Consider the following 72,089-nt stretch of genomic DNA (forward strand, 5'->3'; position numbering starts at 1 on the left):
GCCAGGCGAGGAGACCTTCTTTCTTTCGGCCTTTGGACCTAGAGGGCTTGGCCTTCAAACGCCCCTTAAAACGGTTAAAAACGAGAGGGATTTGTGTGGCTTTAACCGTCACCCACGACGGAGCCACGATGGGGTCGGTGGTGGCGCATCTGTCCGGATTTGGGGGAAACCAGAGAGAGAGAGAAACCTCATTCTCACTGTTTTTCTTTGAAATACCGAAGGAAATTATTTTTTATTTTTTCTTGTATTTATTTGCGCTATAATACGACGTCGTTTTGGCCTTAGCATCAGTGGCCAAAAACGGCGCCGTTTTGATATTTGAACCCGCGACCCGACCCAGTAACGCCAATGATCCGCGTGTTTTCGTTTAAGGGTCTATTTGCGCAATTAGTCCCTTTGACTTCGTGGCGCTTTCATGGAAGTTTTTCGCATATTTTCAATTTGGCCACAAAATTTTATTTTTGGTTCATTTTAGTCCCCATCGAAGCGCAGCGTTTTGGGGCTTTGGGGTATTTACCATTTTGGTCCCCCCTCTTTCAGCGCGCGACACAATTTAGTCCTTTTTGTTTTTTTATTTTGATTTCACCCTGTATCTTTGCTTTTACTTCAATTTAGTCCTTTTTTTTAAACACTTTTATTATACTTCATTAATTTAATGTATTATCATCTATCATTATTATTTTTATTATTTTTATTATTATTATCTTTACTATTATTAGTATTAATATTATTGTTGTTACTTTTATATCTCTATTCATATTTACTTATGTATTTTTAAAATATACATATGTCTTATTATTATCATATAAGTGCTTGTATATATACATATACATATTTTACATATAATTTATTTAATATATATACGTATATTTATATTTTTATATATATCTATATACAAATACATATTTTTATTTTATAAGTATATATATATATATATATATTTATATGTATGTATTTATATATTTTGTATAACTTAATTTGCATAGACATACATACATATTTTCAATATATTTTAAACATATATATAAATTAACGTATCTATTTGTATACATATGTATATTTTCTTTTTAAAACTTTAATATGTACATACATGTATATATATCTAGATATATTTTATAACTTATTTATACATTTGTATGTGTTTATACATAATTTTATTTTTCTTATAAATTTTAATTAACATACATGTCTATATTTCATTTTCATAAAATATATATATACCTACATATATATATATATACTTTATATATTGGATGATGGTTATATACATTTACATATATGTGCACATATATTTATGTATTTTTGTGAATAATAGCTTTAAATAAGTGTACATGCATGTGTTTTTCATACTTTTATCATTTTATATATATACGTGTTTATATATCTTGATAATCATATGATTTTTGTTGATTTTGTTCATTTATTTATTTACATGGTTATTATTGTTTATTTTCTTACTTTAGTTTCTTATCGTTTGCTATTTTGCTCATGTGTTTTTATTTTGTTTATTGTTTATTTGATTCATTTTATTTACATTGCATCATTATTATTATTTTACAACTACTTTTACTTGGATTTATCAAAAACGGAAAATTTCAAAATAAAAGTAACACTCGGTATTTGAGATCCTCAAAAGAATCGAGCCCTAAAGTATTGGGTTTCGATTTTCTTCGTTGAATCTAAATAATCGAGGTTATTTTTTTTATAAAAGACATAAATAAAAAAAACGCATTCAATACATCGTGTCCTAATGCATTGGACATGATACGTTGATTTTTCGAGACGAGAAATTTTCAAAAATAAACGCAATATTCATTGTTTAGCGTTTGAAGAAATTGTACCCTAACGTATTGGGTTGCAATTTTTCTCATATGACTTAAACAATCGAACACCCTTTTAAACTTTATGATGCGAGTTTTAGACTAGCTCATTACTGCAGAGATAAAATATTGTGCCCTAACGCATTGGGTGTGACATTTTCTCTTTTTGAAATGAAAAAGTCTTAACGAATAGCTCGATTTTTATAAGTTTCATTTCAAAATAAGGATCGTATTTTAAAATTATTCAAGGTTTTCAATTCTCGACACAAGACATTAACTAATCAACTAGGTACCAATTTTGGGCGTATTGAGGGTGCTAATCCTTCCTCGTACGTAACTGACTCCCGAACCCGTTTTCTGAATTTCGTGGACCAAAATCATTGTTTTAATAAAATCAAACCGTTTATTAAAAACAACCACTTTTCGAGGTGATCCAATCACACCTCATAAAAAAGGATTGGTGGCGACTCCTGTTTTTTTCATTTTCGTTATCAAAACTCAAGTCGACCCGTTTTTTACCAAAAAATGGTGTCAACAACCAAAAAATTCTGGTAAAGCTGATGTTGTAGAAGACTACAACGATAGTGAACTTCTAGTCGTTTCTGTCAATAATTCTAAAGTGAGCAAGGAGTAGATCCTTGATTCGGGTTGTACCTTCCACATGAGTCCCAATTGGGATTGATTTACAACTTATGAAACAGTGTCTGAAGGTGTTGTTTTGATGAGAAATAATACTTCATGTAGAATTGCAAGTGTTGGAATAATTAAAGTTAAGATGGTTGATGGAGTTGTCAGAACACTTACCGACGTACGACATGTTTCAGAATTGAAAAGAAATTTAATTTTATTGAGTACTCTTGATTCAAAAGGGTACAAACACACAACTAAAAGTGGGGTTCACCAGAGGAATCCATAACACGAAGGGAACGTTGGAGTATATTCATTCTGATTTGTGGGGGCCATCCAGAGCGCCTTCGAGAGGTAAAGCTAATTATATGCTAACTTTTATTGATGGTTTTTCAAGAAAATTTTTGGCGTTCTTCCTAAAGTAGAAAAACGATATGTTTTCTGTATTTAAGTCTTAGAAAACTATGATTGAAAAACAGACGGGAAAACAAATAAAATATCTTCGTACAGACAATGGCTTAGAGTTCTGTTCTGATGAGTTTAATAAACTGTACAAGTCAAAAGGGATCGTGAGACACTTGGCAGTTCGTCATACTCCACAGCAAAACGGTGTTGCAGAACGAATGAACAGAACGATCATAGAGAAGGTTCGATGTATGTTGTCAAATGCCAACTTACCAAAATCATTTCGGGCCTAAATAGCCTCTACTACATGTTTTTTGATCAATCGATCTCCATCCGTTGTCATTGAGAAAAAGACTCCACAAGAGGTATGGTCTGGTAATCCTACTGACTATTCTGATTTAAGGATCTCTGGGTGTCATGCGTATGCTCATGTTGATAATGGAAAATTGGAACCGAAATTCATTAAATGAGTTTTTCTTGGTTATAAAGCTTGTGTAAAAGGGTATAAGTTATGGTGTCCTGAAAATAGAAAAGTTGTGATTAGCAGAAATGTAATTTTTTTATGAAACTGCTATGCTACCTAACTTATCTCTTAAAGACTCTTCCAATAAAGAAAATCAAAAACAGGTGGAGCATTAGATTAACTAGAATCTACAACAGTGTCAACTCCTGAAGCCAATACAAAAATTCAAAATAGAGTTGTTTCTTCACCACAATACTCTATCGCCAAAAATAGAAGTGGAAGAGAAATTAAACATCCAAAGAAGTATGCCGAGGCTGATCTAGTTGCTTATGCTTTAAATGTGGCTGAAGATATAGATGCAAACGAAGAGTCATCTAATTATTCTAATGCGGTTATCTGTGAAGACTCAGAAAAGTGGATGTTTGCTATGCAATAGGAGATGGGATCACTCCACAAAAACAAAACATGGGATCTTATGAAACTTTCTAAAGGTAAAAAGGTTGTTCGTTGTAAATGGGTTTTTAAAAAGAAAGAAGGGACTCTAGGAGTTGAAGAACCCAGATATAAAGCAAGGCCTGTTGTAAATGGTTACAGTCAAATTCTAGGAGTAGACTTCATAGATGTGTTCTCCCCAGTTGTGAAGCATTGTTCGATTCGAGCTTTACTTGGTATTGTGGCCATGCATGATTTGGAGCTTGAGCAGTTAGATGTAAAAACTATATTTTTGCATGGAGAACTTGAGGAGGATATTTACATGCAACAACCAGAGGGTTTTACAGTCTTAGAAAAAGAGGACTATGTTTTCTTGCTGAAAAGGTCCCTTTACGGTTTGAAACAGTCACCAAGATAGTGGTACAAGAGGTTTGATTCCTTTATGACTTCTCATTATTTCAAAAGAAGTAGCTTTGACAGTTGTGTTTACTTTAAGAAAAATAGTGTTGGTTGTTTTGTGTATCTACTCCTTTATGTTGATGACATGTTGATAGCAGCGAAAGATAAATGAGAGATAAGAAAGGTCAAAGCCCAACTAAGTGAAGAATTTGAGAAGAAAGATTTGGGACCAGCAAAGAAGATACTTGGTGTGGAGATTCTCAGAGATAGAAAAGTAAGTAAATTGTACCTAAGTTAGAAGGGGTACATTGAGAAAGTTCTTTGCATGTTTAATATGCAGAGTGCTAAGCCTGTTAATACTCCTTTAGCAGCCAATTTCAGACTTTCATCGGCTTTGTCTCGACAATCAGATGATAAGATTGAGTACATGTCACATGTTTTATACTCTAGTGCAGTGGGATCTCTTATGTATGTTATGGTTTGTTCACGTCGAGATTTATCATATACAGTCAGTGCAGTTAACAGATACATGGTGAATCCCAGAAAAGAAAATTGGAAAGCAGTTCAGTGGATTTTAAGATACTTACGAGGTACTACTGATGTTTGCTTACAGTTTGGAAGAACTAGAGATGGAGTTATTGGGTATGTTGATGCTGATTTTGTTAGAGACTTTGATAGAAGAAGATCTCTCACAGGTTATGTCTTTACAATTGGAGGTTGTGCAATCAGTTGGAAAGCCACTTTGCAAACTATAGTTGCTTTGTCTACCACTGAAGCTGAGTACATAGCGATTACCGAGGCTTGTAAAGAAGCCATTTCGTTGAAGAGACTCTTTAGTGAACTCAATGAAGACCTTCAAATCAGTACAGTATTTTGTAACAGTCAGACTGGCATCTTCCTTACAAAAGATCAAATGTTTCAGGAGAGAACAAAACACATTGATGTTTGGTATCATTTTGTTCGTGATATTATTGCTCGTGGTGATATTGTTGTGAGCAAAATTAGTACTCATGAAAATCCTGCAGATATGATGACTAAGTCACTTCCCATAACTAAGTTTGAGCATTGCTTAGACTTGATTGGTGTTCATTGTTAAAGTTAAACCCTTAAGGGGTTTTATGGAAGAGGTGGAGAACTTGTTCGTTAAGAGTTCGCGATGAAGAACTTGTTCATTGAGAATTCGTGTCAAGGTGGAGATTATTAGAATTAAGTGACAAGAATCCTTATTTAAATAAAATACATTGGTAAAATAAATTAAAATTAAAATTCATTTAGAACTACACTTCTTTTATTTTATTTTAGAATAAGATTTTTTAAATCTTATTAAGCTCCATATATTTGATATTGATTAGAATAAGGTGTTTCAATCTTACTACACTCCTATTAGAATATGATTTTACAAGCCTATAAATAGACAGTCTACTCCTCTTGTAACATTCGAATTCGACATAGTGAATTATCTCCTCCTTTGCCCGTAGTTTTTTCCCCGAAAGGGTTTTCACATAAAATCTGTGTTCTTTATTTTTCTCTCTCTTTTTCTTTCCGATAAATTTTCATTACCGACATTCTATTTTTTCAGTTCATTTTTTAATAAAGACTACAATAAAAATGTCTTTTTTTTTTTTAATTTAGGACAAAACTCATATCACATAATATTTGAGAGTAATATTTATCAAATCATAATCATTTAAGATGCAAAATCATAATCATTTAAGATGCTTATATCCTCAAAATATTAGGGGAGGAATGTGCTACTTCCTCAATAAGACATGAAATAAAGTGAAGCACGAGCGTAAATAGGTGTAAATCATTTGATTGCGTGGGAAATTTATTGTTTGAAAAAGTTGGACTTGACTCAATGAAAGTAACAAAAAGGAAAACCCCAGAAACGTCACACACCATCTATAATTATGTTTCATTAAAGTGGCAGAGCAAAAAAAAAAGGAATTGAGAAATTTTGTTTGTTGAAGTGGCCGACAAGCGACATGCAACCGGCGACGAAGTTCTGATGGAGATACACTGTATCTTCACCCTTCTTATTCTTCAAAATATCTTGGTTTAATGATAAGAACTTTGGGTGGGGTTGAGTTTTGAGTTTAACGATTATGATAAAGAATTTTCAATTAAAATCTTCTTTAAAAAAGTTTAACACGAACTGATAAAACATATTGATTATATGGCACAAACTGATAAAACAATTTGATTACACAATAATTCACACTACAATTAAGCCTTTATTGGAGATACACTATATCTTCACCCTCCTTCTTCACATCTTCCATTATTAATTTTAAATCTCAAAGTCAGCCCACTATATTTTAGTTTAGGGTAAACTATAAAAATAGTCAATTTTTTTTGTCTTAGGTTATATTTTAGTCACTTATGTTTGAAATGTTACGTTTTAGTCACTTACGTTTTCATTTTGTTACGACGTGATCACTCTACCGTTAAACTCCGCTACCTCCCTAACGGTAGTCCTACGTGGCAGTCCAAATGGATTTTAATTAAAAACCTATTTTCATCCCATGCAACTGAACATCCAAGTTGACATTTAAAACCCATTTGGGCTACCACGTAGGGATGTTGTTAGGGAGGTAACGGAGTTTAACAGTAGAATGACCACTTCGTAATAAAACGATAACATAAGTAACTAAAACGTAACATTTTAAACATAAATGACATATGTAACATGAGGAAAACAAAAATGACTATTTTTATAATTTATAATTAAAGCTAAGAAATTTGTGTGGTGTTGAGTTTTGAGTTAAACTCTTAATATCTTTCTTAATTATTTTAAAATTTATAAGTTGAAGTTATTGAATTAATTGTTTGTTTAAGTGTACTTAGAAAATAATTTATAATTAGAACAATAAACAATGATGTTTACATAATTTGGATTTAATTTTGTATTAAGAGCTGTTGCTCAACGGGAAATTTTATTATAATATTAAGATACAAGATAAAATTTAACTTCAATCGAAGTAAGTCGAAAAAAATTTTAGGAGACCAAAATTAAATTGTAACTTTTACGATAATAGAAATGTAGTTTCATCAATTTAATAACCTATATCTTTATAATTTTTAAAGAATTAAATTAAATTTTTATTATTTTAAAAAGACAAAAGTATAATTTTATACTTACTAATTTAAAATTTTTATTTTTTTCATTTTAGGAGAAACCGGAGACTTACCAGCTCCTAGCTACACCCCTAAACTCAGTCACAAATGTTGCATCTTCACTCTCATAGGGTTGTGATAAAGAATTTTTTCAGCAAAAATTTCTTCATGAAAGCTTAACACAAATTGATAAACAGTGATGAGACAGTCACAATAAAGAACTCTCCTCAATTAAAATTTTCTGAATAAAAGCGTGATAAATCAATTTGATTACACTATAACTAAACACCCTATATCAATTATTAGAAAATATTAAAGAAAAATTATAAGAATTACACATATCTCTCGCATGAAAATTTAATCATAATCTCATATATTAATTTTGTGACTATAAAAGTAAATATCTTCCTTGAATTATCACAAAGGCAGATACTGACGTGATTGATCAATTGATTCTTTAAATTTTGGAGGATAATCTTTGACGATCGTTATTTGTTAAAAAAAAAAAGTATCTTCCTTGAATTAGATGTACGAGTCTCTTAATTTACTGCCCAAAATTACCTCGAAAACTGTGGGCCAAAATATAATTATGTCTTACCAAAATTAATTGCACGAGGCTTCAATTTTATTTCAAAACTAGCTATAATGATGAGTTGCAACTCAATTTATGACTTGTTGCTCCAATAATGACCGTATATGTTTTCAACCGTATTCATCTAAAATGAGACATTAGAAGGGAATATAGCCAAAGAAATTAGAATATGCACAATCAATCCAATAAATTATTGATTGATATTGAAAAAATTAGGGTCTTTTATGATGTTAATTATTTTAAAATTTAGATAATTTAAAGTTTGAATATTTTTATGTTAATGTTCCCAGTTCCCACTAGATTATTTGAATTCAATTATTGGATACTAATAGATTATTTGTTACTAGAAGAAAGGGAAAGAAATTGTCATTTATTGTGGTTAATTGATGACACTATTTGACCATTAATTTATGATACTAACATATATAATTTTTTAAATAAAATAATTAAAATTACATTCGATCATTGAGTTTTTAAGTATTTAAGTTTAAATCTCATTATATGTACTTATTATGCGTGGATTTTCAGTCTCATCATATATGAATTTTATCGAATTTTTCCTATTTTATTCAAATTTTTACTATTCTACGTCTATTATACTTTATATTAATCGTACGTTGCAATTACTCTAATGGGCATTTATACTTTACTAAATCTTATCCACTCATACCAAAAGCTTTACTTAGTGTACCTAAACTAAAAATATTCTTTATTATTATATATTCTTGAGGCTGATGTTATGCAGATTCAATGTTCGCCATCATGTTAATCTGACTTTTCTTTATTTTTGAGCCAGATTCAATGTTTGTTGTGGAGGTAATCCTCCTGATAGTATGGTAGCATCTAAATGCAAATGTTGTGGTAGAGATCATAGGGTCGATCAAATCGTCTGTAGGTACATAAAATGCTTAAATAGATGAGATGGATACCTTCTTGATAGAAGTAAAAAGCATAATTAGAAAGGGATAGGGATGGTAATTCGAATTGTGAATTTGAATATTCGTAAATGTTCGATCTATTTTTTTTTATAAATTCAGATATTACAAATTTAAATTTTAAATTTATTATCTATTATAAATTCAAATGAATATAGATTGGACCCGAATCTATTATATCAATAAAGAGAAGCATCATTCTAAAAGTATAATTTTAATCACCAATAAAATGGTACCACGTCATTAAAGTTTAAAGATAACAAAATATTATTACACACTCATCTATATCTAATATCTTCTCCAACTTAATTTAATTTTAATTAAATTACTTAAAATAATTATTCTTTTTAAATTATAAACAAACATCTTTTTTTTCTTTTACAAATTTTAATCGTTTTTTCTATAAGTTAATATTTTTTATTTTTGTGCAACCAATTTTTAAAAAAATTAGTATTTTTTGTGCAATTTTTTCCATGTCATTGACACATAATTTTGGTAATTATTTTACTCTGAACCCCGAACCTTGAATCCCGAACCCCAAAGTTTAGGGTTTGGGTTCAGATTTTAAGGTCCAGAGTTCGAATTTGGGTTTTAGGTTCAAGATTCAAGGTTCAAGTTTAGAGTTCAAGTGTTTGGGGTTTAGGGTTTAAGATTTAAGGGTTTGGGGTTCGGAGTTCAAGGTTTAAGGGTACAAGATTACGGGTTACAAGTTTGGGGTTTAGGGTTCGAGATCAGGGTTCAAGGTGAAAAAATTACCAAAATTATGTATCAATGACATCGAAAAAAATGTTGAAATGTCATTAAATAATTGGAAAGGGATCATGAATAATGTGGTGGGAATGATCCATAAAATAATCTCTCTATAGATGAGTGTATAATAATAATTTCATATCTTTAAAATTTGAAGATGTGACAAAATTTTATTGATACCTAAAAATTTTAGTTTTAAAATCATCCTAATGTAAGTTATTCCCATTAATAACATTTAAGTTTATGACATGCATCTATTTATTTATTTAAAATTTTAAATATAAATCAAGGAACACATTTCATGGTCTAAACCATCTTGCATTGTTAATCAATTGAGCAGCAAGATCATCATAGTCAACAATAGATTGATCATCATCATCCTTTAATGTTGAATAAAGTCACTAATAGCTCCTGGATTGAATCTGAAATAGTGATCTCGCACGAGTGCTTGCATATAGTACTGTTAGCCAACAGGGTAGCAAGATCATCATAGTCAACAACGGAGTGATCATCCAACCCTTAATTATGAATCTGAAATGGTAACCTTGCACGAATGCCTGCATATAGTGTTGATGGCTTGAATATCTGATTGATTTGTATAAGTTGGCATAAAACTCCAAAACAAACTTCTTGACTAAAGTAGATGATTTGTTCCAAGAAAACATCGATCCCATTCTCATAAAATCCACTTTCTACGATGTTTCTCTTGGCACAAGTAGGATCGAAAATTTTCTTCTTTGGCTGAGCCTCTCTCACATCTTCTTACAAAACTTCAAGCACACCAGCTTCTTTCCTCCTATTATTCTTTTTCTTAGAGGATGATGACTCACTAACTTAATTTTTCATTTTAGGGGTCAGGATCCTTATCAATCCCCCACGTCGTCCCGTCTTGTGCAACTAGTTCCATCAAGGGCACATATTTTCCAAGATCATCTCCAACTCAAGCCGAGATAGGTCTTTTTTCTTTATTCCTACCTTCTTATTTTTAAGAACCTTAAGGCTGAATGGTAAAAATATTAAAATATTACGAATTATTGAAATTTATTTGATATATCTTTTATTTTTATTGCTATTTTAATAATTTTATATTTAAGTGTTTGTTAATAAAATAGTCACGAACTTTAAAAATAAATAGTAAAATAAACATAAAAAATTAAAAAAATATATACTTTTTATACCCAACTTTTCAACCTCATTCCAGTCTTAGATATACATGCATCATTGATGGAGGACGAAATATGGTAAGCGGGTTGTGGAGGACGACAAGGTACCAGACAAGAACACGTTGATTTGTCATCCATATCTGCAAACCACTTTTGTCCCATATCTCTGTCAAAACCCTCCCAATTTAAAACGTGCGAATAATTATTTAACAACTCGACTCCATATCTATCCTTCTAGATGAAGTAATTATTATTCAAGAAAATATAATTATATATAAATAAATAACAGTAACCAGTCGACAAAAAGTTATTTGAAGAATGGTCAACAAAGAATTATGTTTTATGTTTATATGAATATATTTGTATTTATTTTAATAATATTTTATTATAATAAACATCGATAATAGCAGTAGAACAATCGCAAAACAATAAAAAATGAAAACACTAGAAATCCTTTTGGAAAAAAATTTATAGATAGAAGAGGAGAAATTCACTAATATTAAAAAACGAATGATACAAGAGGAGTTTCGACTACATCTATTTAAGTGTTAAAAAACTTTATTTTAATCAAAGTAAAATAGAAGAAGAATAGTTCTATATAGATTCAACTCGGGCCTACGGCCTTTCGCCCCTACAAATCCCCTTATTTTGTTATTGCATTTGTTTTTTCAATAAGTTACGGGATTTAAGTCACACAATCTCTAACAATTTTAATTTTTTTTAATGTATTTAAAACGTATGAGATTTATACAATGAATATAATTATCGAACAACATGATGATTCCATTAGGATAATTTACTTAAGTTCAATAGAATATATAAGATGCTATTTGTCAAAGAAAAGTAGTGGCTCAAAAATAATATTAGAGGTCGAAGTATGTATAGAAATAAAATTAAAAAAAACATTATAAAATATTGATACAATATATTTATTTTAATTATAATTATAATTATTTTTTAAAAATATAAAAGTTTATATTAAATTAAGAATTTAAAAGATTGAAAATTGTTAAAGAAATTGGGTAAAAGTACCATGAAAATTATTGTATTAAAACTCAGATTGTATTTTAAGCTCTTTACTAAAAAAAGCGGACTAATTAGTTCTTGTACAATTGATTAAAGAGCAAACTGGTCTTTTCGTTAAAAATTTCATTCATTACTACTATTAAAATTGGCATGATTGATGAAATAATCAGATAGTTATCGTGTACAGTAATCATTTTAACAATAAAATGGTTAAATTTTTAACAAAAGGATCAATTTGTTCTTTGATCTAACATATAAAGACTAATTTATCTTTTCATAGATGAAGCAAAATGCAATCCGATTTATAATACAATAATTTTATAATACTTTACCGATAATTGATATATATGCTTAAAAATAAATTAAGAGCTTTTAGAAAAATTAAACAATATTTTTAGATTGATGGAGGAATGTCCATGAAACCACTTGGAAAGAATTCAGCTAATTACGTAAAAAGAATAGGAATTAATAATGTCATCATGAACAAAATTTTTAAAAAAATAATGCCATTAATTGCAATGGCCCCCCTGTTTGTGGTACGCATGTTCCACTGCAAATACTTTGCTTTCCACATTTCTAAACTTGTTCTTGTTTATTTTTGCTTACATATTACACATGTAATCTTAAAAGTGAGAACTTTTTTTTCCTTTTTAAAGAAGATTGTAATTTAAGAGTAAGAAATTGGGCTGCTTGAGTCATAACTTGATTGATATGGGTATTATTATCAACGTAAGAGGATGTGAGTTTGAGTGCGCTAAAGCGCATTATCCTCCTATTTATGGGTTGGGGCGAGCTATGAATGGTTCTAAATATTGTGTATTGAGTGATTAGGATATGATTAGGGAAGACATTGTATTATTAACCAAAAGTCTAACCATTAAAGTTTTAAGATTTTGAGCGTTAAGTCTCAACATGCGAAAATTATGAGTGTATGAATTAATTAATTAAAAGATTTAATTAATTTGAATTAAATTATTTAATTTTTATACTTACAATAAGTGGTGGAATGCAGTGGAGACCCTTAGAATGGTAAATTTTAATTTAGATCCTTTATAATTTATAAAATTTTAAATTAGTAATGGTAAAATTGTACTTTGGCCTCAAAAATGATAAAAAATGAAATTACATTTTACAATCATAAAAATATACAATTTTAATTATTGTAGTATGTTTTGTATGTATTTTAACTTAATTTTAAATTTAAAAAATCCTCTTGTTATCAATGCATTAGCCTTTTCGTGTCCCTAAAGGGGCATTGAGGTTTAAATACAACAATAATTAAAAATTATTAAATTATTTATGAAAATTATTTTAAAAATTATATAAAAACAAAGGAAACTTTGTTTGAAAGAAGAAATGTGAGCTTTTGAGGATTTATGAATTCATTTTTATTTTAAATTAATTTTATATATTTTACATAAAAATAAATTCTTATAACAAATTTATTATTTTAGCTAAAATAATTTTTGAATTATCTTATTAATATCTAATAAATTAATGACATCAATTTAATTATACATTTATAATATGATATAAAGAAATATAATATAGTATAGTATAACTGGAAATTAATTTTAAATTCAAATTAGTCTTGAATGTAAAATTTAGAAAATTGGGACTATAGGAGAGACCATATTAATAATGCACACAACGATAGACATCATCTCCCATCCATTTTCCTGTGATCAGCTATAAAGCATAAAAGAATTCTCGTGATTGGGCTCCTAGTTAAGGGTTGTTCACCATAAAATTTACTGGGATTAGAATCTTCGTAGCGCGTGTGTTTGTGATGTAGGTGTTATATTTGAAATTGAGTCTTTCTACTTTTAATTTAAGGAATTTAGTTTCTTTATTTTCTCAGATTTAAAATGTAAAACTAGTTTTTAACACCATTAAAAGTCTTCATTAAATTCAGGTTTTTTATTACATGATTATCAAGTGAGTTTTTTTTAATTTTAAAATATCACACCAATAAATTTAACAGAATTTTAACAATATTAACTATTGAACCTATACTTTAAATTTTGAAAAGCAAAGAATTAAGTTGTTGTAAATAAAAATAGAATAACTAAATTCAAACAAATTTTAATTATTAAAGAATGATTAATAGTATAAATTATGTGTTAATGTCCGGTATACATTTAAGTATAACATCAAGTAGAAACTAGTTTGCATTTTGGGGCCACGATTAGTGATATATTATAGATAAAAGAAAATTTATGGACCAATTATAAAGTATCACGTCTCAAGATAAAATTACCATGGGTGAAGTTGAAATTACCGTGGTAAAAATAATGACATTATATTTATGTCATCGCTAATTTTCTCTAATTAATTTAGTTTAATTTGATTAAGAGATAAATATTAAAATTTTATATTATCACTAATTAAAAATAAAATGTTGAAGTAATAGTATCAAATTATTATTTATCTTCCATTAATTAAATTAATAAGAGATAAATAATAAATAAAAGGGTTTAAATTCTTATAAAACAATCAAATGGAGCAGATAAATTCTACGATAACTCTTTTTTATTCAAGCAATTCTACAAATTCACAAGTTCAAGAAGCCTAGAAAATTTTTACAGATTTCTCTAAAGAAGCTCAACAACTTAAAGAAATTCTAAAGAATGCTCATCAGTTATGGAGAAAAGTTGTCTTCCGATCCAATTTAATCATGGAGAAGAAGCTAAAAGTCATTTTTGAATAAAGGAGTCACCTTTCGATCCATATCAGTTGAAGAAAAGAGATCCGAAGCCGTTTTAAGAGCAAGTTGTCACGACACTTGAAGCAATCCAAGTCAGATGACCCTTGGATCAAAGTTAAATCGGAAAGAAGAATCAATTGATATTTTTCTTTGTATTCAAGAAATTTTAAGAGATTGTAACTCTCTTTCAAGTTATCAATAAATTTGATGTCGAATTTCCAAGTCAATATTTTACTCGAAATTTGTGTGTACAAATTTCTGGCACACCTAGTAAGACAATCTTTGTCTTTTATCTTTTCTCTTGAAAGTCAAGATCCAAACCCGTTTTAAGAGCAAGTTGTCATGACACTTGAAGCAATCCAAGTCAGATGACCCTCGGATCAAAGTTAAATCGAAGAGAATAATCAATTGATATTTTTCTTTGTATTCAAGAAATTTTAAGAGATTGTAACTTTCTTTCAAGTTATCAATAAATTTGACTTTGAATTTCCAAGTCAATATTTTACTCAAAATTTGTGTGTACAAATTTCTCGCACACCCAATAGGACAATCTTTATCTTTCATCTTTTCTCTTGAAAGTCAAAATTCAAAGTTACGATGGCCTCAAAAAAGATCATCATCACTAAGCCGGCTCAAGCTAATATTGCAACCTATATATTCGGCTTCATCATCAAGCACCAACATTCCTTCCCATCCTTGTTGCACTAGGCAAAAGACGAAAGCTCTTCTTATCAAATTTCTTTGATGCTTGGTGGCAATCCATTTTTTGAAGCTTCTTCACCAACTCATGGATCAAGTGTAGCCAAATTTAAATTCCCAAATGGTGAATGTTATGACGAGTAACAATACAACCTTAGAAGACCAAGTGACATCCTTGATCTTATTAGGAAGAGGTCAGTCAATGAAAAAGTTTTATATGAAAATCTACTAGAGAAGCTCAGTGAATAATCCAATGTGCAAGATACCAATAATCAATGAAGTTATAACTATCGGTTGTTAAACAAGGTAACAAAAACAAACAGAATGCTTAAAGTTTTATTTCCATTTTACTTTTTTTCATTCCTGAAAATACTTGAGTAAGGATATTTATACAACAAATAATACTTTTGCTGCCAACAATAATAACAACACAAACCCATTAACTGCTAATAACTGACTTACAACGGACTTAACAAACAATATTTATCTTAACATTCTCTTGGTTTTCTAACTTTTATTGAACTGATCTTCACTCGACAACACTCGCAATGCTTCTCTAAAAATAGAAAATTGTTTTGGTGTAATTGGTTTTGTAAGCACATTAGCCACTTGCCTTTTTGATGGAACAAATTTGACTTATAGTATGCCATCAAGAACTTTTTCACGCACAAAATGTTAATCAATTTCCACATGCTTCACCTTAGCATGATGAGTAGAGTTTGCAGCCATTGCCACTGTTGATGTGTTATCACACCATACAACTAGTGGTTGTTTAACAGTCACACCAATCTCAGTTAGAAGTTACTTTATCCATAACAATTCAGACACACAATTTGTTGAACTTTGATAGTCTACTTATGATGAGGATCTAAACACAATAGCTTGCTTCTTGGAACACCATGCAATTGGATTGGAACCAAGATAAATACAATAGTTTGTAATTGATCTCCTAGTCTTTTGCTATTAGTCTTGCTTTATACCTGTCCACATATCCGTCAGGCTTCTTCTTCACTCTGAACAACCAATTGATCTCCTAGAATGTGGGAGAGGACAAAGGCTCCAAGTATCATTTTTTAGAAGAGCTTGTAACTTATTGTTCTTCGCTTCTTGCCAGTAAAATGAGCTCATTGCTTCATGAATATCAATAGGTATAGTAGCAAAGAAACTATCAATAGGCACAAATTAGATGAACTAGTTACCCTAGTGACATATGCTTTTGGTTTAAAGGTTCCTACTTTGCTCCGAGTAATCATAGGATGAGAATTAGTAGCCTGAGATGGCTAACTTAGAGTTGGACACTGAGTTGGTGGATAGGAAATGACTACCATATTGTTAACATACTAGGAGAAGTTGATTCAGAAGTTGAATTTATTGGTGTATTAGATGACAGAGATAAATTTATGGACTAGCGAGGTGACCCATGATTTGCAACTAAGATGGATGGAAATATAACTAATTTTAAGCTAGATGTTACAGTAGAGGGACTACTGGACAACTTGGATGTATGTATAATATTTTTAAATGGAAAAATACATTCATGAAACATAACATAATGAGACACAAACACCCTACCTGAAAGATTTCGACACCTATAACCTTTGTGTTGAGGAGAATAGCCTAAGAATATACATGGAGCTGATCAAAATTAAAATTTGTTAGTATTATAAAGTTTAAGGTTAGGAAAACATAAGCAACCAAGTATTCTAAGTGGCAGATAATCATGTTTAACACAAAAAAAGTTTTTCATAATGAGAGATATTGCCTAGTAATAGAGAGGGTAACTTGTTTATCAGATAAACTGCACTACTGAAAGCTTCATACCAATAAGTCAAGGGCATGCACACATGAGCCAAAACCGAGAGACCAAACTCCACAACTTGTCTGTGTTTTCGCTTAAAAATACTATTTTACTCAGATGTGTAAGGACACATAAGCCTATGAGAGATACCTCTTTGTGATAAATACCATTTCAACTCTTAAAACTCATCCCCTCTATCTGTCTAAAGCACTTTTAATTTGACCCAAAGTATTCTTTCAGCTTGTTGGTGAAATTGAGGTAAGACTGTAGTAACATCTGACTTTTTCTTCAAAAACATAAAGCCATGTGTATCTGGTATAAGCATATGTAAACGCCACATAATAAGAGAAACCATTTGAACATATTGGAGCTGGCCCCCAAACATCTGCAGCCACCATCTGAAGAGGAGCAGTATATTCGGATGTAGAAGTAGAAAAAGACAATTTATGTTCTTTGCCTAGATGGCAAGCAACACAATCAACCAAATTTTTATTATCACAAGGTACATTACAGTGAGTCAAAGCTTTCTTAAGTGTAGCTAAACATGAATGCCCTAGTCTAGCATGCCATACAGCTAAAGAAATAGATTTTACAGTAGCAAGACACTATGTTGAAGTAGTAAGTACAGTAGATTTGACAATAGTGTTTAGATGCAATTTGTAGAGACCATTATGAATCGATCCTTGAAGAAGAAGAACTTGAGTTTACAAATCACGCACTTGACATCTAGTAGGAAAAAACTCAAATACCACCTGGTTGTCTTTAGCAAATTTAGACATAAACATCATATTTTAGTAATACCAGGCACAAATAAGAGAGACCTCATATACAACAGACGAGAACGAGTAAGTAAAGATGTCTAACCAGTATGAAGAACAGGTAAGGCAGATTCATTACCCATATACACTTTACCTAGGCCATTGTATGTAGTGTTTTGTTCCATTATTGAAGCAGAGTAAGTGAGATATGTGTGGCACCAGAGTCTAGATACTAAGCATTATCTCCAACAATGTCAGGCATAGTAACATAAGCTTGAGGATTAGGACTCAAGACAGGAGTAGCTGTTAAAACACTTCCAGACTGCAGTGTTGCACAAAATGGGTTGAACCATGCATTTGTAGGAGTTGGAGAATGTGAGAAAACCTAATTTTCATATGGAGCCATTGTAGGAGAAGACATTGGTAAACCAAATGAAGGCACCCATGATGACATTGATGATTCATTACCAAACATACACACATTTGCTTGTGAAGGCCAATAATCAGTACTCTTGTAAGTGGTATCAAACCTATGATAGCAACGATCAACAAGATGCCCTGTTTTTTCACAAAACTGGCACTGAATGCGAGAGCCAAACATGCGACCACGTCCCCGGCCACTTGAGAAACCTGAAGCAGGACGATAAGTAGGAGTTGAATTATTGTCTACCACTGAAGCAGTATATTGATGAGTAACCATATTTGCTGAACTAGGAATCTCATCTATAGCAGATTGCATTTGTGTTTCAGCATCAAGTAGCATAGTAGTAATATTCTGAACACTAGAAGGTAGTTGACTTGTTGTTATGATAGTTATAACTAATTCATACTTAGAAGAGAGACCATTGAGAATGACAGTAACATGCTTATGTTCACTAATAACCTCACTACAACTAGCAAGACTATCACAATAGCCTTTAACCTTTATTAATAAATCTTTCATTAACAAATCTCCCTTGCACTGAGAATAGAGAGCACGTCTATAGAACATTAACCTAGACATGGTTTTACTACCATATATTGTAGCAAGAGTACTCCATATCTGTGCACTGGAATCTATGCCAATAAGTTGAGGTAACACACATTGGCTAACAGAAGAAAGAAGCCAAGATGCAAGTGCACTGTCTTGTTGCTCGTACAACGAAAAAGCAGGATTTTCATGAAGCACACCATTTTCATCAAAGATCATCAATAGAGGAACAATAATTTGAGGATCAAGAAAATGTTGCAGCTTGTAAGTTTTAATTACAAGAAATAGCTATTGACGCCATAGTAAATAATTGGAGTCATCAATAAGAATACTAATCTTCTTGGTGGAAAAGAAGTGGCTATCAAAAACTGAATCAGAAACTATTGTTGGTGTAGTAGGATGAACCACGAATGCTCCACAGGTCCTCAAAAATTCGTAAGGAGAGAGACGTCTAACACCAATTTAAACAAAGTAACAAAGACAAACACAATGCTTAAAGTTTTATTTCCATTCAACTTTTTTTCATTCCAGAAGATACTTGAGTAAGGGTATTTATACAACAAAGAATGCTTTTATTACCAATAATAATAACAGCACTAACTCATTAACTGTTAGAGTATGCCCAAAGACCAATCATGAGATGGTTGTAATAACATACTTGATTTATCATGTTTATTAATATAAGGCGTTACCATTATTATGGCATTGTCTTTTCTGTGTGTATAAATAAGCTGTTTTATAATAATGTCCTAAGAATAATATGATTATTCTTAAAAGATTCTTAGTCAAGTATTATTGTTGGATAGGACAACGATAATGCATTAAGACTAACATGTAGTTGATTGATGATAAAGAGTTGTCATTGATATGAAATGTCAGAATCGATGCATGAATATGTGTGTTAGAGAACAACATATTGGACTGACCCATTATGAGTATGTCTCTTGGATTATTATGTAATTGTCACGACATTACTCATAGTGATTAATATGTATATGATCCTCAGACTTGAGATCATCATAATCCCAACATCGTGAGTAGTATATTTTGATACAGTTAAACGTACACCGTAACTGGTTGTTCTATAAAGGCTGATGTTGGATATATCACAATCGATGTAGAGGGATATGGTTGGTCGATATAGAATAAGTCCCTCCTACATAATGGGAGTAATATCTTAGGCCACTTGATTAAGTGAGACTAGAAATGCATGGCCATGCTCAAATAAGTTGATATGAGATGTCATACTTATTTGTCTATCGTAGTTTGCTTAAGATATCAAGGAACATGGAATGGACCATACAAAGTGTGACTATTCCATGACTTGTGTCCAATCCAGAGATAAAGGACTTAAGGATTATTGCATAAAAGGTTAATCATAAAAGGTTATGTCGAATCATGATCTCTTGTGACTTAGGTAGCAATGATGCATTGCTAGATGCCACTCATTGTTTGTAACATTAGAATCGTTCTAGTATTACTGCTAACGTTACAGGAACCGACAGGGTCACACCCTATAGTTGAAATGAACGGAATAAACCATAGTTGGTTTTATTTTTGGGTGTCACTTGAATTAAATTAATTATATATAGAATTAATTTAATTCAGTAATCAAATTTCCAACACATTATGTACAAGGTTGTTGTACACATAATGAGGACATGAATTTGATTAGCATATGAATTTAAATAAATATATGGTTTACCGAAATTATATTATAATTAATGTAATTATAATTTTCGGTTTAAAATATTATTATATTTATTTAATTCCAAAAAAACCCTAAAAATAAAAGGGATATATTAGAATCCGGTTTTTCATTATTTTAAGGTCTAGCAGCCGTCAAAGAAATATAACTCTCAAAATTGTTTTGGGGATTTTCTTCTGTTCGTAGTCAACTGGGTGGATTACGTAGAGGTCGGAGTCTCGATAGATTGCGGCTTGGTTTGACTGTAGATCAGACTACACATTGTTGAGAAGTTACTGTCTTCTCAATCAAAATATTAGGTAATTTCGTAATCTTTTCACCCCGATTCGTTCTTCACACATGGATCCATGGTTAGGGTCGCCGATTTTAATTTTTTCCGCTGCGCCGTAAGGGTGCTGGCGATCCAACATTAACTACTAGTAACTGAGTTACAATAGACTTAACAAACAATATTTATCTCAACACCGATAAACTTAAGGAAAACTTATCAAAAATAAAAGTATATAAAAATCAAATCATCCATAGTAATTCTTCCCAAAAACATTGATTTTTTTTTCCTCCACCCAGAGAGTGGGTGATTGATATTTTAATAAGAATAAAATCACGTGGTTTGATTGTCCTCCAATTGACATAAGCGAATACAAGTACTGTGGCGTTGTCAGATGCCCTCTTAGTAACTGACTTTTGATCTTTTAGCATAAAAGGTAGGGTATATTTTTTTCCATTATTTTATAAATATTTCTTTTTAATTCCACTAAAAAAAATTATTCGTACACTTCGAATAGCTCCTTTTTTTAACAACATAAATTTTCCAGTGTCTGATTGATACGACCTTCAATTCAATTCACTCTCTGTTATCCTTCTCTAATGGAGCTTCAAGCTTCTTTGTTCTTCTGGATCCTAATATTTCTTTTATATCTCTTGTTTTCTTTATTGATCAAGCCAAAACTATGGTGCAACTGTGAGATTTGCAGTGCTTATCTCACTTTAAGTTGGTCAAAACAATTCAATAACCTTTGCGATTGGTACACTCACTTGTTAAAAAACTCTCCTTCAAAAACCATCCATATCCATGTCCTTCGTAACACAATCACAGCAAACCCTGAAAACATAGAATACATGCTTAAAACCAAGTTCCATAATTTCCCAAAAGGGAAACCTTTTTCTATCATCTTGGGTGATTTCCTTGGTCGCGGTATATTCAATGTTGATGGTGATTCGTGGAAGTTTCAAAAGAATATGGCATCAATGGAGCTTGGGAAAACTTCAACATGTTGTTATGTGTTTGATATCATCAATTGTGAGATCAAAACAAGGCTTGTTCCATTATTATCAAAACAAGACCAAGTTTTGGACTTACAGGATGTGTTTAAAAGGTTTTCATTTGATGTTATTTGTTGGTTTTCTTTTGGGATTGATCCTAGTTGTCTTGAGCTTTCTTTACCCATGTCGAAATTGGCTATGGCTTTTGATTTAGCTTCGAAATTATCAGCTGAAAGAGCCATGAATGTTTCACCACTTGTATGGAAGATCAAAAGAGCGTTGAATTTAGGTAGTGAAAAGGAATTAAAAAGGGCTATTGAAAGGATTAATCTTTTAGCTAAAGAAGTGATTAGGCAAAGGCGCAAAACTGGGTTTTTGAATAGTAATGATCTTCTTTCTCGTTTTATGTCTATTATTAACGATGAAACTTATTTGAGAGACATTATTATAAGCTTTTTATTAGCTGGTCGTGATACTGTAGCTTCGGGTTTAACAAGCTTGTTTTGGTTATTGTCTAAGCATTCAAATGTTGTGTCGGCTATCAAACAAGAAGCTGATCGTATCATTGGTGAAAACAAGGAGTTAACATGCTTTGATCAAATGAAGGAACTTCATTATTTACAAGCAACGGTGTATGAAAGTATGAGACTTTATCCTCCGATTCAATTCGATTCCAAATTTTGTCAAAACGACGATGTTTTACCTGATGGCTCGGTTCTGAAGAAAGGAACTAGGGTTACTTATCATCCATACGCCATGGGACGTATCGAAGAGATATGGGGTGAAGATTGCTTGGAATTCAAGCCAGAAAGATGGTTGAAACACGACGGCGTTTTCTCCCCAGGAAACCCTTTCAAGTACCCGATTTTTCAAGCTGGATTCAGGGTTTGTTTAGGGAAAGAGATGGCTCTTTTAGAGATGAAAACGGTGACGCTTTCGCTCATCAGGAGATTTCGAATCCAATTACTGACACCACCATCACCGGATCAACATCCACGGTTCTTGCCGGGATTGACCGCAACTTTCAGCGACGGACTTCCTGTCTTAGTACGAAACATCCAACCTCAACCATAAACGTCATGGTGAGGGGAACCAATTGTACAATTTGCGATGTGATGTATGATTTAATGGCCAATATGTGGTTAAGGAAAAGGTGTTTATATGTACACATATAATTATTCGTCACTCGTTATGACATATGCATATTAGATCGATGTTAATCTTGTACAGAATTATGGGTGGTTAGTGTTTCCTTTCATCTTTTTTAATTGTAAAATATAGATTGGATTTTTATTCTCCAATTATTGCACCTATCTTTCTTACTTCTTCAATTCAAGCAAAGAGAAAATATCATCGAGTCATCTGACCATTTAGATTTTTTTTTAAATATATAAATATCAAAACACACTCCATAGTCCACGCTATAGTATAAGAACATATACCGTAATTATTTGATCATTTCCTTGCATTAGCAAACCCCATGAAAATCAGAGACAACTATGGTGAACTAAGCTCAGGCCTCAGGGTCAGGCCAAATAAATCCAACAAAAGCAGTAAACCCTGGTCTCATCTATGACATCAACGAGGATTTATACATTAGCTTCCTTTGCAAACTAGGGTACGATACCAGAACCATCACTTTACTCATTGGTGGCAAGAAAGAAACCTGGACGTGGCATTGATGGTCTTAACTATCCTTCCATGCATGCATATCTCAATGGTACAAACCCTAATATCTCAGCTGTGTTTCATAGAATTGTGACCAATGTTGAAGAAGGGGATTTGGAATACAATGTTAAAGTGGCATCTCCAAAGGAACTATCTGTTGTTGTGATCCCTAAAATGTTTAAATTCAATGGGATTAATCAAAACAAAACTTTTAGGGTTTTGGTGAAGGGTGGTGAGTCAATGATGAATGGGACTGAGGTTGTATCGGCTACACTTGAATGGAATAGTAATAAAGGGCATAGTGTTAAGAGCCCTATTGTTGTGTTTAAACAACAGTAGTTTTTGTTGTTGTTGGTTTTGGTATTTGGTTAAGGTTTGTAGGTAGAAAGTACTAAGAATTTATTAGTTTACAGTACTGGATTCCCAATTTTTTATATATTAGAATGTTTAGACTTACATTCAAATTCAACCTGAATAAAAATTGAATCGAAACAAATCTAATGATAGAGGCCAGAAATTGACGTCAGCATATTTTGTAGGATGCAAAATAAACTAGGGCATTAACATAAAATTTTACTTATATGATATTTATTATTCTTTTAAATGTTTGATTGAGTTGGTGTTATTTCAATTCTTTGTTTTAACTACTGGATAAAGAAAACTTAATTTCATGTTTAAATGTTATAAAATTGAGGAAAATATTTGATATACTGTTAGTAGAGTTTTTAAATCCCACAAACAGATTAAGAGATTGACAAATATCTTATAGAGATATAGTAAAATATTAAAATACACTCGAATAACAATAACCATAGAAAGGCACCATCAATTTTCAAATTAAATCGAATGAAAAAGCCATCCTCAAGGCGTTGCTTATAACAGAGAAGTCACTCACTGTAATGTGAAGCCAAAAAATATTATCTTCTATTATTATATCAGTAAATCGACCAATTACCACATCTCAATAAAATGGTTAAAAGCGAGTATGCTCACTGAATTTCCAATACCTCCACTACATTCTTCCCTACACCGAGTGGCATTGAAATCTCCCCCTTCACACCATACTCCACCAAGCTCGTCTTTCCAGGTAATGAGATTCTCCCATAGATTTATTGGATCTTCCGTCTCGCAAGGGGCATAAACATTAACTATAACACAATCAAAACCTTCTTTTATCCTAATGCTTTTGAGAAGAATTGCTCTATTTGATAAGCGTTGGGTATTCAATGTGAAACAATCGACATTCCAAATAATGAATAAACCACCTGATTTACCTTCAGACTCGACAACAACAAAACTGAATCATCATTATACCAAAACGACCCGATGAAATCCGTCGACACCTTTTCTAGTTTCGATTCTTATACCATACACATATCGACTTTTAACTCTCTAGTTTCAAAACATCACATTTAACTTTGCTACCCAACCTCTGTGTTTTCAGGAGCCATAGCCCGTAGGTCCAAATGCTTCTCCACCCCTTCAAGGAAACTATTGAGACCCACCTCACAACTACCATCATTCAACCCAAGGAGAGTCATCTTCTAACATTTTTGCATTGACCGCCCTATCTTCACCTTCATCCTTACTACTATATTGAGAGACCATTCATTAATAGCATCCTCGGGAATCAAATCAGCCGCCAACAAGTTAGTTGTTCCTGACAACACTTTCTCTATCTCCCCACCATCCTTTTTGGTTGTTCCCCAACCTTAATTCTTTTTTCCATTGGCTAAGTCCACGTCAACACCTTTTTCTTCCTACAACTTCAAACTTTTCGACCCTTCGTCCTCAATCAAATCCATGTTTTTCCTGGTGTACCCACATTTATTCACTAGGATAATAGGTTGGCTTCTCGGATCACAACCTCATAGACCTCCATACCACATCTTAAGCTTATGATATCAGAGACTCGGTCTTTTCTATCAGTGAGCACTTGAATATTACCCCTGCAAAAAGACTTAAAACTTCTAGCGTCCGAATCGACATCTAAAACTTCACCATAGTGTTGGTCGATGCTGTTGAAGGTCATAAAGCTCCAAGCGTGTAGAGGAAACCCATAACATGAATTTTGCTAGTATTTCCATCCATCATATCCAGGAATTTTGCAATAGACGACTCCTCTTCACGGCTAATAACTAACATTGTACCAGATATATTCTTTTGACTACTACTTTACCCAAATTTAGATTATTCATGAAGTTTGCAATATCCTAACTTGGCTTGTATAAGCACTATCCAACCAAACACCGCTCCAACCAATGTAAGTTCTCATCTTCAATAGAACCCTTGATCTCATTAAGGATCTCGCCTTCTTTGGAAGAAGGAGACTATTCAAGTTTCAGTCCTCCTCCTTCAGGTCATGGCTTCACACTAGTCCCTGTACATTTTGCCTCTTTAAAGCTTTGATTGTGGTTTGAGGCCTTTTTCTTCCCTTGATCCACCTTCTTCCAATATGTATCTCCAACATTGTATCTGGCAATATTTACCCTCAGAGAATGTCCGTATAGCTTGAACCCATTCAAACGGTTAACTGCTTTGTACGCATCTGTCTCACACAAAAATTTGACAAAGCCAAATCTCTTCCCGTTCTTATTCCTTCTCTAAGGTATGAAGACATCCACCAGCTCTCCATGGTATTCAAAAATCTTCCAAAGACCTAACCATTTCATCCTTGGAAGGATATTTAGAACGAAGACAGTTGCGATCTTTCTCGTCATTTTTCGTACACAAATTATTATATTAATATGATATGACAATAAATATATTTATTCATTTATTTACATTTATGCAATTTGGATCAAAATTAAAGCTTTATGTATATAAATGAACAACAATTCAAGTTTTATATATATAATTGCATCAAAATTGATATTATAATAATATAATAAGAAATGGATATAAGAAAATACCAATCCTATCAAAAGTGGCATATTTGAACATTCATCAAACCAAGAACATAAAAAGAGGAAAGGCAATCGAGAGAAGTTCATGCTCATAAAGGTGCAAAGATAGATATTCGTTTAAAATTTTACTTTTTTTACTTCTTTATATCAATTAAATTTTGTATTGAATTTTAATTTTTAGAAATTGTACATAGGTTTAATTTTATTAATTGGGTTTGAATAATTTATTATAATTTGTGGATGGTTAAAATAATATTAATTAATAAACTAAGTTTATATCTTTTGTTTTTATTGATATAGGGATATGATATAAGGGGATATAAGAGTGATGTTGGGCGGTTCACTTTGCTTAACATAAGGTGGAGAGTCAGAGAAAAAAAGAATGTGATACATGTACGGATGGGATAAAATTTATTAAATTTCATTTATCGAAATTTGTTCCATCTTCTATTTTGTTTTTGTTTTTTTTAATTTTCATTTATTTATTTATTATTTGTTCTCAAATATCTTCTTTTAGTGTTTTCATTTTCTTTATTTCTAAATTTGTTTATTTCTTTTTTACAAGTCAGATCGAAATCCTTCTTTCTCGAGTCGAACAACTTGAATACAATTCTTCTTCCACTCTATTCACTATCAGAGAGAGAGAGAATATCCCATTTTCGGTATGGACTAAGGGTTTATATACCCTTAGCAGTGATCCCGAGGTGCCATGTGTTGTCTTTCCATGGGTGAGCCCAAGTCAAGTTGCCCAAGTAGTATGCTACCATAGGTCTAGGTAGGGTGGCGATTGGGCTCATTGTTAATCACTTCAAATAGGATATGGAAGTTGGTGTTAGAAGTGGTGGTTAATGTGTGGGATTCACATGGGTGTGTAGCTGAGGAGTGGATGCGAGAAGTTGCCCTCGAAGGGTTATTTGAGGAGTATCTGATGTCTCCAAAGGGTGGATGCTCAAAAGAGTGTGTCTGAGGAATGGAGGTATAGCACTTCTCAAATCTTTTGTAAAGAAAAAAATAGAGGCAAATAAAGAGAAATGAAAAAAAAAACTGTTGATATCAATGGAAAAAAGGGAAAGTTCAAAGAAAATAAAAACAATTAAATTGCTCAAAAGAAAAAATATAGGGATTAGAGGTACAATTTGACCTAAAAATTTCGTTTGAAATGATGATTTAACTAAACTTGTTCATGAATTGGTTACCTGCCCAAGCTCGAAAGTCTACTTAAAATTTAGGAGAGTTTGGAAAAAAAATTAGGTCTTAAAACGGACTTGGGAAAAAAACTAGGCTCATTCAAAATATAGGCTAGACTCATACTCGGGCTCAAGCATTCAAGACCAAAGTCTAGCTCATTTTCTATGTTTTAATGTATTATGTTATTTATATCTATTATACAATTTATACCAAATAAAATCTAAATTTATAGTAATATATAATACTATAATGTAAACATTAAAAAATAACTTTAAGATGCTTATATATAATTTTTAATAAATTAAAAATATATAAAATTATTAAATATTAAATTAAAAATATTTTAAAAATTCAAAAAAAATAATATGGGCAGGATTAAAATAGATTTGGTTTAACCATTTACAAATATGGACGAGTTTAGGCAAAAATTTAACTCATATTTTGGTCAGGCCAAGCTTAGGTATGTATAAAATATGTTATATCATAATTAAATTCGACCCAACTTGTGAACACTTACCAGATCAGCTTCTCGTTACATCACTAATGACTCAATTACCAAAAATGATACAAAATGAATAACGTTAATGATCATTTCGTAACAAATTAAAGTTCGGTGACTAAAACATAATTTAAAACATATATAAATGACTATTTCTTTAGTTTACCCTTTTTGAAAATTTATTTTCTCTTTTAAGCCTAAAACCCTAATTTGCAAATATTATATAAAGCTTGTCACGGTCCTTTGTTATTTCCATTTGAAAACCCAGGGTTTCTTCCATAGCCGCCCCTGGTTTGTCTCTTCTTCTCTTTCATCTCCTTTGCTTAAACTTTCGTTTTCCTCCATTGGTTTTTTAGTTATAACTTAATTGTTGCTTTTCTTTACAGAAATTTAAAAAAGAGAGAGAGAGAATGAAGGTTGTTGCTGCATATTTGTTGGCTGTTTTGGGGGGCAACACTTCCCCTTCAGCTGATGATCTTAAGGCCATTCTTGGCTCTGGTAAACTATTTTCACCTTCTTCTTCTTTTTGTACTTTTGATTTGACTGCTATGTTTCCTTTTACCTGTTTCAATCTCTGCACTTGGTAATCCATTTGTTTGTAAATTGTATTTGTACCTTTAATCCAAAAGTTTAGATTTCTTGTGTTGTAACCTGTTTTTTGGTGAAACTCAATTTGATTATGAGGTGGGTTTGGTATAAAAATATAAACTTTGTACTGTCTTTGTGTATTGGTTTGAGATTTCACATCTATAATGAACCCTTTAATTCAAAACATGTTTGATTTAGAGAAATGGACGATGAATGAGTACTAGAATGCAATTTGCTACTTCTATATAATTCAATATGGTAGTCTTTTTCGGTTCATAAATAAATTTGAAGTTGGTGAACTCAATAATCTTATACTAATTTATATGCTAATGGGGTCATTACATTAATGGGATTGAATTGACCTTTACAAAAGTGCTCAAATGAAGGTCAAATCTTTCAAAATGGTCAAGTGAAAAGTCAAACCTTTTCGAAAGCCCTCAAATAAGGGGTTTTCAAATGTCCTATATCAGTTTTCAAATTATGTTTTAACTGTTTTCTTTTCTGTTTTAATCAATATCTGATTTAGCTGTTAGCTAAATTGCGTGAAAAGCCCTTATATGACCATTTTGAAAGGTTTGACCCTTATGCGAGCAATCCTTAAAGGTTGAGTCTCGATTTGAGCATTTAACCATTTCTGATTTAGCTGTTTCCGATAACAAAGATGTAGAGTGGATTTCATTGCTTATCTATGTTTCTTTTTTGTCCATCAAACAAAGATATGACAATTCTGTATATAGACAATGTTTCAAAAGATTTACATATATGATTTTGTTTACAGTCGGAGCTGAAGCTGAAGATGAAAGGGTTCAACTTCTTTTATCTGAGGTCAAGGGCAAAGATATAACAGAGCTTATTGCATCCGGGAGGGAAAAGCTTGCCTCCGTTCCATCTGGTGGTGGTGTTGCTGTTGCAGCTGCTGCTCCTGGTGCCGGTGCCGCTGCTGCTCCAGCTGCAGCCGAGGCTAAAAAAGAAGAGAAAGTTGAGGAGAAAGAAGAATCCGATGATGTAATAACACTCCTAACCTCAATTACATGTTTTGTTCAATTAACTTCTGTTCTAATTAACTTTTGTTTTGTTCAATTTCTTGCAGGATATGGGATTCAGTCTCTTTGATTAAAGAGTTGGTTTTTTGCAGAAATTCTCTTCTTCTTTTTTTCAAATTTAAGGCTAGTTTAGATTCTAAAATTTCGTTATTTTCGTTTTCGATTTGGGGATTCGATGAACAATGGCATATGTTTTTGCTTAAACTTAATGTTGCAATGAATTTTCCATAGTCTATTATGATGATTTTCTTGAATCTCATGTCAATTTTTTTGCGAGTCCTTTTTAGATATATATTGGGATGAACAAATATGCTACAATATTCATTGATATGTCCCAACTTATAAAAGGTTTTTCATATTTATTTGGTGATCAAATTTGTTCATATTCATGGTCTAATATGTCCAACACAGAAACAGTAATGTTTGGATGATATGTAGTGTTGGAAAATTCTACAGGGTGTGTTTCTTAATATTTATATTATTTTTAATCTAATATTTAATAATTTAATAATTTAATATTATAATATTATATATTATAGATTTAATTTGTGTTATAAATTACAAAATATGTAAAAATAACTTAAAATATTAGAAACTTAAATCTCCATCACTTGTAGATATTTATCATTCAATGAATGACTGAAAAATGATTTACGGATTTAATTATAATTTTTTTTACTTCCAAGATAAGCAAAGTAGTTATTTCTCATTCAATAAATGACTGAAAAATGATTCACGGATTCAATTATACTTAGTAAAGTCGTTCTCCTCTGATTCAGTCTTCTTTTTTTTTTAGTTTTCATTAAAAGTAAATAGCAAAATCGTGCCTAGGGAACTATACTAGTGACTACCTAATTTTATTGTAAAAATTCTCGGGATTAATGATTGGACCATGCATATTGCAAATACTTTTCCTTAGATAAAGGAGGAGATTATTCGATTTATTTCTGTATCGCTCATGATCTATATAATAACTGGGGCTTTCATTCCAAAATAGGATTCATTTTAAACGAACAAAGGATTTAATATTTTTGTCAAAACCTTTTTAAATTTTAGATGAGCCTTCAAGTTTAGATAAATAATTTAATCCTTAAACATGTGTAAATTAGAAAAATTGTAGACATTGAAGTTGCAACAAGCACTAGGCCAAGAAAATGCCATATTTAATCATATAGTTTCATCTATTAGTACAATTAAATTATTTACACTAGTTCCTTTAAATAATTCTAATGTAAAAGATAACTAACCAATCAATCTAATTTATTAATAATAGTAGTGATGTAATATAATATAATTTCTAATTTATTAATAATATAAATGTAATGCGATAAAATTAAAATTTTATGACCTGATTGAAAGTTCATGATGGAGAATATAAATGATCCATATCAATCACACTTCAAAAGAAAACAAAGCAAACAGTATAGTTATGAGCTCAATCCAAAGGAAACCAAAAGCCAGTTGTGTTGGAACAGCATGGCAGGTGCGTGAATCATCAGATCTTACAGGCAAAAGAAAGACCTTCATGTTTCACAGCTTCCAAACTCTGAACTGAAGGCTGAAGCTTAGCGACCTTTGCAATAGCTTGGTTTTCTTCGGCAGTGCCGCCTTCTAAGAAAGCTCCAACCACCTTCCCATCTTTGATCCAGTAAGATCCGAACTTCGCCTTTTGTGATTTCGGGTTGCTGTCTCCGAAAAGTACTGTATCTCCTACATTGTCACCATAGAATTGCCATGATAGATCGAAGGAACGTGAATAGAAGTACGGTAGGTAGTCATATTCGTCAACTGATTTCCCTTCCTCACCTGCCTTGATAGCCTGCAAAAATTGCCGGAAAAGTAACATTTAGACGATATTTAAGTATAAAAGATCAGGTCATAAAAATGGATGAATTAAGTGAGAAAACACACCTTAACTGCCTGTTCAGCTGATTTCCGGGCATGGTCAACGTGTTCCACCCTTCTCAGTTCATTGTATAACTTCAGAGGAAAAGTGGCTAGATCACCCACAGCATATACATTGGGAACACTTGTTTTGAAAAAAGCATCAGTCTGCAATCAAACAACAATGTCAGCAAACCAAAAAGGCATTTGAGATCATGTCATTGATGAAACCAACCTTTATTCCACCCTTTTCCTCTTCAACCTGTCCTTTAAATAGTGTTGTGAGAGGCCTTCCACCAACACCGACAACAACGATGTCAGCTTCTAGAGCTCTGCCGTCCTTAAGTTTAACTTCCTTCACCTGAAAAGTGAGCAAAACGTATAGGCTTTAAAATGGTTTCAGATTTTTGGTCCCATTAAAGATTACTGAAAGATGAGTTCTTACCTCTCCATTGGAATCGGAGGTGAATCCAACTGCAACTGTTCCCTTTATAATTTTGACCCCTTTATTAGCATAATACTCCTCGTAGAACGCAGCAATGTCCGGAGTGAAAAGCCGGGGCACTATAAGAACAATCTTCCAGTTAGAAATTCTCTAGAAACCAGATTAGTATCTTGAAAGGCCGGCAGTAGAAAATTTACTTACTGCACCAAGGCTCGGGGTACACCATGGTGACATCAAAATTGTTGATTTTCATCACTGCAGCAAGCTCAAGACCAATATAGCCCCCTCCAACAATAACAGCCTTGCCATTCTTCTTTGCTTTGATTGCTTCCAGCAACTTATCAGCATCATCAATTTCTCTCAGGTAAAAGATGTTTTTGGCATCAGCTCCTTCCACGCCAAAATCTGTCAACCTTATAACCTAAAAGAATAATGTGTCAAACTATGCAAGGTTTTACGGCAGACAAGACAAGGAATGCATTCTGTTGATTAGAAACTGTAACTCACTGTGGAACCAGTTGCAATGATCAAAATTTGATATTTGAATGTTTCTCCAGCTGCGCTTACTACAGTCTTGGCAGGAAGATCTGCTTTCACTATTTCAGTGCTAAGGATCAACTGAATCCCTGAAAATATCAGAACATGAAGTATATAATTAGGCCATTACCAAATTTCAATTAAATCCCCTGTAAACAGATCCATTATCTATTATTTCAGCAATTTTCAAATTTCACATTGCGAACCTTTTTCCTTGTACCACTCAGGAAGCAATCTCTCTCCACCACTTCCAACACAGACATGGAAACCAGGAAGTCTTGCAGCTCCTGCAAAGAACAAATCACCACATCGATCCAGGAAACAAACCAGATGGCTAACAAAATGATGTGGCAACTAACAGCATAGTTACAACACAGCATTTATAGAAGTTTAGAATTTATTTCAATTTTGCAAATTAGAATATAAAATGCATATTAGGCTTACCCTCAGGGAAGAGATACGCCTTACTCAGAGCAGGACGTTCATATGGAGCAACCTACATATATAAGAAAGCAAAGGAACAGGTAATATGCAATATAAATTTATCCCTTCAAGGGATCAACAAAAAACAATACTAGCAGCTAAAATGAGTGCTTTAATGGGAACTGTTGTTGGCCTCTAATACATTGAATTCAGCTTTGACAACATCAGATAGATTATAGGAGTAAAGACAGCAGAATGAGAGATTTTCAAAAGTTAAACAGTGTGCTAAGAAGTGAAACTAAATGATAGAAACTGTTGCTTTTTCTAAGCTCAATTGACAACTAAAATGAAACAATTGCTCATAATGATAATAGAATAATGCATGTAGTCATCCAAAACGTATACATTGCTAGTTAATAGATCAGGCAATTTGTAGGTAAAGCTATGATAGAAAAACAAATGCTAAGCATACCGCTTCCTTGGAAATAATGGCTAGCTCACCAGGCTGAACTCCCTGCTTGGCAAACTCCCTCGCCGCATACCCCTATTGTCCGAAGAGGAGATTGTTAGTAACAAGGAAGCAAAGGTTAAACAAATCGGAAACATGCTTGATCGAAACTTGGAAAAACAAAGATTTTCAGGAAACTTCAATTCAGCTACCGTATAAGCTTCAACCGGTCAGTAATTTATATTCATCCAGTGACTATCTAATAACAACTAACCTAAGACTTCAATTTTACATCCAATTCTTGTTTCTTTCTTTTTTTGTTCCGTTAATACTTGTTTTTTCCTTTTTCATTTTCACAGCAACGCTAGATCCGTATGCCTTTAATATTGTATTAACCGATAAATGATAACATACTGAAAACAACAATTTCAAAATTCAAAATTAAAAAAAAAAAAAAAAAGCGAAGGCATCGATAAACATCATAAACTCGAACAAGAAATGATAACAAAAAGAAAGAATTGGAAGCGATAAGCGAGGAATTGAACGGTTGAACTTACGGCAGCGACACCACCACCGAGGATGACGTACTTGAAACTCTTCTCCGCCATTGATAAATCTCAAATCTTAGCTTGACTGCTCACTGAGTTTTTATTTTTTATTTTTTTATAATTAATCGATTTTTTTAAAGGACTTGGTAGGGTACTCATTGGCTGACCCATGGTTTGGCCACTTGGCATAAACAGTGCCGTATGTTCCGTTACTGCAACGGCTTCCTTCTTTGATTTTTTTTTTTGGTTGAATTAAAATAAAACCAAATTCAAAAATGATGTCTAAGTTTGAATTTTGAGAACCTTCTAGTTAAGTATCAAATTATCACTATCATTCCCGACATGTAATTATTCAAGTTCGAAAAAGCTCGAGTTTAAGATATGTTTAATTCAAAATTAGAAAAATTCAGATTTTATAATTAATTAACCATGATAAACGTTAATAGTTAATACAATTTTATGGTATTACTTAAAATATAAATAAATAATAATATTTTTGAAAATATAGTCATAAGCATGCATATATATATATTTAAATAATAATAAATTATATTTTTATGTTAAATTTTAAAGTGAAATGTTTTTAAAACATTAATTTAATATAAAATATTTTTAATACAATAATTATATATGTATAATAAATATATAAGATTAAAATTATTAAAATCTATCAAATTAAACTTTAATGATAATATAATAATATATTATATAATTATTATTGAAACCAATTATATGACCTTAAACCAATATACTAAATTAGTATATTACTAATACATATATAACTATTATTATAATATAGATTATAATAAAATATATAATATTACATGATATTATAATGTTTAATCATCGATGTATATATACATAAACTATAAATATATTATATAGTAGGGGGCTAACATTTTTCTGGTACAAATAACAGTCAATCAATGGCGATTACAAATTCAGAGAAATTCCTAAATAGCAGAAATGGATAATGCATTCAAGTTTCCATGTAATAGCGCTGGAGCTGAGTCTGGGTATTTTTCAAATTTCTGTAAACTATTAAGGTTATGATCAGCTAGTTTAGCTATGTGGTCAACAACTTTATTGTGGTCTCTAGGAATATGTCGAATTCACACACTCCACTTGTGTTTTATGATCTGATCAATTAGTCGCAGCTTTGTCATTCTATTAACAACAATCCCTCCAGCCAGAATCGATTCAACTACCATCGCATTGTCACATTCCATATCCAAATTTCTATAGCCAACTTCCCATGCAATTTGAAGTCCTTCCAAAATAGCTCTAGCTTCAACTTTAAAAATTCTCTCCTTCCCGATTCTCATTGTGAAGCCATGTAACCAGTTTGCATATTTCAACTAGTATAATAATAAACAATAATATATATAATAAGTAATATATAATGTATTACTATTATATATAACTATTATTATGATATAGATTATAATAAAAGATATAGTATTAATGTTTAATCATCTATGCATGTATATATAAACTATTAATCTATGATATAGCATTATATAATATAGTAGGAGGCTAACTTTCAAATGTTCAAAAATATAGGGACTTAAAACATATTTCAACTAGTATAATAATAAACAATAATATATAATGTACTACTACTATATATATATAACTATCATTATATTATAGATTATAATAAAAGATGTAATATTATAATGTTTAATCATTGATGCATATATATAAACTATTAATATATTATATAGTATATGATATGATATAACAAGATATTATATAGTAGGAGTGTTAACTTTCAAATGTATGAAAAATATAGGGACCTAGAGCACAAACAATAATATATATAATTAGAATAAAACATATAGTATTACATGATATTATAATGTTTAATTATTGATGTATATATATAAACTATTAATATATGATATGATATGATATGATATAACATTATAGTAGAAGGGCTAACTTCCAAATGTACAAAAAGTCTAGGGACTTAGAGCATATTTCACCAAGATAATAATAAACAATAATATATGATAATAATCAACATAAAATGTACCGCTAGTAGATTATAGAATATAATAAAAGATATAGTATTACATAATATTGTAATGCTTAATCATTGATGCATGTATATAAACTATCAATATATTATATACCATATGATTTGATATAGCATTATATAATATAGTAGGAGAGCTAACTTTCAAATGTAGAAAAATATAGGAATTAGAGTATATTTCTATCAAGATAGCAAAAATTATATATGATCATAATTAATATATTATGTATTACTCTATTATTATAGTATGTGATATAGTATTATATAATGAATAATATATTTTATAATTATTAATATAATAACTACTATTATACTATAGGTTATAATAAAAGATATAGCATCAATAGTTATGTGTAATTTAGTTTATTAAAATACATATTTATAATTATAACTAACAATACATAAAATATAACTAAAAATTTAATATCTTAATAAAATATCTTTTAAAGAAAATAGATGTTGAATTGGGCTTTAACTTTTACAAATTGTATTTGGATTTTGAGTTTAAATTCTTTTTATTTTGGACTTGAGATTTAAGCTATAATTAGTTTATTTTGAGTTTGGGTAATAATAAGTATATTATTTGGGTATGGACTTAATATAATATATTTAGATTTTAGAATAAATGTTTTAGATTACAGTATTAGGTTTATAAATTTAATAAGAAAGATAAAAAATTATCTAGTTGTCAATATAATATAATAATGAACAATAAAAGATACTTTCGTTAATTCATATAATATTATAAAATAATAAATTTTACATACAATAAGCACTTTAATTATTTTATATAAAATAACTTTATTAAAAATATATAATTTATGCTTTTTATAAGGTGAATTTGAACTGTGTTGTCATCGTATAAAAGTAAAGTAAATTATTACATTCAAAATAGTGCTACCTAAAAACCCCAAGTCTCTTATCTATAGAGAAACGACAAGATGGTGAAAAGACGAAAGAAAGGAAACCCTCGGAAGTAGTGTGACTATTGACTACTCAAATGATGCTTACATCACAAGAAAGCAATTATGTCATTAAAGGTACAATTTCTAAATTTCAAATAAGTTGTGCAAATAATCATTATATCTTGCCATCAATATATCAAACGACATTAGTCTCTACCATCACTAATGAGACACCACCTTATCGCCATAGGATTATAGTTTTAGTGGAGCTCACGTTATAAACTCCCTTTCGACTAAAAGGGACAATTTTTTTACCTCTGCACCAGGGTATTGTTTGCATCACAAAGAAAGAGCCTACATTGTTACAAATGCTTTGCAGGTAATATCAAAACACAACGTAGTGACACCATCACCATAGATCTATCAAGGACAATAATTACATTGGGTCTAATTTCATTCAATTATCCTAACTTCACAAGCTCACCAATGCCTCAAGAAAGTCACATTTGGCCTATTCCCCAAGCTCACCAACTCCAAAGAATATCAATATCATACTGCAAAAGAACATAAACCACATGGAGTCATGTTCATGAGGGTTGCTCATTCTAAGAGAGAAACACTCTTCCATTTTTAAATAAAATAAAAATGTTACTTTTTATTTAAAAATGAGAGTAAACTATCTTAGTGATCACCCAACTTTTGGATAGGTTCTATTTTTGGTCTGTTTTTTTTCTAATTGCACTATTGCTACATGTGGCCTTTGTCTAATCAAAAGCCAAAAGCAAAGGAATATATATGAAGAGAGGGCGAGAGAGAATTTGATAACTTTTGGATTAGATGAAGACTAGGCAAGGGATATATAACAATTCAAATCTTAAGTAATGGTGCAATCAGGAGAAGTAAATTAAAAAGACAAAGGCAAAGTTGTTGCAGTTTCATTAGAATATACAAATCCTGAGTTTAAATTCCCACAATAAGGTTTTCACTCTGAACCTACTCACGGAAACACCCATCATGTAGTGATACGATGAAACTATTATTTTGACTTCATTTTCATATTTTAAAAATGCACAGAGACTTAATCTTTGAGTAGAGAAAATAATGCAATGAGAAAACTTTCATGAATTGGAAAACCTTGAAAATTTATTTTTTGCCTTGGTTTTTATGAATTGGACATGTCATCATGTGGTGCCCCAAACCTAACCGAGACAGTCCGACCTGAATCCGGAACATCACATTAGTCACCGAAGTGACCCAGAACTTCACAAGATATTTTCGCTTGCAATTAATTATTCATTTTCTTTTTCAATCAATGGAAAAAGTCTCACACATGCATTCAAATCATATATAGACAAAAATAAACAATTCAAAACCTAGTTTCATGCTTTTTCTAACAAATTTTACTTAAACGAGGCATAAGGGCAAAAATGTCATTTCATGTCCAATTTACGTGAACAAACTTGTAACATCGATTTAAAGGCACATTTTTATTCCAAAATGTTTTTAGAAACATTTTGTAAAGAATCATTTTAATCCGATTAGCAATTCTTAGTTAATCTTAAAAACAAGTATCTTAGAGACTAAATCAAAATATTGAAAAAATACTAAAAATAATCAAATTACAAAATTATAAGTAGGTTTACGAAATTAAACATCTAGGACTCTAGCATGTGAATTTTCAAGGCATTTCGTAAACGTTTTGGACTCCAATTACACTACCAAAATCTAAGGACTAAATTGCAAAATTGTGAAAATATGCCCTAGACAAGCTAGGCTTCACGTCGAGATGACGCGATACAGCTTGTCGGGACGAACCCTAAAAGGGGTCCCTCATCGTGACAATACGACAAGGGTAGTCACGACGTTGATCTCACATCGAGACGTCATCCGAACGATGTTGGGACGACGAATGTAGTTTCAGCATAAAACTTAAAATTTTCAAGTTTAAACACTACCACACCTACTGTTAGAGTTGTATGACTCGAGTCCCATCACTTGTTAAAGAAATAAAATACAGTGATAAAATAAAGGGATCTGTGGGAAAACTACACTTCTTCTATTTGACATTGATTAGAATAATGTTTTTCAACCTTTAAATAGATGTAGTTGAAACTCCTTTTGTATCATTTAGATTTTAACAATAGTGAATTTCTCCTCCTCTACCTATGATTTTTTTCCGAATGGGTTTCTACGTAAAATTTATGTGTTTTATTTTTCCTTTTCTTATTGTTTTGCGATCGTTCTATTGCCATTATCGACGTCTATTATAACAAATTGGTATCAGAGTTTTTGGGTTGCTTGTCTCAATCACAGTAATGGTGACAATGAAGTACAATATTTTGCTATTGGATCGCAACACTATATTCACATTGTGACAGGTAATGATGTAGGCAGCTCTTGCGTAGATGGATTTGGAAGATGCCCTGCTAGGGTTAGATAAGATGCCTTCGACATTGACATTTGAAGAGAAGAAGTGTAAATATCAAAAAGCTTTAACGCAATTACATCTGCATCTACGGAATGAAATTCTATAGGACATGTTGAAGGAGAATATCGTCACTGCATTATGGGCAAAGTTGGAGCAATTATGCATGTCGAAAACCCTAACTAGTAAGTTGTATCTGAAGCAACGTCTTTACTCTCATCATTTGGAAGAAAGTATGTATGTGCTCGAACACTTAACTGTGTTTAAAGCAATTGACTCAAACTTAGAGGCCATAGAGGTTCAGTATGATAAATAAGATTTAGGGTTAATTTTACTTTATTCGTTGCCCCCGTCTTATTCAACCTTTAGAGACACGATTTTGTATAGTCACGAATCTCTCAAAGTTGATGAAGTCTATGTTTCCTTAGCATCGTATGACAAGATAAAACATCTTGCGGCTAGATCTGACTCTCAGGAAGAGGGTCTCATTATCAAGTTTTGATAGTTTAATGATCTGATAGCGATATTTATTCTTCTTTTAGCTCAAGAAACTAACGAAGGTTCCAGCAACAAGGGAACATGACCTGTTGTGTAAATTCTTATTAAAATTTCTAGTAAGTTCCTTCTTACTTCCATGTGTTGTGAATTTCATTGTTGTATATATATAGGGTGTAAGGTAAGTAATCTCTCTCAGAAACGTATGAACGAAGTTTCTCTCGGTGATTTTAATCTAGTGTCATCAGTATGAATACAGTTAGTCTGTGTTATGAGGTAAATACCATCCTTCATGCTTAAGCCAGTACCACCAAAATGTGATACATAATAAGTGATATATGAGATGTGATGATGAAGAAAGGGATTGTGTTTGTGATGCCTTCGGTAGGGCAAAAGAAAGGGATTATGTTTGTGATGCCTTCGGTAGGGCAACTATATTACAAATCGGAGCAAATCACGAGAAAATATATTTGGCTAAACCGAAACGATATGAGGAGTTAAAATGGAGTATGTATAGGAAAATGACTGTCTGATCTGCTTCTGATTCTGAATTTTGGGTATGAGGCTGGCATAAGGATGGGTTGTATATGTCATGTTAAGATAGCGAATAGTATTCACCCATTTATCATGTAAGTGGGTGTATCGAGTTTTGTTTGTATTTTATGAACGTCGTTGGGCGTATTATGATCATACTATTTAGACTCTTCTGAAAAGTTTGGTATTATCTTGAGTATTAAGGTGTATGACTTATATGTGCTATCTTTATCTTTGGAACTCACTAAGTTCGTATGAATTTATTCTGTTATCTTTTACTTCTCAGGCGTGTTGATTGAAATAAAGAATTCTGTTGAAGAGACTACGCTAGAGAATCGTTGATTGTGAGCCATCTGGTTTACTATTCTGTCAAGATAATGTTTTATGAGAAGCTTTGCAAACTTTCAATGCTTGTATGTAGTCTAGTATACCCTCTTCTATGATTTCGCCTTTTTGAACATATACGCCAACTAGTTTTAAATGTTGTTTAAACTACCAATGATGTACCTTGAAACTATTGAATGAGAATAACTTGTCTTATGTTTTATACATATTTAAACTTGCAAATCATATAAATTCTGTCATTTGTTGTTTAAAAATGTTTTCCTAATTTATCATTAATTTGATTGTTTTGTCTTATTCCTAGGGTTCACGCCCAGTTCTTAAATATTTAATAAAATTTAACATTATTTTTTAAATTTGTAAGTGTCCAGTTGTGGCATTTTCTACTCAGATTATGTGTTCGGGTCGGGTAGAGAGTGTTACATGTATCGTTGGTTTATCCTAGACTAGTAACCTCAATACGATGTCAGCTTGTGTGAGCAACCTTGATCATTGTCAGCTTGTGTGAGCAAAACCATCCCGTGTATTCGAGTTTAATTTACTATAGTTCTCTCAGGCAAAACCTTAACCTAATGAAATGGGAAACATTGAAATGGTTTAGATACAGATTGAATCATAAATGTTTCTAATGTGAGTTGTTATATATATGATCTTTGTTACAAGTTCATTTTATGAAAGTTTACTAACTGATTGGTGGTATATGATGCTATGCATTAGCTATCTCAACATATGCCAAAGAATGCCAAATTGAATTGTTATTGTGTTAAATGTTTAGTTTATTAAATTATCGAGGTAAGTTCAGTAAATTTCATATGAACTTATTAAGTATTCAATATGCTTACCCCATTGTTTTCCCTTCCCTTATAGATTTCACCTTGAGGAACATGTCAAGCGAATCATTCGAAGCTCACACCATCCCCTTTTTGAATCAGTAGCTTTTCAATTGTTTAAAGTCCGAAATTGTGGCATGTACATAAGTGTTATGTATTTGTTAAGTTTTGAATGTTAGTCAGGGTTTTAAACCTATCTAATGCTTGATTTTGGCAATGTTAATACTTAGTTGAAATGGTTGGTTTTGGTAAATGTGTTTGAGTTATGTTCGATGATTTAAAATAGCATGTTTGAATATGGTTTGACATAGACAAGAAGATGGAATTGAATAGCTAATTGATTGGATGAATGGTATGAAATTGAATAAGTTGAAATGGTATAATTTATGATAAATGGAACTTATATTGAATTGATCATATGGAAATGGTTAAATGGATTGTTTTGGTATGTGTTTGAAGTGGTTTGGTACAGGTGAAGCTAGCCAATTATGTTTAAAATGATAAGTTTGTGTGGAAGCTTTGAAATAGGTACCAAATGACTTAAAATTTACCAAAAATAAAGTCCTCGTGTCGACGAGCAATTTTCCTTATTTCAACGTCGACCGACAGTGAGTAACGTTACGGCGTCGAGTGGCCTGAGGTCATGACGTGACCTGCTATTTTGGTGATGTCACGACGTCGACCCTAAAGTTTTAAAACTTTACATTTTGGTCCTATTTTGAGCTCGGATCAATAAAAGAGCTTTTGTAAGCTCGATTAAGTCTCAAATTTGATTGTGTAACTTAATGTAAATGTGTTTAACACTTAATTGCATCTTTGAATAAATTTTTACTATATAATTGACGGTAGTTACTCCGGCAATGAATGTGACATCCTGTAGCTTGGACTCGACGATCGGGTCAAGTGAGGGGGCTTACAATTAAGTATTTAACGGTGGGTGCCTAAAATTTTAAAATTTGAAAACTTTGGTGATGAAATTGAAAGTTTTTTTAAGTTGGATGACCAAAATAGAACCTACTCAAAAGTTAGGTGACCACCAGATAATTTACCCTAAAATAAGTCAACCGTAATCACAAATAATATACACGTCAAAAGAATTATAACCATAATCAAAATCATTAAAATGCATAGAACTGAACTAAAATACGTCCAAATTTAAATTAGAAAAATTTGGACAATGTCTATTTATTGTGTGACTTAAATCATAATAAATTCTGGAAGAACCTAATCATGCTGTTCATGAATTTTAAGCTCATACTTATAATGGACATAGAAGCAATGTAAAGGAGTGAAAGTTTGACACTTACCATATCATAATTCAATTGTCTTATTTAGAGGAGTCCATAAGTTAAGTTAGATTGAATTCATTTTCCGACCTAACCCAAAATATGAATAAAAATTATCAAGTGACTCATATTCATAAATAATTAACCTTAATTTATTTAAGCTTGCATGTATTGTTTATTAATTTTTTATTGTTTAGTAATTTTATATGTCTTTTCTTTTATTAAAATTTTAAATATAATAAAACTTAACTTGTTTTTAATATTTATATTATAATATTTTATAAATAATTTTCAATCATAGGTATTTATAAAATAAAAAAGGGTGGGTCAAACAAAAAAATAGCTTGGACTATGTATATTGTTAGTCAAGTTATTCCTATATTTTAAATGAATCTAAATTTTAGGACCGATAAAAAATATAAAACCGAAAAATCAATTTAAAATATGATATTTGGATAATTTTTGGAATATAAATTAAAAAAATTACGATTATCCAAACCAAACTGAATTCTTTTACTAAGAAACCATTAATCATTCAACCAAAAAGGCACGAACATATAAAAATCTAATTTGCTTTAACCTGTTGTTTGAAACCCCCATAGTAATTTCATCCCTCAACAAAAAGGGGAATGACAAAAAGCCATTTGATACCAAGAATTTGAGAGTATATGCTTTGAAGGATGATGACGAAAGAAGGATGGGGCCTTGATTATGACCTTTGTTGGCACTTGCCTCCTATTTTGGGGATGACAACCATAAATCTACCGTAGAGGACATTGCGTCGTTATCTAATTCAACCACATTTCCAATGGAATCCTTCTTATATGCCCTCATGATATTTTCTTTAGTGAGATATTCTTTTCATTTCTTATAATAGTTTTGATTCAAATCAAGTTAATCTTTTAAACGAAAGATAAGTTGGTAAAAGTATCATAAATGTATTTTTATTAAAACTTAGATTGTGGTTTGCCTCCTTACTAAAAAAAATAGATAAATTAGTTCATATATATTAGATCAAAGATTAATCTGGTCATTCTATTAAAAATTCAATCTAATTCTATCGTTAAAATTTAGTTCATGTACATCAGCATGAGATACAAGTAGTACGCTACGTGCCACTTTTTGGTTATCTCATTAACCATGCCAGTTTTTAACAATAAACATAGATGAAATTTTTAGCAAAAATGATCAATTTACACTTTGATCTAATATCTAAAAATTAATTTATCTATTTTTTAAGTTGAGAGAACAAAATCGCCCTCCAAATAAGTTATATCATAAATATTTTTCATCCACAAAATCCAAATTTAAAACTTATTCTATTTTTTAACCATTGACCTAGAAGCAGAAGTATTCATGGGTCGGATCGGGTCGAGTTTGATCCGGACCTAAGCACGACATTAACATATTTTATGTTTGTATAAACCCAACCTAACTTAAAATATGAGTTAGACGAGTAACTTGATCCATGAACAAATCTATATCTAAAAGTATTGATGTCCTTGTGCTGCTCTTTGGTATTTATATGGTTTTATCAAATGAAAAATATCTTCCACAGTTGTTGAGCAACGGTTGCACTTCTGCTATATGCCAAGCATTGCAGGAGCCACTGGGATACATAAAAATCAAATATCATTTCATCATAAAAAAATTAGTTCAACAATCACTGAACCCAAAAATTTTATGTAAAATTCTAACAGCACATACAAAATTATATTGATTAATATAATCAAATAAAAGGGTAATTTTGTCTTAAAATTTATACTTCGTCTATCATCTTAGATAATTTAAGAAAGAGATTGTAATGAGATTACATCGTAATGAGAGATTACAGAATGACCAAAATATTGATAATCCATAAATTATAATCTCCTTATAGAACACAACATTACATTTGGCCAACCAAATGTCCCCTTAAGATATTTTCATTTTCTTCAAATAAAATTAAAATCTTTTTCCATCGATAAGATCCTTGACTTCCTCACTTTCTCTCGATTAAGTCCATCTATCTCATCATCATCGTCACTTTTGTAAGCTTTAATATCTACTTCAACTTCTCCACATTAATCTAAATTTGTAGAATTTTTTAGATTTAGGATCAAATTGATAGAATTTGTAAATATCAAGAGCTAAATTTGTTATTAAACCAATAAAAAATTTAGGCTTAAGGGTGTAAAAAGCCCTCAAACTTTTTCAAAAAAAAAAGTAATTAAGCCCCTACTTTTTTTTTTTGCATTCATTTGGGTACTTGAACTTTCAAAATATTTTGAAGCCCTCAAACCTTTTCAAAAAAAGCAATTAAGCCCCTACTTTTTTTTTTCACTCAATTGGGTACTTAAACTTTCAAAATGCATCAAAAATACCCTCAAACTTTTTTCAAAAAAAGTAGTTAAGCCATGCTTTTATTAAAAATTAGAAAAAATTAAAATTAATAAAAGCTATAAATATTATTAAATTATAATAAAATATTAAAATATTAAAATTAGAAAAAATAAAATCATAAAAATATATAAAAATTATAAAATATATAGAAATATAAAATATAAAATTTTATAAAGTCGTAAGAAAATTATACAAAATATAAAGAAATATAATTTTGTAAAAAATTATAAAACTATCATACCAAAAGAGCATTTTATAATTTTTCTATAACTTTTATAGATTTTTTATCATTTTTACCACATGTCACAAAGTGTGTTGACACGTGATGACTTTAATTAGAAAAGAACTAGGGTTATTAATTTTTAATGATTTTTATAAAATTTTATTTTTTACGATTTTATAAAAATCTAATTTTAATAAGTTTTAATTTTTTATTAAAATTTAATAATTTTTATAATTTTTTCTATTTTTGCTTTTTGAAAAATTTTGAGGTCATTTTAATGCATTTTGAAAGTTCAAGTACCCAATTGAGTGAAAAAAGTAGGGCTTAATTATTTTTTGAAGAAATTTGAGGTCTTTTGATGTATTTTGAAACTTCAAGTGATCAATTGAGGAAAAAAAAAGAGGGGCTTAATTGATTTTTTATTAAAAAGTTTGAGGACTTTTATAACTTTAAACAAAAAGTTTACTTATTAAAATTAAAATTTAATTTTAAAAATTGGAGTGATTAAAACGAAAAAAATTAATAATTGTATGAATAAGTTTTTGAATAAAATAAAAGAAGAAAAATAGAAATAGTAGGTTCAAGCATTAGCGCCGTTCCTTCCTCATCTCTTGTGCTAAGCAAAATCCATGTGGCGGGGTCATCGATATTCAACTTCATTTCACTAAAATAAAAATGAAAATGGACGGTTGAGAATGAATTTTGGATGTCTTCCTTTTGCCAAATCTATCATTTTACACCTATCCCCGTGCATTTCTTCACATCACACGTAGCACCTTACAAATAAATAATATATATATATATTTTTTTAATTTTGTTTTCCTTCACTCTCGTTCACGCTACTCTCGGTGTTTGTAGCTTCCAGTGGCGAGAATTTTTCTCTTCTTCTCTCCTTTTTCTTCTCTTTTTCTGGATCTGTCATTATTTTCTTGCTTTCCAAACAGAAAATAAATAAATAAAGTAAGTAATGGTTTACAGTGTGTCTGATTTACGATTACCTTGTTCGCCTTCAGTTTACAGTTTCAGCCAGTCTAGTTTCAATGCCTCTCGTAGAAGTAGCAGTTTCTCTTTATTGTTGAAGAAGGATCTCTTTTCTCGTATTCTCTCTCTCTCTCTCTTTATACTTCTTATTGTTTTCATTTTTAGATTTATGATTCTGTTTATGTTTCCTATTATATATTTTTATGCAATTTTTTATTCAGAGCGAGATTTATTTATTTTTGTTTTTAACTTATTCGATGTAACATATAATCAATCTAATTTTATTTTTATTGGTTAGCTTGAGTCACGCGGGAAGGAAATGTATGCAAGTTCGATGTTGTATGCTTTATGAGATATAGAATTAAGGAAATTGTTTTAAATATTAGTTTATTAATAGTTAAATCTTCTTTGATTTAGCTAGTGATCCTGGTATGTTGTAAGCGTTAATATTGAATTAAAAGAGGTGAATTGATCAACATACTTCAAAATATTACTGCTAAGTTTTTTACTCTGTTTTTTTAAAAAAAAAAGAAGTAATAGTTGCTAACGAGGGAAGCTTAGTTTAAAGTTGAAATTGGAATTTTAAGAAGGATGATTGCAGTGTGATGACCGAAATACTTCGGCAGAAAAAAAAAAGCTTTTGCCAGTATAATTTTAGTATTGTCAAAAGAATGCCATGGAAGGTGACTGCTTTCATGATCATTTGATTTCCACTATGTAGAAAATTGATTTGATGCTTGCTTGTAGGGAAGATCTTTGCGCAAAAATCTTCTTATGATTCGGACTCGTCGCCCTTAACTGTTGCATCCAAGAAAGTGCTTGTTCCTGATGATCAGGGTGAGGGTGCTTCATCCTTGACAGATGAATTGGAAAGCCCTAGCACTATTTCAGATGATCCACAGGTTTGCCATTTTCTGAGAATAATGCACTGTATTTTTTTATGGAAATGTTAGATTTTAGTTTTACTGTGTGCAACTTTCATGAGTTTATGATATAGGATTGAATTGAGAAATGGAAGTTTGAGATGGTGTTGATGTCAATCAAGCGTGTTGGTTCTCTGAAACAGTTCTGACTTGTTATCGAAAACTTTTGTTTCTAGAACTATCTCTTTTTTGGAAGAAAAATTATTGTAAATGACATAAAATGCTGCGGAATAACTGTCTATTCCAAATTAATTGTGATTTTGTTATAGGTAATTCATGATGTAGAAAGTGAAGAGATGGAAGATGATACGAAAATTGAGGTCGAAGAACAAGAATCTGCTCCTAAGGAGCTGTCTACCCCTTTAAAGAGGAAAATAAGTACCGAGAAAAGTGAGGCAAAACCAAGAACCATTCCTCCTCCTGGTATAGGACAGAAAATATATGAAATAGATCCATCACTGTTGGATTTCCGTCAACATCTTGATTACCGGTAAGATCATCCTATACTTATATGTGTTTCGTGTCATAATTTGAGTTCAAATGTTGAGTCTCCTCTGGCCTTTATAAGATGGCTGTAGATTTCAGTTCTCTAGTTTGTTGGAATCTTTTTGCTATATTGTCTTTAGTTGCTTGCACACTGCGTTTTCCTATCTGTATTGTGCCAGACTTGCTGCTGGTCTTTGGAGGTCCATATTGGTATCTGGGTAGGAACTCGGCGAATACACTGTCTTTGCATGTCTCCTATTTGCAGTTAGCTACATGTGGTATATGAATATTTTTGCATTCTAACTACTGGGATGTCGACACTTATGGTCTTATCTTTATATGTTCATTTGAACACCAACGTGAGGAATTGTAGTTTGTGTTGGAATCTCTTTTCTAAAACATGTCAAACTTTCATGTGCCTAATTAACTTGCTTATTTTAGATGTCATCTGACTTGCCAGATTTATTTGAGGTTGTTTTCACTGCATAGTTCCCTGCTGCTTTATGTCTTGTAACATCGATTTTTTCCTCTTCCATTATGTTCTTATTTTGTCCCTGTCCTGTCCCGTCCTGTCTTTTATATATATAAATATTCTAAATTGAACAGGTTAAAAAATGTTATGATTTGATTACCTTGTACATTCTGTCAAATTACAGGTATGCACAATACAAGAGAATGCGTGAGGAAATTGACAAGTATGAAGGTGGTTTAGAAGTGTTTTCTCGCGGCTATGAGAAGCTTGGCTTCATAGGCAGGTTTGCATTCTTCCCATATCTGGTTGTTAGCATGGTTATATCTTTTGTAGTGGTAGTGTTGCATGTTTATTGCTGCTCCCATTGTTGCATGAATTTTTTTTTAACTCATTCTGGTTGAAATAAACAATTTTCATTAAATGAAATTAGTGTTGGAATATTCTTGTAATTAATATTTGTGTGGGAACAGTGCAAGTGATTTTCCAGAACTTTTATATGTTTAAAATTCAGGCAGATTAGTCCAAGGTAAAAAAAAAAAAAAGAAGTTCCTTGATGCTCAATGAAGTGTGAAGCATATGATTCTTCAATGCAAGTAAAATTTGAGAAATTTTATCCGAGCCCTTAGAATTAGTCCCTTCTCTATTGTATCTTTATATATTTATTTATTTTTGTGGATGTCTTTCCTTGTTTACTTCATGGTTTCTTTGTATCACATTGCTAAATAGCTACCTTTTAACTTTAATCTTTAGTAAAAATGTTTTTCTCCGTTCATTTTTATGTCTTAGAAGTCATTTTCTGATATGTCTATGTTGCTTTTTCTGATTATAATCTCATCTGGCTTTCAGTGAGATGGGAATAACTTACAGGGAGTGGGCACCAGGAGCTAAGGTTTACTATGCATCATTTTAATATTTTGAGATTTTAACCGTAAATTTTATAAACTTCCATCCAATCAGAAAAGTATTATTAACTTTTAGGTGTTCTGTCTTCTTCTCAATTGTCGTGATTATTGTATTGCATTTTCTTTTTCAGTCAGCAGCACTGATAGGAGATTTTAACAATTGGAACCCTAATGCTGATATTATGAACCGGGTATGTTATGCTTTCTTCTGTAAGAACAAATATCACCTGTCCATTACTTATTAATTGATATTTTCCATGTCTCGATGAACTGTTCTACCGTTGATGGATTACTCGACAGAAAGTGTAGTGAAGAATCTGCTTTGTCATCTTTTCACGAGTCCATTATATCTTATGTCATGATCATGATGAAGTTAAAACTTAATTAAGCTTGATTTTTTCAAAATACTTCGCCTAATTTCAAATCTAAATGTAAATACTTCGCCTAATTAGGTAGAGTTGGTATAATTCGAAGCTCCAAATGGAAAAGTTAAGAAGATAAACCTTATCAAAGCTTTTGTAATGAAGTAAAAATTCTCAGTCTTGTCTATATCACAGTTAATTTTATCAGCAGATACTTGTATTTAAGGCATGCTGTCTAAGTTTTTGACTTACATTGACAGTGATCTCTTTTGTAATTTTACATTCCGACTCTATTTTCCATCTAGTGTTTAATTCTAAAAATATTATTATTATTTTAACAGAATGAATTTGGTGTCTGGGAGATCTTTTTGCCTAATAATGCTGATGGTTCACCAGCAATTCCCCATGGTTCTCGAGTGAAGGTAAATTACCTGCAGATAAATATCAATTTCGCTAAGGAAAGTTATTGCTTTTACATTCAAAAGGCTACTTGTATATTATTCCTTCTTCCAGTTTTTCGATTCAGAGAAAAAAAAAACTATAAAATTGCAACTCTTTCCTTATACATCAACAATGTAATTATTTAACCTTTTAATCATGAACTGTGGACCAGGAACCTTTAAGTATGACTCGGTTTTCTACACTGATCCTATTGCATGTCTAATTAGCAGAAATCTCTATTGCATAAAAAATTGCAGTATATGATTTTAACATTGTTTTGTACTACAACCTTTACTAAAACTCACGCCACAAAGGTGTGCTACTAAATGATTTAAAAAAACAAAATTGGATTTTTTTTCTCCTTTTAAATCTAATAGAGAATATTTAATTGTAGGAATAGCTTGTAATATGATAAGGAAAACTTGCACTACAATGAGGAGAAAAATAGGACATTTCAGAAGGCTATCTTCTGAGTTTGATAGAAAATGAGTTCTACAATTTAAAAATAATTCCAAGTTCATATTAGTTTGAAGAGAGTGGCTTTTAGTATTGTAAGATGAATGTCTGTTGAGGAACTAGTAATATGCTGTATAGATCGGTCACGGAAGGCAATATCATATTTAAATTGCAGCATTTTCTTTGAGGCTGGATTGTGACAACAACCTTCTCTAAACAAAATTGTTCAAGTTAGCTTAGCTCAAATCAAACTAATTCCCACCTAAAAGGAAGAGAGAGAGAAAAGACAAAGATGGAAAAATGAAGAACGTTTTCTTTAACTGGTGGACTGTTATGATCATGTCAACCATCATTAATTGAAAGCTCCTTTCCATGTCTATTTTAACTTTTTGACTGAATAATTGTAGATTCGTATGGAAACTCCATCTGGGATTAAGGACTCCATTCCTGCTTGGATCAAGTTCTCAGTTCAAGCACCGGGTGAAATCCCATACAATGGAATATACTATGATCCGCCAGAAGAGGTATTTTTAGTGTTTGTTTGTTCTTTACATTTTGTTGGAAGCAGTAGAGGGCTATTCTTTGAACTATAAGCTTTTTAGATATTTGGAGTTTGTGTAAAATAGGAAGTACCAAGTAATGTTTGTGACAATCTTAAATGATTGCTTATATACATGGACAGCAGCATGCATGCAGACAAATATAAGTATATAAACACATATAGAATTTTTTATTCATCTTAGAATGAGTATATGAAGAGGTTGTTTCAATGAATCTCCTCCTTTATAACCTTGATGTTAAGACCAATTCCCTTGAAAAAAGGTTTTTAAGAAAACAAAGTCAGTTTCTAATTCCATTCTTTCTCTTCCAGTTTAATTGCTGCACAGCACGATCAACTTAGTTCAGTCTGTTATACGTGTCTCTTATCTTTTTGTTACTAATGATGTTGCTCTTGTGACAGGAAAAGTATGTATTCAAACACCCCCGGCCACAAAGACCAAAATCACTTAGAATTTATGAGTCACATGTTGGAATGAGTAGCCCGGTATGCATCTCCCTTTTCCTTGGCATGTAGCAAATTGTTAGTCAACTCTTCCACAAGTTCAGTTGCATATGGTTTTTTTAATTGTGGAGGATCATAAGTTCTATAAAATCTTCATTCAATGCTATAAAATGTGGGATCTTATTTTATATTCTATTTCTTTCTAGACTTGTTAGAATAAATCTTCCTCCTAGGCATTAGGACTGAAAGTAAAGCAGTAGTTTTTTAAGAAAATACATTTTACAGGAAAGTCATCATAGTTTGTACTTAAATTATCAAATTTTCCTCGCAAATTGGAAAAGGAAGAAAGAAGAGAAACATTATAAACTTGCATTAAACATAGTAAGGAGTACCAAACATGGTAGCTGGCTCAAATGGCCTGTGAATTTCTAAATCAAAATGTTAGTACCATCCTGCATCCTGATGGCAGAGTGGCCTCTCTTAAAGAGAAGACCCATTAAATTAAGTTCGCAAAAATCTATGTAGGTGTGTATGGTAAACTTTTGGTGCTCTTTGTTCAAATGAAATTAGGTTGTCCTTCCATTTGGATTGTACTGATTATGTATTTCGTAAATTTCTAAACCTGGTTGTTTTGAAAAGGCCAGAAATAATAGTATAGTGTGTTTTAATTGTTTTTACAGAAGAAGATTCTGACATCTAATCCTTATCCTTTGTTTAGGTAGTTCCATTCCATTGGTGGTTAAACATTTGACTTTGCATCAATAAACATTTTAGCCTTATGTTCGGTCTCACTATGGATAATGGCATATGCATATAATATAAGACTAACATGCTTGTATAGAATATGACTAACGTGCTAAAACTTAATGTTCATGCATTCTGTCATTCAAAGAAAAATTGTCCCACGAGCACCTTTTCTTTGTTACAATTCTCTTAGTATTATGAACTCTCTGATGTAGGAGCCAATGATTAACACATACGCCAACTTTAGAGATGATGTTCTTCCCCGTATTAAAAGACTTGGCTACAATGCTGTTCAGATCATGGCTATTCAAGAGCACTCATATTATGCTAGCTTCGGGTATTACCTCCATCGTAATATTAACTCAAATCTATTTGTTGCTGTGTATGTTTGTAAGTTTGTAAACTTGTAAACTTGTACTTTGTAAGTTTGTAAACTTGTACTAACTGCTATGTGGCAGATATAAGTAGACACACTTCTACTTATAACAAGTTGCATTTAATATTTTGCAGGTACCATGTGACAAACTTCTTTGCACCTAGCAGCCGCTTTGGAACCCCTGATGACCTCAAGTCACTGATAGATAAGGCTCATGAGTTGGGTATACTTGTTCTTATGGATATTGTGCACAGGTAATAATTAGATCTGCAGGAGAATATAATTTCTAGAAACATGCCCTTCAGCTATATTTGATGTTATACTTTTTGTGCAAACATTTTCCCTGATTGTTTTGTAAATAAAATGAAAACTTAAACTCTTCTTAGTTTGATGTTAGATTTTTTGTGCAAACAAAATTTCCTGGATTGTTTGTACAGGAAATGAGAACTTGAACTCTTATTCTTTTCCTGCTTTGGCTTTATGCTCATTTTTCCAGTAGACTTGATGCAAATATGGCCATGAGAATTTAGGCTCTTATTGGTTGTCACTTTTACTTCTTCGTTTCTCTAGTTGATTTTTGCTTCCTAAAAGGTTGCTAAAAAATAAATCTAAAAGGGAGAAGCAAAGTCGTAATTGATTGAGAATATATAAATGACTAGAATACTATAAAATTTCTAGTATGATTGTTCACGACCAGCTTGTTGTGAAAGCATTTGTTTGCTATATCCCCGTTCATTTTTATTCTATAGTTAAATTAAGTTGCTAATTTTATTTTCTTATCTACCTGTGTATCTGAATGATGTTTTATGAATACAGCCATGCTTCCAATAATGTGTTAGATGGGCTGAACATGTTTGATGGAACTGATGGTCATTACTTCCACACGGGGTCAAGGGGTCACCACTCGGTGTGGGATTCTCGCCTTTTTAATTACGGAAGCTGGGAAGTATGTACTTCTACCTAAACATTTCTTAATGAATAGCTTGTTGAAAGATTTTGGCTTCCTCCCTTCCAGTTGTAAATATTATTTCTTAATTGTTGCTTTAGGTACTAAGGTATCTTCTTTCAAATGCAAGATGGTGGCTGGAGGAATATAAGTTTGATGGGTACAGATTTGATGGTGTGACTTCAATGATGTACATCCATCATGGGTTGCAGGTATTATATACGACTGAATTTGGAGATTCTCCAATTTTATGATGTTATATAATAAGTTATTCATATGCTCAGATGTTAATTGCCCAGTTTTGACATTTTTTTGAAACTGATGTTACATTTGGTTCTTGCAAGTAGTGAAGCATCATTCTTTATGTCTGTTTCTTAACAATTTTTTCTCGAGGACTAAATGGTCTCCATGTCCTGCTTAATATTTGTTTTCCTGAACTTTCTGTAGGTAGGATTTACTGGAAATTACAATGAGTACTTTGGATATGCGACTGATGTAGATGCTGTTGTTTATCTGATGCTGGTTAATGATATGATTCACGGGCTCTATCCTGAGGCTGTCACCATTGGTGAAGATGTATGTTCTATAAACTCCTCTAAGGATCATCTTGAGCATCCCATGACTTATAAATTGTTATCAAGATGAGCAATTCTTTCAGGAGAATGTCAATGTCTTTTATCTTCATTGTTTTATTCATGCTATTGCAAATGCTATAGGTGAGTGGAATGCCTACATTCTGCATTCCTGTCCAAGATGGTGGTGTGGGATTTGATTACCGTCTTCACATGGCCATTGCTGATAAATGGATTGAGATTCTTAAGTGCGCATCTATCCAATTTAGAACTTTTTACCTTGTGATGACCTTTAAGTCACTGTCTTGTGAAATATTTGATAACTATATGTATGTTTTGCCATGTTATGTCATATAGAAAGAGAGACGAAGACTGGAAAATGGGCGAAATTGTTCACACGCTAACCAACAGGAGGTGGATGGAAAAGTGTGTTGCTTATGCTGAAAGCCATGACCAAGCTCTAGTTGGCGACAAAACAATAGCATTCTGGTTGATGGATAAGGTTAAATATGTTCTTACTTACATTCATGCTGACTAGTATTACATGCTTAGAAAGCTAACTGGCTATCGGAAATGCTTTTTTAACAATTCTTTTATATGTAGCCATTAGAAGTTTGCAATTATATTGCCTTTTGCTATGTTATAAATACAAAAAGATAGAGCCAAATTAGCTTTATAATCTTTAATATAATTAGTTTCAATTCCTTTTTGCAGGATATGTATGAGTTTATGGCTCTAGATAGACCAAGTACTGCACTTATAGATCGTGGCATTGCATTACACAAAATGATTAGGCTCGTTACAATGGGACTAGGTGGAGAAGGATACTTGAATTTCATGGGAAATGAATTTGGACATCCCGGTAAGTGTCAACTGGTTGTGAATCTTCCCAACATCTCATTCTTAGTATAAACTGGTGGTTCTTGAATGTGTGCTAATTTCTCCGTTGTTCTTTTCTTTAGAGTGGATTGATTTCCCAAGAGGTGACCAGCGTCTTCCTAATGGCGTAGTAATTCCTGGGAATGGTTACAGTTATGATAAATGTCGACGTAGATTTGATCTTGTAAATTTCCACTTCAATTCATATTTTGCTTGTGTTGTAATTTGTTGCAAGTTTGATAGTTATGCGATTTACTTTCATCTAAGGACTGGCAGCATTTTTACATTTTATTTTACTATCAACAAAGGGTATAGTTGATCCATACAGTGGTATGCGTATATGTCTCTGCTTTACCTGTGACTGTTCGCATGCCACCTCAAGGCATTGATATCTTTGGTTTTATGCAAACAGGGAGATGCCGACTATCTCAGGTATCGTGGGATGCAAGAATTTGATCAGGCTATGCAGCATGTTGAAGAGAAATATGGCGTAAGTATTGCTGGTGCTCACTGTTTTGCTGTTTTATACGTGCTAGCCTGTATGAATAGTCATTACACTCTACTTTCTGCTTCTTTAGAAAAGTAAAAATGATGCATGGTTGACTTTTTTAATTCAGTTCATGACTTCCGAGCACACATATATATCGCGGAAGGATGAAAAAGATAGGGTGATTGTCTTTGAAAGGGGCAACCTGGTTTTCGTATTCAACTTCCACTGGAATAACAGCTATTTTGACTACCGTGTGGGGTGTGCAAAACCAGGAAAGTACAAGGTATAATGTTTTCTGGATTCATGCATGCGGAACTTGAAAGAATTTGCATGTCTTTTGCTTTTCCACCGTACTCTTAATTATTCATATCCATGGATCATTGATTTTGTAATCTGGTTATTGATTCTTCAAATATAGTTTTGACAAAGTTAAGGTTGCTTGCCATGCAATGGTTAATATATATTTTTATCACCTTCCAGATTGTTTTGGATTCAGATGATCCATTATTCGGAGGCTTCGGTCGGCTTGACCATAATGCCGAATACTTCAGTTTTGTAAGATATTTTTATTACTCTTCCTATATACCATTGCTTTTAACATTCACTCTAGGGCTTTCTAACATTAAAACCCGACGGATGCTTTTACAGGAAGGATGGTTTGATGACCGGCCTCGGTCATTCATGGTGTATGCCCCAAACAGAACAGCAGTTGTTTACGCCCTAGTTGAAGATGAACCAAAAGTAGTCAACGATTTGGAACTTGTTGAAATTCCTGAAACTGTTAAACCAGCAGCAGCAGAACCTGTTAAAGAATCTGAACCTGATGAAGAATCAGAGCCTTTAGACAGCTAAACCTTTCTCGATAGCAGAATCTCGTGTTATTGACCATTCAAAGTCGTGTCAAGGAGCTGTCCCACTGAACACGGTATTTTTTGCTTAAAAATTACGTATTCCATGATCAGTAGTTTCACTGCCTAGGAGATGAAATGATCACAGATAAAACTTCCGTCAAATGCCGGCCGGGCATACAGGCGAAAATTCGAAGCAGTAGAAGGCAATTCTTTCATGAGCATTACAAAGGAAAAAGTGGACAACTATGTGGCATGCATGTAAATGCTTTCCGTGTTGTATGTGAAAATATAAGTTGCAGATACGGGGAACATGCTATTTACAGCAATGTGAGGTAATGGATTCCTTTTTAAGCTATTAATGTAATGACCGAATAATTTAATAAGAACAGTATTTCTGTATTTGTTCTTTCCATCTTTACATTGTAATCGTTACGGTGTAATTTGGTTGGATGTTTGCTAGAAAGAAAAATGTGTAATGTCAAAAATAACCCTTAATGTTTGGCTGTTTGGTCACTTCTGCCTTTTATGTTGTTTTAGAACACTTTCACCTTTTTCTTGTCAAATTGGTCAAATTTTAAAGGGCATGTTGATGTGGCCGTTAGTCAATATTAACTGTTGATATGGCGGTTCAAATATAATAAACTATTGGTGTGGTATTATTTTGTCTTATATATCATGTTAGGAAATAATTTTAAAATTAATAAAATTATTATTTATCTAATTTCTTCTGTTTACGGTCTCCGATCTTCTTTCCCATTGTTTCTTTAAAAACTTCAAAATCCATTATTGAGTTTCAATACCATCACCACCGTAAATCAACCTAAACATAATCTTATCAACATTACTGTTCACCCTTTTTACTAAGTCGGAAGTTTGAAAAAAAAAGTCAAAAAAGAGAAGAAAAAAAAGTAGAGAAAAATCATAAATAGAATCGGAGCCTCTAGTGGTCTTCTTTCAAATTCGAACAGTGGGTTGGACGCCAATACTATGAAGGGCATCATACTTCCGAACCGAGGGAATCAGAGTCTAAGAAGGAGATCGAAAGACATTTCATCAGAACTAGATCGTTTATTGTTTTACTCTTGTTTCAAATCCTTAATTCCCATATCTTGTTTTGATCTTCACCATTCCCATCTACTTCCTCGATCATTGAATCAAAATTTAAAAACCCCCAGAAATTGAATCTGACTCGTTTCCAATAAATTCCTTTTTTTTTTTTGTTAAATCAATTGATTATGTGAAGTAATGAAGTAAGATATATGGTGGTGGTGGTGGTGCTGGTGGTGGACGACTTAGTGGATGGGGTGGTAGAGGTGATTGGGACTGTGGGAGGGATAGAGAAGTAAAACAATAGAGAAAATAAATGGGGATAATGATGATATAATTTTATAAAAATAAAAAAAATAATTTTAATAATTTTAAAATCTGATATGGCATATAAGATAAAATAGTACCACGTCAATATTTAATTATATTTAAACCGTCAAGTCAGCGGTTAATGTTGGCTGTTAATCAATTAACAGCCACATCAATGTGTCTATTAAAAATTTATTAATTTGACCAAAAAAGACTATTTTTTGACATTAAACCAAACAAAAATTGAACTCACAATTTTATGTTCCTTCTTAATTCGGTCAAAGCAGGGGAGGACTATTGAGATTGGGCATTCGTTGCGAAGCTCTAAATTGGTGCATTGGGAGAAATTGAACTTTAGCGCGGTTAGATTTTTTTTATTATACTATTTATATTATACATGTCTGTTTTACAATTTATGTTTAGGGTTTGTGATTGTTCCTCTCAACAATGTTATCTCCAATATTTAAACTTATGTTTTCTCCTAAGGAGTGCAATCTACCTTACCATCATTGCATCTAACTATTTGTTGGTATTACCCTCAGATTTTTATGTAGAATTAAATGGATGAACGGGTGCATTATTTCATACATATATATATAATATGAATTTGATTTGACTGGATTAATCATTTTAAATTTAAATTAAAATAATGAAATAGTTAAGAGTAATAGTTTGATTTATTAAGTTAAGTTTTTGAACATCTAAAGACTAAAGATAATTTAAAATTTTGTCATATTTTGAGCTTGTTTGCACTTCCACTTTGGTGTAGTGATATTTGAGAAACATTTTCAGGAACATTTCTTTGAAATGCAAGATAAAATTGTTCTTTGGTAATTTATATATATATATATATATATATATATTGGAAGAGTTTGTTGTTGATAGTGGTTCTTTTAAAATATGATTGTCCAAAATTGATGTGTTTTGAATAACAATGGTTCTGGATGTAACTACTTTTGAAATACAGTAATTCTAAATAAGAGTTGTTTTGAACTTTAATTGTTCGATGAAGTTGTTTTCAAATAATAGTTACACTAAATGGCGTTATTTTAAATATAGTTATTCTCAAACAATGGTAGTTCTAAAGAATAATTATTCTAAACATTGGTTATTCTTTTGGAAGAAAAAATCAAGGAAACGTTACTACTTGTTCCAAATTAACTTTATTATTATCCTAAAAATGTAATTTTCTTAAATATAATCTTTTTGTTTCGGGAAGAGAAAATATTAATAACTAAAATTAGTTACAAACTTATTTATATTTTTCCAATTAAATTGATGTCGATTAACTTATGGTCACAGACTTAATCAAGATTTTAATATAGAATAAATATATAAATGTAAGATGAATTATACTATTACGCAAAAAGTTTAAACAAAAAAGGACATGAATAGTAATGTATGAATATATCATATTTGTATAAAAATAAACTATTAATTTATTAATATATAACATCCCAAACATAATAATATAAAATTAAAAGAAAAGAACCCCATGTGATGGCTTGATGTTAAAAGTATTTACTGTCCAAGGTTTGGTCTGGGTTCAAGTTGCGCTAGTCACGTTGATTGTTCGACTCTTGCTTTATTGTTGTAATTCACAAAAGAGTAATTAAAAGAAAAAAAAAACATGGTATGCCAAATTTAATGTAGGTTTTATACAAAATTTAAAGGCATGATCTATAGAAATAAAATAAAAAAAAAAGGGCATGATCACATGTTTGGAAATTGAAATCAGCCCCATTCATCAAAATAACCTTTCCATAATATCCTCTGAGCAAAAAGAAGAGATAAAAGAATCCAATGCCATACACTTACAAAAGTGTTTCTCACTCTTTTTTTTTTTTGGCTTGGTTTAAAATTATTAGTAATACGCCGATTGGCTCTTAGTTTGATTGGTATAAATATTGTTGTTAATATAGGATGATATGGGCTCAAGTGCGTTGAAGCACATTATCCTCCTATTTATAGGCTAGGGAGGGGCTATGAATAATTCTATACATTGTGCCAAAAGTGATCAAAATTTGTAATGAAATTCTTAAAAAAAAAAAAAGAAGTAAAATTGATGTGAAAAGATAAAGTGGTGGAGACCCTGAATTCCACATACAATAGTAATATATATAAAGATAGAAATAAGTAACTCTAATTCTTATTCAATTATTCATGAAATTATTATGTATAAGTTGATTTTCTTTTTTGCATTTACATGTTCATTTTGCTGTACATGTTTGGAGTTTATGGTTACTTTTTTCAACAATGTCATTTCTAAGATTTAAATTTATGTTTCCTTTTAGAAGTGCAATGTGTCTTATTATTCTACCTAATGATAGAATCATTCGTTATATTTTAAAGTTTTGCTTGGTTGATATTTTGCTATTTATTTAATTACTTATTTTATTTTAAAAAATTAAAATACAATTAGGTTTTAGTTCAATTTGCACGGTTACTATTACAATAATAAAGAAAATGTGAATTGAACGCGACAAAATACATCTTCCTTCCCTTTTAAGATTTAAAGGAATTATAAGTAAAAAGAAAAAAGTATTATATTAAAAAAATGCAAAGCTAGGTGGTAGTAGCATATGACAACCTTTCAAAGGTTCTTTGCTTCAAAGATGAACATCTATCATATCTTTAAATATTTATATAGGAAAGAAAAACATTAAAGTTAAATTGGAAATAAACTTGTTCAAAATCATAGTGTAGATCCAAATTTTATTTCTTTACTTAAATTTATTTTGATATTCACTACATTTAAAAAGAGTAAAAAAATTTAAAATATTTATTTTGATTGGGCACTATTAATTGGAAATTTCTTTTCGAATATTTACCTTTTTGTTCTTTATTTTTAGGTATATCGACTTTTTTTGTCCTCCAATTTTATAAAAAAGTTATTTTAGCTCTTCATTTGATTTTCATTTCTTTTAATCTTTAAACTTGCATTTTTGTCAAAGCACCTTAAAATAAATAAATAAAAATTAACGTTTGTTAACTTTGTTGACGCCGCATACGTGGGTGACATGTTAGTATTTGATTAAATATTTTAAATTTTAAAAATATATATTTTATAATTTTTAATTTTTAAAAATAATTTTTATAATTTTTTTGAATTTTTATAATTTTAAAAAAATTAATTAAATGTTGATGTGTCATCCATATGGCAATAGATGTGTATGCTGCTAACAAACGTTAACTTTTTCATCCTTTTTGGGGTGACTTAACAAAATGAAAATATAAATTTAAGGGCTAAAAAGATGAAAAATTAATTGGAGGGCTAAAATGACTTTTTTTACAAAGTTGGAGGGCCAAATAAGTCATTGTGCCTTATTTTTATCCCAATTGGTTGAGAAATCCTACTCAAATTAGAGTTAATTGCACCAAACATCTCCGGACTATGGCCCACATTCTAAATTAGTCACTAAACTATCAGTGTTATATCAGTCAGATCTTTCTACTATTAAAACTGTTTAATTTGATTGTTGACACATCAAATATTATATGACATAATTTAAATTGAAAATAAAAAACTAAATCATTGTTGCATAACTTTTAAAAGTATAAAAAAAGTCAAGTAAAATTAAAACAAGAAGACAGTGAACAATAAAGCTTCTATAAAAGCTTCGAAAACTTCAAAACCAAGATTTTTACAACATTTATTTTTCTTTAAGAGTTCTACTTTAAATTATGCCACATAAGATTCACCGTGCCATTTTACGGTTAAATTAAATTGTTTTAATAATACAAGACTTGATTGATATAATATTGATAGTTTAGAGATGTAATTAGAATATTCTAAAGTTTAGGGACTAATTTAAAATAAAATTCAGAGTTTGGGGATGTTAGGTGCAATTAACTCCTCTAAATTTTATGTTAAAAAAGATGGCCCAAGGCCCAAAATTTAGCCCTTATTTTGTTTCACCTATCCATTTACTTTAGCCCCTTAAATAATTTCTAGTAATATTTATTTAGAGGCCCTAAACATTTATTCATTTAACAAAAGAGTCATCATTGATCAAAGGTTGAATCCCTAAAGGAAAATCCATCATTTTTTTTTTAAAATTTGTAAGTGGTCATGGTGATGTTTATAATTTTAAAAGAAGCACAAACTATAATCTAAGTCAAAATCAATCATAAATTTATTTCAATAATTCGCTATCACTGCAATCAACAACATTTGATAAATCATCTAATATTATCGATATTATATTATATCGGTCCGGTTCACCAATATGGCTTTATTGCATTTTTTTCCCATAAGGATTCATTACGAAAATTAGGCATGAAATGTAATTAAACGATATTAATTAACGATGATTCACACAACTACCATTAAAGGCTTGGGAAGGTTGCTTGTGGTTGAAGCAACATTTTCTTCGTCCTTAATTAATTAGCATTGATTTGAGCTTGATCTATATATCTCGTTAAATAATTAATTAATGCAGCTGTTTCTTGTATTTTTATGTTATTTATTAGCATATAGAGACTAGATCTATTTACAGGGTGAGTTATATTATTGTATGAATTTTTTATTCAGATTTGTTCTGGTCTAATCAATTTATTAACTCGAATTTGTCATTCTTTATCTCAGTAATTTGTTTTATATATATATATTGATACAAGAAAGATAAAACTATAATTAAACTATTCGAGGTCAAGTCACTTCAGAAAAGTCGTCATGTAGCCTTTGAAAAATATCATTTGAGGGCTGCAGATAAAATACACCTGCCCCAAGGTCTTGACAATGCTATTGTTGCCATATATCGGCGACTTGATACCTTCTATGAAAACATGTGTAACTCGAATCATCCAAAAACATTGAAAGATTTAAGGGTATAATCAATAGAAGTAAGCATTATATAAAAAAAATCAATTATGATAACTTAATTAGGACAAAAATTATATTTATTTAACATTTAAAAATTAAAAATTAATATTTATATAATTAAATGTAAATAAAAATATTTTTAATTAATAAAAAATAATTATGATTGGGTCAAGTTAGTCTAAAGTCAATTTTTCTTTCTTCAAGTTCAGTCGAAGCAAAATTGAACTTATCAAACTTGACAAATTATCCGACCCTTAAACAAGTCTAATCGAAAATATGTAAAAGTTAAAAAAAGAAAAAAAGGAAGAAAACGTAAGAGTGAAGAATGGTAACGTATAGCAAATAGGGGTTACAATCAAACCAGCTGTAGAATAAATGCAAAAGGGAGACCGCCCAAATTAACCCCTTTTGTTGAGGCTAACAGCTCCAACATGTACCGACGAAACTCATAAAGATAGTTCTAAATTCATGGTCTGACCTATATTGACTTGGCTCGATATATTAATTCTCTGATAAACTCAAAATAAAAAGTAAGTTCTCTGAACTTTATTTTCTCTAGAACGGAAAAGTCATAAATTTTTTCTGGAAGTCAAAATTAAATTATAAAAAGAATTTGAGCGTTAAAATATAATTTTATCATAATTTTTATAAAGACTTAACTCATAATTTTATCATTCTTTGAGGGACTAAAGTGCAATTATAATTTTAGAGGGCCTAGGAGATAATTTTTTTTATTTTAGGGGTACAGACTCTTGTTAGCCCTGGTGTGCCTATCCACATTACTTAAACTCGAGATCTTATGTTTCTTACCACTCGATCTTTACGAGAGTGGAATTTAGTCATTCTTCATTGCATTTCATTATATGGTGCTTTATAATTCACTTTTTTATATATGATGTGGATGAAATGTATTAGAAAGGACTGGGATTCAAATAAGATTTAACTCGATAAAAAAGAAAGTATTACGTAAAGGGATTCCAACAAGCAACTTGGATTATTAATATGTTTACACAGATAGACAAATAAATTTGAATTGTAATGTTGTGTTTATAAAATTAAGGAACATTGAAAAGGTAAAGATTTCTTTGTTTTTTTAAAGGAGAGAAAGGGTTAGATAGAAACAAACATTTTTGACTAATTTTTAGGTGTCATTACATAAATGTCTAGATTAGCTACTTGACCAGCATTTGGAGCAAGATTTATAACTAATAAACTTTAAAATTAAACCCCCCTTTATTATTTTTTTAAAAAGGATAATGGATAGAGATTTTTAATTTTGCAAGGTTTAGTATATTCCCTCAAAATACATGGTAACCTTTCACCCGACCAAATAATTACCCTAAAAGGTATTGAGACATGTTGATGCAAAAATAAAATCGTGATGGTTCATGGTGATTCACCTGGAAGGCAAAGAAACTTAAAAAGATTAGAATAGTCAGGAATGTTGTTGCCTAAGGGGATTAGAGTAAGAGAGGAGAAGACATTAGAATGAAAGTTGAAAATGATCAAGGAGAGAGAGTGTTTTGGTCTCTTATCCTGATGTCCTTAGGCTTTTAAGGAGTTATTTATGATCATGTTCAATGTGTCACATGTTATGTATGCATTGATTTCAGATTTCATAAAGTTTAATTGATCTATTGATGTCTTATTATCATAAATATAAATTGTCATACGAGGATAGCAGATATAAATAACGTATAAATGACAAATATTCTATCTATATTAAAGATATGGCCTCGGATAATACAAGATCATTAGAGCTCTCGAGTTATAATCATAACCAACTAAAATACATCAAAATTGTAAAACTTTCTCCAACATAAAATAGGGTGGTGTGAAGCCAAAGAGATGATGACATTTTGGGCTGCCTTGATTTTAGAGTGGAGTTATAATTATATAGGTCAAAAAGCCAAGAAATTAGGGCAAGTAAAGGCAATTAAAACTTATAAAAGCAAATTGAAGGCCGATGCTTTAATTTCATAAGAATTATTATAATGTAACTTTCACAATGTTTAAATTGATTTTACAAACAATTGAAAAAGTGGGTGAACTCGTAAAGAAAATATTTTTTGAGTCTTAAATTTTTAAAAATTATTTAAATAGACCTAAAAAATGAAAAGAAAAACATTGTAATTTTATATAATTGTTGAGTGTTTTTTTTTATCGCTCTAAGATGGTGATGTTTGTATATTTATATGATATGAGTACTGTTCATTGATATGACATATTAGGTAGGTTTCATACATATAAACACATATCCTACTTTAAACCTAACACGTGTAACTTCGCAGTAAAGCAAGCTTGATCTGCAAGCTTAGCTTGCGAGCTCAATAAAATCCGACCCAAACCCATTCGAGTTTTTGGACCAATGATAGCAATTATCCTACCAATAATAATAGTATTTATACCAGATTTTTTAAATCCCTAGGCCACATGTATGTATTGTAGGGGTGATAGATATTGAAAAATTAAATTATTGAATTTTGACTGATTTATTTAATTTCTAACAAGTTAGGTTAGGTCAAGTGAATTAGATAATAGAGAATTCAGTTATACAAACTTTGGTAAATCACTAATTTTCGCACAATTTAAATTTTAAAGAAATTTTAATTTGATAACTTTGAAATTGAGTTTATATATTTCATTATAGGTTATTATCATATCTGTTTCTTTTTTATACAATGTTTAGAACTACCCATAGCGCCTCCCCAACTATTAAATAGGAGGATAATGCGCTTCAGCACACTCGAACCCACGTCCTCTTATACTGATAACAATGTCAATACCAATTGTGTTAGGACTTACTCAGCTATATATATTCTTGTTGGAAAAATATGAAATTTTGACTGTTTTATTTAATTTCTGACACGTTATTAGGTCAACTGAATTGTTTTTGGGGGTGAAAAATTGATCAACTGAATTAATAACAAGGGAATTTCAGTTGTTAAAACTTTGGTCAACTTGTGGTATTTTCCCAGAAAATAATTAATATCCTAAAACCTTAGCAGCATTTTTTGGTAATAAAGTATGAGTCTACAAGCCACTCTTGAGTCAGTCAGTCTCTCAAGGTATTATTCCACAGACTAGTTAGGTTTTTACCTGATTAATAGTATTCAATTTTCTTGAATTTTGAAAATACCCTTTTGGTTGTTTTCTTCTTCTTCTTTTAGTTATGAAAATGCCCTTTTGTTTATTAAGAGCTTACCAAAAAATTATATAACAAAATAAATAAAAGAAAGGGTACTATTTACATTTTGACTTTCTTACATTTATGATTAAAAAAGAGAGAGAAGTAGGTGCCCGTATCCAACAAAAATTCATTATATAAAAATATAAAAAAGATAACAGTCAACTAAAATAGACCGAATCAAGTTTAAATTCTGGAATCGATATTGTTCGGAGGGTTTTATTTGAATATTATTCTTGACTTGAATAGGACTGTACTCAGACCGTAGAAGGGATGGAGATATATGTGGTTTATACAAAATAAAAAGAAGAAGATAAAGTTACCTTCATAGAATATTTGTATTTTGTAGAAAATACGAATTATAAGTTAAACTCGATTGATGGGTGATTTGACACTTAAAAGAAATAGTATAGATATATGATTTTATTTCATTTGAATACAAATTTATAAATAATTTGTGGAAAGATTTGGTTATTCATTCAAGTTGATATGTTAGATTCAACTAAAATTGAATATAAGATTATTAGTTAAATTTTATGTTGGAATTGAGATAAAATTATAAAAATTTGGGATTTAAAAGCTAAAATTTAAAAGAACTTGAATTAAAATATTAATTTTGGGATGGGGTAAAATGCAATTTATTCATTTAACCAATTGAATTATTGATTTTTTCATTTAATTAAAGGGTTAAAAAAACTTAAATTGAATTATTAATTTTTAAAATGTGCTAAATTAAAATTATTTTATTTGATCGAAGGAGCCAAAACCTTGACTACTCTCTAGATTTGCCATTGGTTTAATTATTAGAAAAAAATAGGGTAAACTACAAAAATAGTCACTTTTGTTTGTCTCAGATTACATTTTAGTTACTTATGTTTGAAATGTTACGTTTTAGTCACTTGCGTTATTACGAAGTGGTCACTCTACCTTTAAGTTCCATTACCTCCCTAACGGCAATCCTACGTGGCATTCCAAATTAAATTTATTTAATTAGAAACCTAATTTTATCCCAGCAACTGGACATCCAATTTGGCATTTAAAACTCATTTGGACTGCCACATAAGACTGTCGTTAGGGAGGTAACGGAGTTTAATGGTAGAGTGATCACTTCGTAACAAAACGATAAAATAAGTGACTAAAACGTAACATTTCAAACATAAGTTACTAAAATGTAATCTGAGGCAAACAAAATTAACTATTTTTGTAGTTTACCAAAAAAAATTATAAATAGAATACAAAGGATTCTTTAAAAAATTGTGAGGTTTAATAAGCGATTGACACGTAATAGTGAAGTTAAAGGGGAGCTGGCGATGGTATTTGTTAGAAACATACTATTGTAAAACAAAAACCGATAGCACTGACAAGAGAATAAAAACAATTGAGTGTAAATAAAAAAAGAATCACTGTGTCGTTGAAAAACCACTGTCTTAGAAGCAAATATATCTTGATTGGTGTGGTGTAGTGTAGTGGGCATCGCCCCCTAAGATTAACACAGTACTTAAATATTCATACACCCCCAAATAAAGAATGTGGAACACAATTGGTATTGCTCTTCTCACAAAGGAATCGAAACTTGAAAACAAAAGCTTTGAAAGAAACAGTCGAGCTGTGGGAGAAAAGATTGCTTGTTATAGTTAAAAATGAGAAGAATGACTTGCTATTTATACTGTTTTTTGAATGGGCAAAACGATAAAATAATAGTGTCAGTTTCCAATAATAGCAGAGGATTAATATTTTGCAATAGTCAGAGGATTTTTCCTCAACCGAAAATATTCTTGAAAACAAAATTTACTTCTTTGCATTACCACCAGTGTTGGCTCTCCCAAAAGTAGTAGAATTATTTTAAAATCTCTTTAGAAATTGTAAGAATATAGATTAGTACAGTAGTAAAATTTTATTTTGACCCTCCAAACATTTATAATTTACTTTTAATTCTTCATGAAAAATTTCTAATTTTACTCGCGATGACACAATACACTTACAACGAGAAAATTCAAATTTAAACTCCAAAAAGATATTATTGAGAATAACAATCACAACCCGAAAAAATAATTTCTTTTTAACTCTAAAACCAACATTAATCACAATTTTCAAATATCTAACCCAATACAATATCTAACGAAAAAAATCCAAGAATTGAGAATCCAAAACACACAGTTGAATATGTCCATAACTGTAAACCTCCCACTTGACAAGATTCTTAGTAGAATATATATATATATATATATATATATATATATATATATATATATACTCGTAGACATGATGGGTACGTTGCAAGATACGCAAAATGTTTTCATTCGATGTCAACCAAAAATACATTAAAAAATGATAAAATTGGGATACCAAAGAGTGGGGCTGTGACAGCAAATCATTGATGTTCCAAACCTGGCCTTAATCCAACAACATGTATAAGCTGGCATTATTAGGTGGTAGTGAGCACTAGCACTGACCCTCTTTGCAATACTTTCTTTTTGGGTTAATATAACTTTTAGTCTTTATATTTCACAATTATCTTACTCTTTGTCTACTTTAGTCCCCGAAACTTGAAGACTAAGTTCTTTTGATCCCTAAACTTGGCAAATGTAAAGAGATTGATGATGTGACATTCTTAGATTTTGTCATGTTATCACTTGGAAATTAAAAAAAAGGTTAAAAATGATGTTAGTCCCTATACTTTGAAAAAAGAAGAAGATATAGTCCATGTATTTAAACAGTTAAAAATTAAGTCCTCTTACTTTTTTTTATTTAAAACTCTCAAGTATTCCAAGTTTTGATTATGTTGTTCTGATATGACTGACTGAAAATAAACATGATAAATTGACAAATTTTGACAAAAACTGCCAACAATGATAATAATTAGATTAGGATTTTTAACTTGAAAACGTGGAATGATTGAGCTTTTAACTTTTAAAGTACAAGGATTAAATCTCAAATTCTATTCAAGGATAAAAGACTAATAGCATATTTTAACCTTAAAAAAATGTTTTAAAATCTTCAATTGATGACATGGCTTAATCACATCAGCATTTCTGGATAGAATTCAAGTTCGGAGACTAAAATGAACTTAGTTGTCAAGTTCAGATATCAAAGTGGACTCAAAACAAGTACAGATACCAAAGTGGATCTAATTACCAAGTTCAGGGACTAAAGTTATATTAACCCTTCTTTAATTTTAAAAAAAACGTAGTCCATGTTGCACGCCAGTGACGTATTGGATGGTGAGCTTTCAAATGGGGGGATGGGCCCACCATCAGATTCCTAGGCCCAAAATCAGTGTTTTTTTAAAAAATCTCAAGATCCTGACCGTTTAAATGGGGCATTGTTTTTTTTGCTTTTTTGTTTTGTTTTTATTTTCGGGGAAACTGAAATTTCATTTTTGTTTTAACTCTGAACTTGTCAATTCATTACAATCTGGTCCCCCCTAAGAGAACAAAAAGAAACAAAACAACAACAACAATAAAATAAAAAAAAAATCCATTAACTATTGATTAATTTAATTATGTTATTTTGGAATATTTTTAAAGTGCAATCTTTGAGTCTTGACCAATTCAAGGATCATATTTGATTATTCATTTTGTCATTCTGGTTTTAATTTTTTTTCGAGTCCTTTTGGTTCTCAACTTTTAAAATTTAGTTAAATTACCTTTTTAGATGAAAAATTAACTAGATTGTTAAAATTTTAACAGTGTTGACGTCATAGACATTAAAATTCAAAAATAATAAAAATATTAACAAAATTAAACGAAAGGTTCAGGAAAAATCTCCATTCAACAGTGAAGTATATACGTAAACTATCAAGTAAGCTTTCATGTCACTGTCATTAAAATTTAACAGTTCAATCAGTTTTTTCGTCCAAGACAGAAATTTGAGTAAAAATTAGGGTCAAAGTAGAGGTGCTCATGGGCCGGGCCGGGCCCAGAAAAAATTTAGCCCGCATCCTAGGCCCGGGCCCGACCCAAAATATGGGCCTGTAATTTTGTCCAGGCTCGGCCCGGGAAAAAATTCCTAAGCTTGAGTCCGGCCCATTTTTTTAGTAAACACCAAAAATTTATTTTAAAAATAAAAAATAAAAAAAGTATTTTAAAATTATTTTAAAATTAAAAAATAAAAAATTATTATATATTCGGGCCGGGCCCAGGCCAAAAAAGTGGTGCCCGAGGCCCGGCCCGTTTTCTAAACGGGCCTCATTTTTTGCCCAAACCTATATTTCGGGCCTATATTTTTACCCGAATCCTCCCATATTTCGGGCGGGCCATCGAGCCGGGCCGCCCGGCCCATGAGCACCTCTAGATCAAAGTGATAAAAGTAGATAAATATAAATTAATCAAATTAATAAAATTTAAATTAATACTATTTGATAAGTTTTTTTAAAAAAAAATATTTATATATTGAAAAAATGAGAAGAAAAAAACAAAGAGAAATGAAGAAAAGGAGATTGTTTGTTTGAAGGGAGGGAGTGGGAAGTTTAGTGAGATATTGTCAAAAGGTTAGATAAGCTGCCGCCAAATGGCGATTTTCTCTTCTAATTAATTAATTAAGTTTGGTGTGATTTATTTGTGGGTAACCCTTCCTACCAAACCTTCATTTAATTTAATTTAACTGCCTAATTATGTCTTATAGGAAACTACTTTTTATATCTCCATCTAATATCAGAAATAATAATATAGTTAAAACTCATATCTGGTGTTGATTGAGTCTTAGTTTGACCGGTACCAATATTGTTGTCAATGCAGGAGGACGTGAGTTCGAGTACACTAAAATACATTATCCTCCTATTTAAAGGTTAGGGAGGGATTATTTAATCTCAAATTTCAAGATTCTCAAAACTTCAACATTACCAATGAAAAAAAATATAAAGAAAATTTAATACAAGCAGGCCAGAACCGAGCCCGAGCCTCTAAAACAGGCCTAAAATTTTACTACAATCCGACCCGACCCAACCTATGATCACATCTAGAAAGTATATACCAATTACTAACACAATATGATATGCTAAAAGTATAGAAATATGATTAGAATGTACTAATGTCTCCAAATTTATATAATATGAATCATTAATATGTTAAAATTTATTTAAATAAAATATATGAAAACTATACAAATGGTCATCCAATTTGTTTTTAAAAAAATTCATTTTAAGTACTCAATTTTTTTTTTTTTTACAAAATGAGAATATACGATATATAATTTATTCATCTTAATCACTCTCGTTCAAACGGATATCCATGTTGTGATTCCAACTAATTACCCATTTGATTATTCTTTTATTAGCTTCAGTTACACATAAAAAAACATGAAAACTTAAGATCAAAGACGTTTTACTTGCACAATCCACTAATATACCCTAACGAAAAGATTACGTGAACAATCAAATTCGTTAAACCTTTCCAATTAAAAAAAAAAACATCAACCATGCATGTTGCATGCAAAATGAAATTATTAATATATTTTAATATTTATAGTTAAATTAATTGTTAAGAAATAAAATTTTAATATTAATTGCTTGTGTCAGTCATCCAAAATGTATGAATGAAGAATTTGTTGAAGTTGTCCATCTACCTAAAACAACAAAACAAACTTTGTACATATATATATACAATTGCTATGAAAGGACCTTCAAACAAGTTTACAATTTGGTACAAAGGGAAAAAAACAAGCAAGTTTTGTTCTTTTTTAAAAAAAATAGAAAATTATTTTAAATTCCTGAACCGGGTTAATATTTCAAATTTTGACATATTTAATTATAAAAATACAATGGTGTTTATAGATTAGATTGGATCAGATTAATTGAAAGTTGAATTCTATCCGACCATTGTATAAGTCAAAATCAAATCTTGATGTATCTTCACTGGTGCAAGTGGTTGGCAATTTGGTCATTTTAGTTTTATAAGTTTACGGTAAAAAGATTTTTTCGATTTCTCTTAATTTCGATATTGAGTAAATTGGTCTCTAAAAATAGAGCCATTTAGTCCTTGTCAATTTCAAAAGTAAGCAATTAGGATAATTAATCAAGTCATTAATGTTTTCCAGAAATTGTACATCATTTTGATTGATTTAATAAGTTTTGTCAACTTAGTTCTGATTCATTTACACATTTCTAGCTAGATTTGTTAAACCAGAACTAAATTGACAATATCATTATGCCAATCAAAATTGTGTACAATTGATGAAAAACATTAATACGGTGATTACTTTTTTTTAGTCGATCTCTTTCAAAACTCAGAATGATTTGATTTGCTTCAATTTTTTTTGAAGGAGATCAATTTGCTCAATGTCAAAATCGAGAGGGACTAAATAGGTTATTTTACCCAAATTTGCCTTATCTTTGAACTATTATGTTCTTGGTTCACAAAAGGTAGCTAGGCTGGCTTGAATTACGATACTTTAATGAAATTAAAAATTAAAAAATAAATAAAAATCTTTGATAGCCATTTCTCGTTTACAATAAAAAGAAAGGGAAAGAGAGAGAATTGAGAAAAAGAGAAAACATAAGCCATCTTTCCAAAGCAAAAAAAAAGAAAAAGAAACAAAAGCAAAGAGATAATTAAGAGAGGAATTCGAG

At 31.0% G+C, this 72,089-nt stretch overlaps 5 protein-coding genes across 7 annotated transcripts in view; 4 read left to right on the top strand and 1 right to left on the bottom strand.

Moving 5' to 3' along the window:
- Positions 1–21,168: 21,168 nt before the first annotated feature.
- On the top strand, positions 21,169–22,933 carry LOC105787359 (cytochrome P450 94C1-like). The gene has a single exon (XM_052635378.1). It carries the CDS (start codon positions 21,237–21,239, stop codon positions 22,704–22,706), a length of 1,470 nt encoding a protein of 489 aa, XP_052491338.1. The 5' UTR covers positions 21,169–21,236; the 3' UTR covers positions 22,707–22,933.
- Positions 22,934–28,085: 5,152 nt separating this feature from the next.
- Positions 28,086–29,778, top strand: LOC105786357 (60S acidic ribosomal protein P2A). The gene is made up of 4 exons (XM_012612739.2): positions 28,086–28,184; positions 28,280–28,391; positions 29,260–29,486; positions 29,572–29,778. The coding sequence occupies exons 2-4, from the start codon at positions 28,304–28,306 to the stop codon at positions 29,596–29,598; spliced, it is 342 nt and encodes a 113-aa protein (XP_012468193.1). The 5' UTR covers positions 28,086–28,184; positions 28,280–28,303; the 3' UTR covers positions 29,599–29,778.
- A 1,027-nt stretch (positions 29,779–30,805) lies between these two features.
- On the bottom strand, positions 30,806–33,978 carry LOC105786356 (monodehydroascorbate reductase). The gene is made up of 10 exons (XM_012612738.2): positions 33,819–33,978; positions 33,286–33,357; positions 32,835–32,886; positions 32,597–32,677; positions 32,361–32,479; positions 32,055–32,274; positions 31,854–31,972; positions 31,644–31,769; positions 31,436–31,576; positions 30,806–31,343 (listed from the first exon to the last, which is right to left on the bottom strand). Exons 1-10 carry the CDS (start codon positions 33,867–33,869, stop codon positions 31,020–31,022), a joined length of 1,305 nt encoding a protein of 434 aa, XP_012468192.1. The 5' UTR covers positions 33,870–33,978; the 3' UTR covers positions 30,806–31,019.
- Positions 33,979–46,077: 12,099 nt separating this feature from the next.
- LOC105786354 (1,4-alpha-glucan-branching enzyme 1, chloroplastic/amyloplastic) lies at positions 46,078–56,669 on the top strand. Of its 3 annotated transcripts, none has more exons than XM_052635386.1 (22): positions 46,078–46,232; positions 47,001–47,155; positions 47,446–47,666; positions 48,319–48,417; positions 48,981–49,023; positions 49,168–49,227; positions 49,740–49,820; positions 50,703–50,819; positions 51,257–51,340; positions 52,258–52,379; positions 52,553–52,672; positions 53,235–53,364; positions 53,466–53,576; positions 53,812–53,940; positions 54,081–54,184; positions 54,294–54,438; positions 54,651–54,798; positions 54,899–54,999; positions 55,228–55,305; positions 55,433–55,588; positions 55,786–55,860; positions 55,954–56,669. In XM_052635386.1, the coding sequence occupies exons 3-22, from the start codon at positions 47,473–47,475 to the stop codon at positions 56,155–56,157; spliced, it is 2,301 nt and encodes a 766-aa protein (XP_052491346.1). In that variant the 5' UTR covers positions 46,078–46,232; positions 47,001–47,155; positions 47,446–47,472; the 3' UTR covers positions 56,158–56,669. The 3 variants fall into 3 exon arrangements, with proteins under 3 accessions (XP_052491346.1, XP_012468190.1, XP_012468191.1); XM_012612736.2 differs by having other exon boundaries at positions 46,089–46,369; XM_012612737.2 differs by having other exon boundaries at positions 46,222–46,369; positions 47,006–47,155.
- Positions 56,670–71,970: 15,301 nt separating this feature from the next.
- LOC105786358 (uncharacterized) overlaps positions 71,971–72,089 on the top strand; it is a 1,545-nt gene continuing 1,426 nt past the window's right edge. Inside the window, exon 1 of the mRNA XM_012612740.2 lies at positions 71,971–72,089. This exon is cut by the window's right edge and continues 330 nt beyond it. The gene's annotated coding sequence lies outside the window, so the exon portion shown is untranslated.

This window comes from Gossypium raimondii, chromosome 1 (assembly GCF_025698545.1).
Source record: "Gossypium raimondii isolate GPD5lz chromosome 1, ASM2569854v1, whole genome shotgun sequence".
In the NCBI taxonomy this organism is placed as follows: Eukaryota; Viridiplantae; Streptophyta; class Magnoliopsida; order Malvales; family Malvaceae; genus Gossypium; species Gossypium raimondii.

What these genes read in the sequence shown, in the direction of transcription:
- LOC105787359 (XM_052635378.1), top strand. Translation starts at nt 21,237, where the DNA reads ATGGAGCTTCAAGCTTCTTTGTTCTTCTGGATCCTAATATTTCTTTTA.
- LOC105786357 (XM_012612739.2), top strand. Translation starts at nt 28,304, where the DNA reads ATGAAGGTTGTTGCTGCATATTTGTTGGCTGTTTTGGGGGGCAACACT. An exon ending in TAAGGCCATTCTTGGCTCTG is followed by an intron (nt 28,392 to 29,259) that starts GTAAACTATTTT and finishes TTTTGTTTACAG; the next exon opens with TCGGAGCTGAAGCTGAAGAT. An exon ending in AGAAAGAAGAATCCGATGAT is followed by an intron (nt 29,487 to 29,571) that starts GTAATAACACTC and finishes AATTTCTTGCAG; the next exon opens with GATATGGGATTCAGTCTCTT.
- LOC105786356 (XM_012612738.2), bottom strand. Translation starts at nt 33,869, where the DNA reads ATGGCGGAGAAGAGTTTCAAGTACGTCATCCTCGGTGGTGGTGTCGCT. An exon ending in GGCGTATCTCTTCCCTGAGG is followed by an intron (nt 32,678 to 32,834) that starts GTAAGCCTAATA and finishes TGTTCTTTGCAG; the next exon opens with GAGCTGCAAGACTTCCTGGT. An exon ending in TGAGTGGTACAAGGAAAAAG is followed by an intron (nt 32,480 to 32,596) that starts GTTCGCAATGTG and finishes TGATATTTTCAG; the next exon opens with GGATTCAGTTGATCCTTAGC.
- LOC105786354 (XM_012612736.2), top strand. Translation starts at nt 46,240, where the DNA reads ATGGTTTACAGTGTGTCTGATTTACGATTACCTTGTTCGCCTTCAGTT. An exon ending in AAGCTTGGCTTCATAGGCAG is followed by an intron (nt 48,418 to 48,980) that starts GTTTGCATTCTT and finishes TCTGGCTTTCAG; the next exon opens with TGAGATGGGAATAACTTACA. An exon ending in ATGCCGAATACTTCAGTTTT is followed by an intron (nt 55,861 to 55,953) that starts GTAAGATATTTT and finishes ATGCTTTTACAG; the next exon opens with GAAGGATGGTTTGATGACCG.